Source organism: Oncorhynchus nerka, linkage group LG14 (assembly GCF_034236695.1).
Source record: "Oncorhynchus nerka isolate Pitt River linkage group LG14, Oner_Uvic_2.0, whole genome shotgun sequence".
Lineage (NCBI taxonomy): Eukaryota > Metazoa > Chordata > Actinopteri > Salmoniformes > Salmonidae > Oncorhynchus > Oncorhynchus nerka.
The window spans coordinates 79731236-79803324 of NC_088409.1; the positions used below are offsets into that span (position 1 = coordinate 79731236).

Below are 72089 nucleotides of genomic sequence, written 5' to 3' on the forward strand. Positions count from 1 at the left end.
GAAATTGAGCTCAGGTGCATCCTGTTTCCATTGATCATCCTTGATGTTTTTACAACTTGGAGTCCACCTGTGGTAAATTCAATCGATTGGACATGATTTGTAAACTCACACACCTGTCTATATAAGGTCCCACAGTTGACAGTGCATGTCAGAGAAAAAACCAAGCCATGAGGTCAAAGGAATTGTCTATAGAGCTCCGATACAGGATTGTGTCTAGGCACAGATTTGGGGAAGGGTACGAAAACATTTCTGCAGCATTGAAGGTCCCAAAGAACACAGTGACCTCCATCATTCTTAAATGGAAGAAGTTTGGAACCACCAAGACTCTTCCAAGAGCTGGCCGCCTGGTCAAACTGAGCAATTGGGGGGAGAAAAGGTTTGGTCAGGGAGGTGACCAAGAACCCGATGGTCACTGACAGAGCTCCAGAGTTCCTCTGTGGAGATGGGAGAACCGTCCAGAAGGGCAAACATCTCTGCAGCACTCCCCCAAACAGGCCTTTAGGGTAGAGTGGCTGGACGGAAGCCACTCCTCAGTAAAAGGCACATGAGAGCCCGCTTGGAGTTTGCCAAAAGGCACCTAAAAGACTCTCAGAAACGAAGATGGAACTCTTTGGCCTGAATGCCAAGCATCATGTCTGGAGGAAATCTGTCATCATTCCTATGGTGAAGCATGGTGGTGGCAGCATCATGCTGTGGGGATGTTTTTCAGCAGCAGGGACTGCGAGACTAGTCAAGATCTAGGGCAAAGATGAACAGAGCAAAGTACAGAGAGATCATTGATGAAAACCTACTCCAGAGCACTCAGGACCTCAGACAGGTGTCGAAAGTTCACCTTCCAACAGGACAACGACCCTAAGCACACAGCCAAGACAATGCAAGAGTGGCTTTGGGAGTCTATGAGTAAAGGGTCTGAATACTTGTGTAAATGAGAGATTTCAGTTTTTTATTTGTAATAAATTTGCAAACATTTCTAAAAACCTGATAATGCTTTGTGGGGTATTGTGTGGGGTATTGTGTGTAGATTGATGAGAGAAAAAATACATTTAATCCATTGTAGAATGAGGCTGTAACGTAACAAAATGTGGTAAAGGTCAAGGGGTCTGAATACTTTCCGAATGCACTGTAGTTAAGATGCAGCGGATCCAGAACAGAGCGACATGTCTTGCTCCTTATTGTAGTCAGAGGGCTAATATAAATACTATGCATGCCAGTCTCTCTTGGCTATGTGTTGAAAATTCCTAATTGTTTGTATAGTCAACTTACGCACAGCTCTGACACACACTTACCCCACCAGACATACCACCAGGGGTCTTTTCATAGCCCCAAATTCAAGAAAGCGTAGAGTATTATATAGTGCCATTATTGCATGGAACTCCTTTCATCTCATATTGCTAAAATATATAGTCTCTCTCTTGTCCGTTCGTTCGTTCATACAGGACACATGTTATTCTATTCCTGTCTCTCTCTCTCTCTCTCTCTCTCTCGTTCGTACAGGCTACATGTTATTCTATGCCTGTGTCTCTCTCAGGCAGAGATGAGTCGTGTGGCCAAGCAGCTGCAGGAGCAAGACCTCCTGCTGGAAGAATCCAGGCAGAACTTCAGAGACACTATCAGCTAAAGTTAAATTGCAGATGGAGCTGTGGGTGCTAAAGCTAATACTCATAGGAATTAATCATCTCTATGAATGACAAATAAATAGGATCTCAATGATAATGCTAGCCACACACATCCACCACATCCTCTCTTTCTGCTCCACACGGAGACTCTGAAGGTTGACCACGCCGGACTTCTGCAGAGTTCCGCAGTTGCCCAACAGACAGTTGTCACTCAGTGGGAGCTGTTGGATCGTACCAGGGGAGGTTGTGAGGACAGACAGGGACAGTGCAAAGACTGAGGTGCAGCTGCCATGTCTCTTAGAAAATACATAGCCTAAGAGCACAAGGTTGTTAAAACCTAACTGTGCTTTGCATTGTCTCTTTTTATAGTGTCTGTGGATGTCCTTAAATGTTACAGTATGTTCTTATCTCTCTGTCTTTTGGTCACAGATGTGCATTGTGGTCACCAAGCTAGAGGGTGAGAGGTGTGCTCTGGAAACGCAACTCGCTAAAGTCAAGGTACTGTACTGCCAAAGATCTCTTTACCCAACCTGGGTCCTGGAGAGCTACAGGGTGTATGCATGCTTTTGTTCCAGCCCAGCACTATCTCACCTGATTCTGCTCTTTGTGTTTGTCCTGTAGCTGTGTGAGCTGGAGAGCTGGCTAGGTGTGTCTCGTCAGGGTGGGGGCAGTGTGGCTCAGACCCTGGAGAATATTTTGGCCTCCCACTCCCATCTGCAACACAACACTGAGTCTGTACAGAAGGAGGTGGGGCGACGAGAGCAGGAGCTAGCCTCACTCAGGATAGATGGGTATGTGTGTGTCTGTCTGTCTGTCTGTCTGTCTGTCTGTGTGTTGTGCATGTATGTATGGGTGTATGTTTGAACAACCAATGTATTTGTCAGACTGCAGGGTCAGAGAGCGATTCAGAGGCTACAGGCAGAGGTGGAGAAGCTCAAAGAAAAACTAAATGGTAACTACATCCATTAATGAGTCATCAACACACATATACCCACAAACAGCTCTTAGCTTTTAATAGTCATATTAGTTTACAAAGATACATTTGATTCTCTAGCTGGAAACCTTGCATAAGGCCCTGGATGTGGCAAGGCTGGACAACAAGAAACTAGCCCAGAGTTTGGAGCAGGTTGTGTTGGCCAACGGCCCTCTGCAGGCCAACCTAGACCGAGCCAGAGACCCCAGAACACCATCACACAGAGGTAACTAACTAGGACTAATGTGGATAGTGGGGGTTTATTTTAGTGTGGTTTAATTATGTGAAAACGTACATGGTTACTTAGCATGAATGTGAAGTTTATGTCTAAATTCTGCATGTCTATCAGAGAGACGGAGCTGGCTGAGGCCAGAACAGAGATTGGTCGATGATCAGAGCATCTGGAATCTATAAAGCTTCAGATAAGGAAAGAGAGGGACTCTGTGAAGAGGTTGTCACAGAGAGAAATCTCAGAGGTACTGCACTCTCTCTCACACTCCATCATCAGTCAGAACTCTGAAGTATCATCCGGCCTCTTTTCTCATCACTCTTTATTTCTGTCTTTCCCTTCTATTTATGTGTCTCTCTCTTTCTCTTCAGTTGAGAAAAGCTCTTGAGGACTTGTCATCCAGGTCAGCTGACGTCTCCAGGGCAAATCGGGAGCTGCGGGAGAAGATGTCTGAGTTGGAGAAAGTGGTGTCCAATCGGAAAGCCCATCTCAGAGATCAGAAGACACAGCTCAAGCAACACCTGGATAACAGAGCCACTCTGGGCAACTCTCAGAAAATAGAAGTATCTACAACACTGTCTAATATATCAAGTCAAAGTTCGTTGGTCACGTACACACTAGCAGATGTTATAGGGGATGCAGTGAAATGCTTATGTTACCAGCTCCTAACAATGAAGTCAAATGTCAAACACAAATAGTCAACAACAAAAAAGTGAGTGCACACAGTTCATCATGCAAATACAACAGAAAGGTGCTTTCCTCTCGTATCCCTTTATCAACTCTCACCTATAATGCCATGAGTCTGCAGTCCTCTCAGCTTTTAATGCATTCTTTGTTTGGTGTTTCAGTGGTACTTCTTTACCACAGTTCTCCCAAAGTGACTCCATTAAACTCAATGAAAGATAGACTCTAGAGTACTAGGAAGTGCTAAAATCACTGAGTGACTAGTATGTCTTAACTGCCTGTGAAATTCAGAGAATTGTCCAATCCGTAGGAGTAGGAATTACAGCTATTCATTAACTTATCAAATATTTAAGTCCTCACACCCTCTGAGAAAGCCTCTTAGATCTAAAAGCACTATCGGGTAAATGTTTGGTTCTCTAGAGGGGGTTTAAAGACCTGAGAATTTTCTCTGTTGCAGGCACAGACTATTCACATTTTTCAGGGAAGGATATTTCTAATAAAAAGGAGGTATTGAGTAAATTTGCTGTACAAAAATCTCTTTGTAATGGCGATTTAAAATCCTCCACCAAAGTTAACAACGACGTGCAGAACTGTAGCTGGAAAAACATCATCAAGGCTGGAACCATCCAATTTTATATTTTTGAAATACGGTCACGACTTTGCCCTGAGCATTTTTATAAGCACACACCTTATTGAAACCTCTTGGTGGGAATGTTAAGCACAGTTATGTGAACCAAATATTGCCTGAGGTGTTTGTCTCAATGGGGTTATTCTGTGTCTTGTCAAAGAGAGTGGTGTTGTCTTACAGACAGTTACCCAGCGGCTATGGGGATGTGTATCTGAACAGGGGATGAAAGTGGTGTTGTCTTACAGACAGTTACCCAGCGGCTATGGGGATGTGTATCTGAACAGGGGATGAGAGAGGTGTTGTCTTACAGACAGTTACCCAGTGGCTATGGGGATGTGTATCTGAACAGGGGATGAGAGTGGTGTTGTCTTACAGACAGTTACCCAGCGGCTATGGGGATGTGTATCTGAACAGGGGATGAGAGAGGTGTTGTCTTACAGACAGTTACCCAGTGGCTATGGGGATGTGTATCTGAACAGGGGATGAGAGAGGTGTTGTCTTACAGACAGTTACCCAGCGGCTATGGGGATGTGTATCTGAACAGGGGATGAGAGAGGTGTTGTCTTACAGACAGTTACCCAGTGGCTATGGGGATGTGTATCTGAACAGGATGAGAGAGGTGTTGTCTTACAGACAGTTACCCAGTGGCTATGGGGATGTGTATCTGAACAGGGGATGAGAGCGGTGTTGTCTTACAGACAGTTACCCAGCGGCTATGGGGATGTGTATCTGAACAGGGGATGAGAGAGGTGTTGTCTTACAGACAGTTACCCAGCGGCTATGGGGATGTGTATCTGAACAGGGGATGAGAGAGGTGTTGTCTTACAGACAGTTACCCAGCGGCTATGGGGATGTGTATCTGAACAGGGGATGAGAGAGGTGTTGTCTTACAGACAGTTACCCAGTGGCTATGGGGATGTGTATCTGAACAGGGGATGAGAGTGGTGTTGTCTTACAGACAGTTACCCAGCAGCTATGGGGATGTGTATCTGAACAGGATGAGAGCGGTTCCGGACGTAGACACATAAGTTCTCTATTTTATTCTTGTCATGTTCCAGACTCTGTGTGATAGCAGGCCTCCAGAACCACCAGAGTGGGAGAGATGGAGATCCACCATGCAATGCTGGGAGACCAAGAGCAAGCTGGCTTGCATCGCAAGTGGATACAAACCTGGTGGGACATATACGCTAACACACTTACACACACAACAAGATGTGCAAGACACACACACACAACTACTGGACCAAGTTACATGGAGAAACCAGCCCCTCACAGTGATCCCATTTATTTATTTAAAACATTGAACACCAAGAAATATGAGCGAGCACGAGCAGCCACATATATGAGATAGCAGCCACATATATGAGATAGCAGCCACATATATGAGATAGCAGCCACATATATGAGATAGCAGCCACATATATGAGATAGCAGCCACATATATGAGACAGCAGCCACATATATGACATGGCAGCTGAATGCTGAGAACTGTGTGTGATGTCATCTTTTTATCTCAGTCTTAACTGTAAAGCTGGTTTTGAACATGCTGTTTTCAGAAAAATAACTGTACAATTATAACTTATACATAGATTGTTCTTAATTTTAGATTCTTTATACAAAATTATAATATCTTTTTTATATCACTGTACAAATGTGTTTTCTTTTTTTTCTCTGTCTTGACTGGAGTCACAGTTTGTGTGTACAGCATGTAGATGATTTGTTATGACCGTGGAATATCAGTCATATTGATCCTTCCTTTGAAAGCTTCTTGGCTATGCAGACCAGGCCAGGGGCATTCATCAGAGTTCATCAGCGAGAGTATGTGCTGTATCAAGGAAGGCCGGAGTTAACATAATCCAATAGGAAGGGCTCCGAGTCCATAATGTCAAATCGAAATGACTCTCAGTTGAAGTTGTCCAATAGGATAGATGAAGTTGTTCAACAGGACCATGTTTCCATCTTAGAAACACAGTCTTCTTGATAAAGAATCTATACTCTAGGGTGTGACAGTGAGACATGGGGTTGTGAGGAGTTTGGAGTATCCGGTGCATCGAGAAGCATAGTTCACCATGATGTACACTAAGGTAGGAGTAGAGGGGTTAAGGGTTTAGACGGACTAATCCATGATGTTCCATCACTATTCTTTGGCACTTTGGCCGCTGGACACACACTTAGCTACAAATCCTGAGCAAAAGGTCACTATGGATTCCACTCTCATTAGAAAAGGGACCTTCAAAACCGTACAAACACACACATACTCACAGTAACACCATTCCAATGATGTCCACAAGGCCAAGGCCAGACAAGAAACAACAGTCAAGACGAACAAGGACTCCACAGTGGAGACCACTTCTTTGTTCAGCCACTTGAGGGCAGCATGGCAGCACGGTGTCCACTATTTACCTCATAGAAAAGACTCACAAAAACATTGGCAACACACTGATCCCAGTGAGTACAGTCCATACTGGCCACTGTCATTCAGGCAGTACAATCCCCATTCCCAATCCCTTCTACACAAAGTTCTTGATAACACCAACTCTGAACCTGTTGCATTAAATTGGATTTAATAACACTTGACTACTGTCAAAAGTGATTCAAATAATTATAATGAATTGACATCACACAACTCAAAACCAAAAAGGTAATCCCATCTGTTGTAAAAAATAGATGTATACTACAAATATATAATTAAATGATATGCTTAAATGAGTGCTTGACTTTTAAATAGGTACAGGTACTCAAATAGGTGCAGGTACTCATGTTGGTGTAAGAGCTCCACAATACTTTGAGCTAATATTCTATAAGAGAATCAGGAGCTCAAGCAGTAGAAAATTTGAGGTGCCGGTACTCTGCTCTGGGGAGCTCCTGCCCAAGTCAAGCACTGGATGTCTACATGAGTAGACAGTGAAGTGATCATGGTTTTGCCTGGTGGTGATGACATTATTTGCTTGCAAATTCTGTGATAATAGGAAAAGGTAGTCCCAGGATTGAGATGGAAGTAAAAGTGAAACTGAACATAATGTCTGATAGGTTGGTTAGAAGAGTTTAGTTCAGGTCACAGGTAAGTTCTAGTTGTTGGTGGGTGGTGAAGTTCAGAGGTCAGTGTTGAGGGGTCACCATACAGAACATTTGTCGACAGGGTGCATGGGGGAACCCTTTGGACAGTGGAACACTCGGGCAAACTCATCAAACTGGGACACGCTGCCAATCACCCTGCAGAGGTAGAGGGGATAGAGAGAGAACGGTCCAATCGGAGAGGGGAGTCATATTAGGTATGGCCTGTGATAGGCTGATGCACATCAGGAAAGTGAGGAAGTGTATGTACCTGTAATGTTCTGGTGCGTGCTTGTCAGTCAGTAGCTGCAGGTATATGGACTGAGACCGTCTCTTCATACACCAGTTCTAATAGGAGAGAGGAGACAGCAGTAAAGACCATAAAAAATATCATCTTTACTCCAACTAAAAATAAAAAGATTCCCAAGACTAACAACAGTCTGTACATAGTTGTTTGTGTACCTGTGCGAAGGCGATGAAGAGTAGTTGTTCATGTGTGTATTTGAGTCCAGGGAGAGGTCTTTCTGGACCATGTTCTCTGATCCACTTCTGATATGCCTGGAGAGTGGGAGAGAGTGTAACAGAGGATTGGAGAGATGGATGGAGAGAGAGATATATGAGATTTGAGACCTGGGCTTACAAACATATTGTAGCTTGTCATTAGTCCACAGAGATAGTGATTGAGGGCTCTATTTAATCTGTAACACTGAAGAGGATTCTGCTATATAAATGTAATATATAAATGTTAAGGTTATTTCCGACCTAGCCGACATGCAGCGTTTACCGTGAATGCAGTCTTTGCTAGAGCAGGAACATTTCTTTAAAATGTAAATCACGCTGCAAAGCTGATCTTCCGTGATGCTGATTGAATAGAGCCCTGACAGATGGTAATCAATATTGATTGACAGCTAGCACAGCCTATTGGATGATTTCACTCACAAAGTAAGACAGCTTAAGGCCTCCCATATCTGCTATATTCTCCCCCAGAGTCAGACGGCCATTCACCTACAGACACACAGGGGAAAGATACCATTGCAACTCCCATTACAGGTGTGTGTGAGTGTCTAGTAAGCAGTGTAACAAGGTATGCTATGCACCCACCCGCTGGTTGTAGACCGTGAAGTTGTCGTAGAGTTTGACGATGCACTCTGCTTTCTTCTGAAACTTCTTGTATGACTCCTCCGTCCACCACTGCTTCAGGTTGCCATAGCGATCATACTGGCCCCCTAAGAGAAAGATTACATAATTTAGCATGGTGGTCACTATTCAGCCATGCTGCAAGGTACAGTTGTTGGCTATAACCTTTTACTCTCTTAAGTCATTTGACTGATTTCATTGGTTGGGTTAAGGGGAGGCGGGACTTCCATACCTTGCAGCATGGTCTGATAGTGACGACCCACTTAGATGGGGGGCAAGAGGCTTGAGTTAGGATGACCAATGTGGACAAAAGACATGAACCCCTTATTCAGAACTGATATTACACTGACATTACAGTTTTACTACTGTTAGGCTACTACTGGTCATGCCCCATTGGATTTAACATTTTTCTAGGACACGTGTAAGACAAAGAATCGTTCTCTCACCCCAGTCATCATATCCATGTGTCAGCTCATGACCGATGATGGCTCCTATTCCTCCATAGTTCAGAGATCTAGAGGGATAAGGGAGAGAGGGGATGAGCTACTAATCACTTAGCATATGAGGACAACAGCTTAATGTATTTATAATAACACAAACTGAAACGTTTTATCAGCCTGCAGTTCTAACCCCTGTCCTGAAGGGGACAGTAGAATGTTACATGAATCATAATCTGACCCATTGAAATCATACCTAACTCTGTTAATAACTGAATAGAGGGAGAGTTCTGGCCACCTCTCCTTGACCTGGGTGGGTGTAGTCTGGCAGACCATGCAGATGGAGACTGATGCGATGCAGGGACTGCCAGAGGCCTGCGGCTATCCACATGACCAAGTCTGAAAATGACTTTCTGACAGGACGTCGATACCCTGCTGAGAGTTGCCCTCCAAACCTGAATAAACTAACTGGCTGAGTGAGGCTTCATTACCTGGGGCCTGATAGCAGCGCTGGACTAGCCTCAGTCTTCATGGCAGGTTAGGGCTACTGCAGTAATAACTCCAGGGAAAGGTACCACGATCACGCACACACATCTAATATCATATTCCATTCATCAGTATGCATGGGTGGATGCAGCGGTCGTTTATGTGGAGTGGTAGTGATCACTTCTAATGGAATAAGTACGTGAATAAATAATACCGTGCTGTGGGGGTTCAGGGTTGCAGTATAGCTGTGATTGTGTTGTGACCATTAAGGGAGAGGAGAATGGTTTGGAGGTAGAATACGAAAGGTAATGTAAGGGGAAAGTAATGGTGTATAGGGATTGTCCTGGACAACTACAGTACAGCGGGTGCAGACTTTTATTCCAGCGTAGTAGGCTACTAACTAACGCACTTGAAACAACCAATCAATGTCTTGATTAGCAGTTGATTAGTTGAATTACTTTGAAATGTTCAGTTGTACTCACTGTGGAAACTCGGGGTCGTACAGCGTGGGCTGAAGGATTCCAGCGGGAAATACTACAAGTAAAGAAAGAGATGAGAGCAGAAGATAAAGAGTCGGGTAGATAGAGGGAGAGAAAGGGAGGGAGGGAGAGAGGTAGGGTAAAAAATGAGCTCTTGTGGCTGATGGCTGTGTTTGTCTGGCTCTCTCTGTCCTCTGCTGCCTGCTCTGTAACTCACCATTGATTTTTCTGTGAGGTAAATTTGATCCACGAGGCAGACGCAGACACCAATAGAGGCCAACATTGGTGGACAAGTGAGGGGAGATGACAAAGTGTGTGTGGGGCGGAGGAAAGTGAGGGGGGCCGGTGTAAGTAAGTAATGCAGAATACGTGGGTTAGGGCGTGTGGGTGCCTCATCACATGGATGGACCAGAAAGAAGAAGAGGGAGTGTGTTATCTTGAATATACTGAGAGCATTGCTGTGCATTGGGATCACACACTGACTCACCCATTTGATTCTTGTTTGGGAGATAGTAGGCATTGAGGGCCTGAGGGGGAAGGAGCCACCTGAGAGGGAAACAGTCAATCAGGGGTTTATTAATCCTACATTCACTAAACATCTTCAAACAACAAGAGACACAGACCCTTCTCAAGTGTCACAGGCAATTTATCTCAAAACTTGAGATATTTTAAGGTGAAATCATTCAATATTTTGTCCAATATTGAGAGTTCCTGTCTGCACAAGAAAACAGTCCCTTCATCATAATCTTTTTAAATCCAGACACATTGATTTGTGGAAATTTCCCAAATGAATAACTTTGAAATTCAGAGATGCCCCTGTTCTGGTGGGAAAGACAAATGGCCCTACGGCAGCGGAGAGATGGGGACACGGATGGAGGCACGAGGACATGTTTTCTCTGCAGAGGGAGATAAGAATCATGAAAGGAGTGTATTTGTGATAAAGGAGGAAGACATGATTTGGCAGTACAGGGTGGAGGGCTTCAGCTTGTTTGGACACAAAATCAGTTTTGAGTTCTGTCCTAGGAGCACATTTTAAACAGTCACACAAAAGACAAGCTTATGGTATCTTCAATCACTTCTATTACTCTTGTCATAAAATGTCATGTTTTGTGTCAAGAGGTGCATATCATTTTGAATCTGTGTGTAGTTGTGTTTAGTTGTGTTATTGTGACACTGAACATCTGGAGCAGTTGAAAGCATCACTCACGCAGTCTTGTCCACCTGCTTGTGGATCTTCTTGACAGACATCTTGATGTTGAACTTGATGCTGTTGAGGATGTTTTTGAAATAGGTATTTTCATCCACATCAAACTGGATAACAAATAACAGGGATGGAGAGAGAGTCAATAAGAGCAATAGGGGGAGAGAGAGTACATCTGTGAGGGAGTAAAAGTTTGACATTTTTTTATGTTTTTTTAGGGGGTGGATCAGCTTTAATATTGCGGATAGATTGTCACTTCCATCAATGTAATTGTCTACATCATTTCCAGTCCCCCATATATTTTGGGGATAAATATATATTTACATACAGTACTGTGCAAAAGTTTTAGGCAGGTGTGAACATGCTGTAAAGTAAGAATGCTTTCAATAATAGACATGTTAATAGATTATATTTATCAATTGAGTAAATGCAAAGTGAGTGAACAAAAGAAACATCTAAATCAAATCCATATTCAAAACAGCATACATTCTTGTAGGTACACTTGCACAAAGTCAGGGACTTGTAGGCATATAGTCAGGTGTATGATTAAACAATTATACCAAACAGGTGCTAATGATCATCAATTCAATATGTAGGTTGAAACAATCATTAACTGAAACAGAAACAGCTGTGTAGGGGTTATAAAACTGGGTGAGGAACAGCCAAACTCAGCTAACAAGGTGAGGTTGCTGAAGACAGTTTACTGTCAAAAGTCATACACCTTGGCAAGACTGAGCACAGCATGTCAAGGCAGACAGGGGTATCCAGGTGTGCTGTCCAAGCTCTTTTGAAGAAGCACAAAGAAACAGGCAACGTTGAGGACCGTAGAAGCAGTGGTCGGCCAAGGAAACTTACTGCAGCAGATGAAAGACACATCGTGTTTACTTCCCTTTGCAATAGGGAGATGTCCAGCGGTGTCAATCAGCTCAGAATTGACAGAAAACAGTGGGACCCTGGTACACCCATCTACTGTCCGGAGAAGTCTGGTCAGAAGTGGCCATCATGGAAGTCTTGCGGCCAAAAAAGCCTTACCTCCGACGTGGAAACAAGGCCAAGTGACTCAACTATGCATGAAAACACAGGAACTGGGGTGCAGAAAATGGCAGCAGGTGCATCGGACTGATGAGTCAAATTGTGAAATATTCGGCTGTAGCAGAAGGCAGTTTGTTCGCCAAAGGGCTGGAGAGGGATACACGAATGAGTGTCTGCAGGCAACAGTGAAGCATAGTGGAGGTTCCGTGCAAGTTTGGGGCTGCATTTCTGCAAATGGAGTTGGGGATTTGGTCAGAATGAATGGTCTCCTCAATGCTGAGAAGTACAGGCAGATACTTATCCATCATGCAATACCATCAGGGAGGCATCTGATTGGCCCCTAATTTATTCTGCAGCATGACAATGACCCCAAACATACAGCGAAAGTTATTAAGAACTATCTTCAGCGTAAAGAAGAACAAGTAGTCCTGGAAGTGATGGTATGGCCCCCACAGAGCCCTGATCTCAACATCATCAAGTCTGTCTAGGATTACATGAAGAGAGAGAAGCACCTGAGGCTGCCTAAGTCCACAGAGGAAATGTGGTTAGTTCTCCAAGATGTTTGGGCCAACCTACCTGCCGAGTTCCTTCAAAAATTGTGTGCAAGTGTATATAGACGAATTGATGTTGTTTTGAAGGCAAAGGGTGGTCACACGAAATATTGATTTGATGTAGGGTTTTCTTCTGTTCAGTCACTTTGCATTTTGTTAATTGATAAATATAAACTATTAACATTTCTGTTTTTTAAAGCATTCTTTCTCAGCATTTTTTCACACCTGCCTAAAACTTTTGCACAGTACTGTATATACATACATACACAAACCTACAGTACATACATATATATATATAAACATGCATACATATACACATATACACATATACACATATACACATATACACATATACACATATACACATATACACATATACACATATATACATATACACATATACACATATTTGTAGAATATGCCTTCCTTTATTATTCCCCAAACCCTACCACCCCTCCCCCAACTGGAGTAAACTATTAAACAATAACACTTAGGCTTCTACTTCCTACTTACATACTATACACATTTTACAGACACAATCTATTTTACAATGGTTATATTTGGTTTGTTTTTAGTTTTGGCCTTCCTCTATTTCTTATGTCCATCCAGTTTGATTTCTATTTGCCATATATTTGTAACTGTGCTATTTCACAAAAGTAAAAGTTGTCTCACCCCGTACTCCTGGTCTATGAGCTCTGGTTTGAGGAGGAAGTCTGGATAGCCTGTCATCACCATCATATGCTGCAGCTGAGAGAGGGAAGGGAGGAAAGGGTCAGAGAAAAAAGAGGGGGAGAGAAAGAGAGAGTGAAAGAGAAGAGGGGGAGTGAAAAATAGACTGCAAATATTTAGCTGCCTTATCCTTCATAGACCACACACACATTAGCAGACTGTTATAACGGGATTATACTGGAGACCGGTTTGTTTCAGCACGTGCTCTAAAAGGATCAAGACCTTATATTCTGAAATGATTAGACAACATTCTCAGATAGGGATTTAATAAACCAGTATTAGACAACATTCTCAGATAGGGATTTAATAAACCAGTATTAGACAACATTCTCAGATAGAGATTTAATAAACCAGTATTAGACAACATTCTCAGATAGGGATTTAATAAACCAGTATTAGACAACATTCTCAGATAGAGAATTAATAAACCAGTATTAGACAACATTCTCAGATAGGGATTTAATAAACCAGTATTAGGCAACATTCTCAGATAGGGATTTAATAAACCAGTATTAGACAACATTCTCAGATAGGGATTTAATAAACCAGTATTAGACAACATTCTCAGATAGGGATTTAATAAACCAGTATTAGACAACATTCTCAGATAGGGATTTAATAAACCAGTATTAGACAACATTCTCAGATAGGGATTTAATAAACCAGTATTAGACAACATTCTCAGATAGGGGTTTAATAAACCAGTATTAGACAACATTCTCAGATAGGGATTTAATAAACCAGTATTAGACAACATTCTCAGATAGGATTTAATAAACCAGTATTAGACAACATTCTCAGATAGGGATTTAATAAACCAGTATTAGACAACATTCTCAGATAGGGGTTTAATAAACCAGTATTAGACAACATTCTCAGATAGGGATTTAATAAACCAGTATTAGGCAACATTCTCAGATAGGGATTTAATAAACCAGTATTAGACAACATTCTCAGATAGAGATTTAATAAACCAGTATTAGACAACATTCTCAGATAGGGATTTAATAAACCAGTATTAGACAACATTCTCAGATAGGGATTTAATAAACCAGTATTAGACAACATTCTCAGATAGGGATTTAATAAACCAGTATTAGACAACATTCTCAGATAGAGATTTAATAAACCAGTATTAGACAACATTCTCAGATAGGGATTTAATAAACCAGTATTAGACAACATTCTCAGATAGGGATTTAATAAACCAGTATTAGACAACATTCTCAGATAGGGATTTATTAAACCAGTATTAGACTGATCCAGAATAAAATAACCCCTGCTTTCATTCTAAATGGTAATACAGCAGGCCTACAGTATATTTTTGGTTATATATAAGGTAGTGTGGAATCCTGACCTTGGCCCTGGCTGCCTCCTTGGTCACCTCATCCATCCAGTCCAGCTCTTGCAGCCGGAGGTCCAGTGAGTGCTTTATGTCCTCTACCAGCTCCTGTACCTGTGGGAAGATAATATGGGTTGGAGGTTAGAGGTCAGTTGTCAAAAGGTTCCATTGGGAGTGGGCCAGAGAGATAGCTATATTGTGTACGCCCAACGCCCAATGCCAAATAGACCCTTCGCCCCCCTGCTCCTGCCCCTAGGCACTTTTCATAGATCTGAAACTAAAAGGATGGGTTAGCTGTCATATGTAGGAAATTCCAACATAAAGTGCCTATGGCTAGGTTCTGGGGTTGAGGCTAGGTTGGCATTGAACACAACAGAGGGGGAGAGAGGGGTGAGACAGAAGGAGGAATAGAGGATGAAGAGCTTAAATAAAGAGAAGGGTCAGAGGGGTTAGAGATGCCATTGGAAACCACATCCCCTAGAATGAAGAAGACAATATATAGAGGCAGACTAGAAAAGAGAGTGTTACGGTGTGACGATGGAGAGAGAGAGAGACATTTTAGAATCTACTTCACCAAACAATTACAGAAAGTAACAAAGAAAGAGAGACAGTCAGAGACAGAAGTACAGAGATAGAAGCCGCCCTACCTTGGCCCTGCTGTGTGGAGAGATGTAGAAACAGAAGGACAGAGATAGAAGCTGCAGGGCCCTGCTGTGTGGAGAGATGTAGAAACAGAAGGACAGAGATAGAAGCCGCCCTACCTTGGCCCTGCTTTGAGGAGAGATGAAGAAATAGAGAGACAGAGATAGAAGCTGCCCTACCTTGGCCCTGCTGTGAGGAGAGATGTAGAAACAGAAGGACAGAGATAGAAGCTGCCCTACCTTGGCCCTGCTGTGAGGAGAGATGAAGAAATAGAGAGACAGAGATAGAAGCTGCCCTACCTTGGCCCTGCTTTGAGGAGAGATGAAGAAATAGAGAGACAGAGACAGAAGCTGCCCTACCTTGGCCCTGCTGTGAGGAGAGATGAAGAAATAGAGAGACAGAGACAGAAGCTGCCCTACCTTGGCCCTGCTTTGAGGAGAGATGAAGAAATAGAGAGACAGAGACAGAAGCTGCCCTACCTTGGCCATGCTGTGAGGAGAGATGAAGACATAGAGAGACAGAGATAGAAGCTGCCCTACGTTGGCCCTGCTGTGAGGAGAGATGTAGAAACAGAAGGACAGAGATAGAAGCTGCCCTACATTGGCCCTGCTGTGAGGAGAGATGTAGAAACAGAAGGACAGAGATAGAAGCTGCCCTACCTTGGCCCTGCTGTGAAGGAGAGATGTAGAAACAGAAGAACAGAGATAGAAGCTACCCTACCTTGGCCCTGCTGTGAAGGAGAGATGTAGAAACAGAAGGACAGAGATAGAAGCTGCCCTACCTTGGCCCTGCTGTGAAGGAGAGATGTAGAAACAGAAGGACAGAGATAGAAGCTGCCCTACCTTGGCCCTGCTGTGAAGGAGAGATGTAGAAACAGAAGGACAGAGATAGAAGCTGCCCTACTTTGGCCCTGCTGTGAGGAGAGATGTAGAAACAGAAGGACAGAGATAGAAGCTGCCCTACCTTGGCCCTGCTGTGAAGGAGAGATGTAGAAACAGAAGGACAGAGATAGAAGCTGCCCTACCTTGGCCCTGCTGTGAGGAGAGATGAAGAAATAGAGAGACAGAGATAGAAGCTGTCCTACCTTGGCCCTGCTGTGAAGGAGAGATGTAGAAACAGAAGGACAGAGATAGAAGCTGCCCTACGTTGGCCCTGCTGTGTGGAGAGATGTAGAAACAGAAGGACAGAGATAGAAGCCGCCCTACCTTGGCCCTGCTTTGAGGAGAGATGAAGAAATAGAGAGACAGAGATAGAAGCTGCCCTACGTTGGCCCTGCTGTGAGGAGAGATGTAGAAACAGAAGGACAGAGATAGAAGCTGCCCTACCTTGGCCCTGCTGTGTGGAGAGATGTAGAAACAGAAGGACAGAGATAGAAGCTGCCCTACCTTGGCCCTGCTTTGAGGAGAGATGAAGAAATAGAGAGACAGAGATAGAAGCTGCCCTACCTTGGCCCTGCTGTGAGGAGAGATGTAGAAACAGAAGGACAGAGATAGAAGCTGCCCTACCTTGGCCCTGCTGTGAAGGAGAGATGTAGAAACAGAAGGACAGAGATAGAAGCTGCCCTACCTTGGCCCTGCTGTGAAGGAGAGATGTAGAAACAGAAGGACAGAGATAGAAGCTGCCCTACCTTGGCCATGCTGTGAGGAGAGATGTAGAAACAGAAGGACAGAGATATAAGCTGCCCTACCTTGGCCCTGCTGTGAAGGAGAGATGTAGAAACAGAAGGACAGAGATAGAAGCTGCCCTACCTTGGCCCTGCTGTGAAGGAGAGATGTAGAAACAGAAGGACAGAGATAGAAGCTGCCCTACCTTGGCCATGCTGTGAAGGAGAGATGTAGAAACAGAAGGACAGAGATAGAAGCTGCCCTACCTTGGCCCTGCTGTGAAGGAGAGATGTAGAAACAGAAGGACAGAGATAGAAGCTGCCCTACCTTGGCCCTGCTGTGAAGGAGAGATGTAGAAACAGAAGGACAGAGATAGAAGCTGCCCTACCTTGGCCCTGCTGTGAGGAGAGATGTAGAAACAGAAGGACAGAGATAGAAGCTGCCCTACCTTGGCCCTGCTGTGAATGAGAGATGTAGAAACAGAAGGACAGAGATAGAAGCTGCCCTACCTTGGCCCTGCTGTGAAGGAGAGATGTAGAAACAGAAGGACAGAGATAGAAGCTGCCCTACCTTGGCCCTGCTGTGAGGAGAGATGTAGAAACAGAAGGACAGAGATAGAAGCTGCCCTACCTTGGCCCTGCTGTGAAGGAGAGATGTAGAAACAGAAGGACAGAGATAGAAGCTGCCCTACCTTGGCCCTGCTGTGAGGAGAGATGTAGAAACAGAAGGACAGAGATAGAAGCTGTCCTACCTTGGCCCTGCTGTGAAGGAGAGATGTAGAAACAGAAGGACAGAGATAGAAGCTGTCCTACCTTGGCCCTGCTGTGAAGGAGAGATGTAGAAACAGAAGGACAGAGATAGAAGCTGCCCTACGTTGGCCCTGCTGTGAAGGAGAGATGTAGAAACAGAAGGACAGAGATAGAAGCTGTCCTACCTTGGCCCTGCTGTGAAGGAGAGATGTAGAAACAGAAGGACAGAGATAGAAGCTGCCCTACGTTGGCCCTGCTGTGAAGGAGAGATGTAGAAACAGAAGGACAGAGATAGAAGCTGTCCTACCTTGGCCCTGCTGTGAAGGAGAGATGTAGAAACAGAAGGACAGAGATAGAAGCTGTCCTACCTTGGCCCTGCTGTGAAGGAGAGATGTAGAAACAGAAGGACAGAGATAGAAGCTGCCCTACCTTGGCCCTACTGTGAGAGGAGAAGTGTTGCTTGACGAAGAGTGCTCCCAGGGCCATGCCAAAGTGTTTGTTAGCCTGGGTGAGACACAGCATCCCCAGCTCCAGCTGACGCTCCGTACCATCAATCTCCCGGGAAAACTCATGGATGGTGCTTCGGAACGCCGTGGACAGGTGTTCACTGAGAGCTGCTACAATCCGCCACAGCATGTAGTTATGGAGAACCCTGGCAAGAGAGGGAGGAGGTAGAGAGAAGGGGGGAACGATGAGTTTTAGTTTTTAACAAGCATTTTTTGTATAATAAAGGAGTGCCCCTACAGAGATTCAATGTAGAATCCTCTGATAAAAGACAGAAGCAAAAAATATAGAAGGGGGAAGACAGAAAAGGTGGACAGAGAAAGGGGGGGGGGGGTAAAGCAAAGGAGATACAAGCAGGTTAGAGAAGAGGAGAGAAACCGAGAGTATCGGTGGGGGAAGAGAGGAGAGATGGACAGCAAATGAAGAGAGTCCAAGAGTGACTCAGACGAGTAGAAGTAAAAAATAAGTAAAAAATATACAATGAAAATGTATTTCATTCATGTATTCAAATGTTATTTTCTCTTCTCAGTAAAGTAAAGTTGTATTTAATGCGTTGAGGGATCCCACAGAATGAACATACCATTCTGTCCTCAGGACAATTGGCCCTGTCTCCTACTGCGAGACTTTGCTCCACGTGAAACGCTTTTTGTTTTCTGTTTTTATTTTTTACACGTGTGCTGCATGTTAAATCCAAATAGCCCCAGTGTCTCGCCAACAAAGCACTTCTGAAGTGAAATTAATTGAGAAGAGAGAGGGAGAGCGAGGAGGAGGGAGGGAGGGAGGAAGGAAGAAGAAGACTCTGTGTCCTTGTTCTTTTATACCTCTTATAATCAGTACAGATCAGTATGTTGTAGGTGTGGCAGCTTCGCTTGGTTTTGTGTGTGTGTGTTTGAGTTGGTTTACATGGTTGAATAAAAACACCTGTTAATTCATTTGTTGCAGATGACTTGTTTGCAAGGGGCATAGCTAGAGTATGTGTGTGTGTGTGTGTGTCAAAATCTAATCCCAGATAGAGTTGGTGCGTGGGGTGGTGGGAAGATTTAGGAGACCTGTGAGATTAGATGGAAATAGCTTTAGGAAAATGTATTCTAATGATCAAACAATAGCCCTGAATCACAATGGGATGGGAATTAAAAATCATGAGAAGACTGGATTGTAATGGAGCCCATTATTAAGACAGAATACAATGTCCATCCAGAATACCTGCAGACATTACCTTCTGTAATAATGGTCGTACAGCTTCTACCCACAGTCTAACTTCACAAACGCACAAAACCACATTCATACACACTTCTCATTGAGGTGAGTGTGAGTGATAGAGTGACAGACGGATGAGCAGAGAGAAAGGAGGGAATGATAGGGAGAGGAGGAGAGGTTGTAAAGAGACGCTGGTGTTGTCATTAATGTTTCAGCCTCATTGGACATCAGCTCATCTGGTTAATGGGATTGGAGGCAGTTGTCTGGGTCTTGTCAATAGAACCCAGCAACATGGGGGGAGAGAAGGGAGGGAGGAGGAGGGTGGGGGAGAGAAGGGAGGGAGGAGGAGGGTGGGGAGAGAAGGGAGGGAGGAGGAGGGTGGGGGAGAGAAGTGAGGGAGAAGTGAGGGTGGAGGAGAGAAGTGAGGGAGAAGGGAGGGTGGAGGAGAGAAGGGAGGGAGGAGGGTGGGGGAGAGAAGTGTGGGAGAAGGGAAGGTGGAGGAGAGAAGGGAGGGAGAAGGAGGGTGGGGGGAGAGAAGTGAGATAGAAGGAGGGTAGGGGGAGAAGTGTGGGAGAAGGGAGGGTGGAGGAGAGAAGGAGGGAGGAGGAGGGTGGGGGAGAGAAGTGAGGGAGAAGGTGGGTGGGGGAAAAGGGAGGGAGAAGGAGGGTGGGGGAGAGAATTGAGGGAGAATGAGGGTAGGGGAGAGAAGTGTGGGAGAAGGGAGGGTGGAGGAGAGAAGGGAGGGAGGAGGAGGGTGGGGGAGAGAAGTGAGGGAAAAGGTGGGTGGGGGAAAAAGGGAGGGAGAAGGAGGGTGGGGAGAGAATTGAGGGAGAATGAGGGTGGGGGAGAGAAGGGAGGGAGAAGGAGGGTGGGGGGAGAGAAGGGAGGGAGAAGGAGGGTGGGGGAGAGAATTGAGGGAGAATGAGGGTGGGGGAGAAGGGAGGGAGAAGGAGGGTGGGGGAGAGAATTGAGGGAGAATGAGGGTGGGGGGAGAGAAGGGAGGGAGAAGGAGGGTGGGGGAGAGAAGGGAGGGAGAAGGAGGGTGGAGGAGAGAATTGAGGGAGAATGAGGGTGGGGAGAAGGGAGGGAGAAGGAGGGTGGGGGGAGAGAAGGAGGGAGAAGGAGGGTGGGGGAGAGAATTGAGGGAGAATGAGGGTGGGGGAGAAGGGAGGAGAAGGAGGGTGGGAGGAGAGAAGGAGGGAGAAGGAGGGTGGGGGAAAAGGGAGGGAGAAGGAGGGTGGGGGAGAGAATTGAGGGAGAATGAGGGTGGGGGAGAGAAGGGAGGAGAAGGAGGGTGGGGGAGAGAAGTGAGGGAGAAGGTGGGTGGGGGAAAAAGGAGGGAGAAGGAGGGTGGGGGGAGAGAATTGAGGGAGAATGAGGGTGGGGGAGAGAAGGAGGAGAAGGAGGGTGGGGGAGAGAAGGGAGGGAGAAGGAGGGTGGGGGAGAGAATTGAGGGAGAATGAGGGTGGGGGAGAAGGGAGGGAGAAGGAGGGTGGGAGGAGAGAAGGGAGGGAGAAGGAGGGTGGGGAAAAAGGGAAGGAGAAGGAGGGTGGGGAGAGAAGGGAGGGAGAAGGAGGGTGGGGGAGAGAAGGGAGGGAGAAGGAGGGTGGGGAGAGAAGTGAGGTAGAAGGAGGGTGGGGGAGAGAAGGGAGGGAGAAGGAGGGTGGGGGAAAAGGGAGGGAGAAGGAGGGTGGGGGAGAGAATTGAGGGAGAATGAGGGTGGGGGAAAAAGGGAGGGAGAAGGAGGGTGGGGAGAGAATTGAGGGAGAATGAGGGTGGGGGAGAGAAGGAGGAGAAGGAGGGTGGGGGAAAAGGGAGGGAGAAGGAGGGTGGGGAGAGAAGGGAGGGAGAAGGAGGGTGGGGGAAAAAGGAGAGGGAGAAGGAGGGTGGGGGGAGAGAATTGAGGGAGAATGAGGGTGGGGGAGAGAAGGGAGGGAGAAGGAGGGTGGGGGAGAGAAGTGAGGTAGAAGGAGGGTGGGGGAGAGAAGGGAGGAGAAGGAGGGTGGGGGAAAAAGGGAGGGAGAAGGAGGGTGGGGGAGAGAATTGAGGGAGAATGAGGGTGGGGGAAAAAGGAGGGAGAAGGAGGGTGGGGGAGAGAATTGAGGGAGAATGAGGGTGGGGGAGAGAAGTGAGGGAGAAGGAGGGTGGGGTAGAGAAGTGAGGGAGAAGGAGGGTGGGGGAAAAAAGGAGGGAGAAGGAGGGTGGGGGAGAGAAGTGAGGAGAAGGAGGGTGGGGAAAAAGGGAGGGAGAAGGAGGGTGGGGAGAGAATTGAGGGAGAATGAGGGTGGGGGGAGAGAAGGGAGGGAGAAGGAGGGTGGGGGAGAGAAGTGAGGGAGAAGGAGGGTGGGGAGAGAAGTGAGGGAGAATGAGGGTGGGGGGGAGAGAAGGAGGGAGAAGGAGGGTGGTGGGAGAGAAGGGAGGGAGAAGGAGGGTGGGGAAAAAGGAGGGAGAAGGAGGGTGGGGGAGAGAATTGAGGGAGAATGAGGGTGGGGGAGAGAAGGGAGGGAGAAGGAGGGTGGGGAGAGAAGTGAGGTAGAAGGAGGGTGGGGAGAGAAGGGAGGAGAAGGAGGGTGGGGGAAAAAGGGAGGGAGAAGGAGGGTGGGGGAGAGAATTGAGGGAGAATGAGGGTGGGGAAAAAGGGAGGGAGAAGGAGGGTGGGGAGAGAATTGAGGGAGAATGAGGGTGGGGGAGAGAAGTGAGGAGAAGGAGGGTGGGGTAGAGAAGTGAGGAGAAGGAGGGTGGGGGAAAAAAGGAGGAGAAGGAGGGTGGGGGAGAGAATTGAGGGAGAATGAGGGTGGGGGAGAGAAGGGAGGGAGAAGGAGGGTGGGGGAGAGAAGGGAGGGAGGAGGGTGGGGGAGAGAAGTGAGGGTGGAGGAGAGAAGGGAGGGAGAAGGAGGGTGGGGGAGAGAAGTGAGGAGAAGGAGGGTGGGGAGAGAAGTGAGGGAGAAGGGAGGGTGGAGGAGAGAAGGGAGGGAGAAGGAGGGTGGGGGAGAGAAGAGAGGGAGAAGGAGGGTGGGGGAGAGAAGGGAGGGAGAAGGAGGGTGGAGGAGAGAAGGAGGGAGAAGGAGGTGGGGAGAGAAGGGAGGGAGAAGGAGGGTGGGGGGGAGAGAAGGGAGGGAGAAGGAGGGTGGGGAGAGAAGGGAGGGAGAAGGAGGGTGGAGGAGAGAAGGGAGGGAGAAGGAGGGTGGGGGAGAGAAGGAGGGAGGAGGGTGGGGGAGAGAAGTGAGGGTGGAGGAGAGAAGGGAGGAGAAGGAGGGTGGGGGAGAGAAGTGAGGAGAAGGAGGGTGGGGAGAAAGTGAGGGAGAAGGGAGGGTGGAGGAGAGAAGGAGGGAGAAGGAGGGTGGGGGAGAGAAGGAGAGGGAGAAGGAGGGTGGGGAGAGAAGGGAGGGAGAAGGAGGGTGGAGGAGAGAAGGGTGGGAGAAGGAGGGTAGGGAGAGAAGTGAGGGAGAAGGAGGGTGGGGAGAGAAGTGAGGAGAAGGAGGGTGGGGGAGACAAGGGAGGGAGAAGGAGGGTGTGGGAGAGAAGGAGGGAGAAGGAGGTGGGGGAGAGAAGGGAGGGAGAAGGAGGGTGGGGAGAGAAGGGAGGGGAGAAGGAGGGTGGAGGAGAGAAGGGAGGGAGAAGGAGGGTGGAGGAGAGAAGGGTGGGAGAAGGAGGGTAGGGAGAGAAGTGAGGAGAAGGAGGGTGGGGAGAGAAGTGAGGGAGAAGGAGGGTGGGGGAGAGAAGGGAGGGAGAAGGAGGGTGTGGGAGAGAAGGGAGGGAGAAGGAGGTGGGGGAGAGAAGGAGGGAGAAGGAGGGTGGGGAGAGAAGGGAGGAGAAGGAGGGTGGAGGAGAGAAGGGAGGGAGAAGGAGGGTGGGGAGAGAAGGGAGGGAGAATGAGGGTGGGGGAGAGAATTGAGGGAGAATGAGGGTGGGGGAGAGAAGGGAGGGAGAAGGAGGGTGGGGAGAGTGTAAGTGAGTGAGGAGAAGGAGGGTGGGGGAGAGAAGTGAGGGAGAATGAGGGTGGGGGTGAAAAGTGAGGTAGAAGGAGGGTGTGGGAGAGAAGTGAGGTAGAAGGAGGGTGGGGAGAGAAGTGAGGAGAAGGGAGGGTGGAGGAGAGAAGGGAGGGAGAAGGAGGGTGGGGGAGAGAAGAGAGGAGAAGGAGGGTGGGGGAGAGAAGGGAGGGAGAAGGAGGGTGGGGGAGAGAAGTGAGGGAGAAGGAGGGTGGGGGAGAGAAGAGAGGGTGGGGGAGAGAAGGGAGGGTGGGGGAGAAAAGGGAGGGAGAAGGAGGGTGGAGGAGAGAAGGGAGGGAGAAGGAGGGTGGAGGAGAGAAGGGAGGGAAAAGGAGGGTGGAGGAGAGAAGGGAGGGAGAAGGAGGGTGGGGAGAGAAGGGAGGGAGAAGGAGGGTGGGGGAGAGAAAGGAGCGAGAGAGAAAGCGAAAGAGAGAGAGATGGGACGGGACTACACAGGGTTTAAAAAGGAATATGTGCAAGCAAATAACTAGAGAATTAAACTGAGGGTGACAGAAAGAAGAAGCCCACACACAAAGGAGGCCTTGTAAAAAGTGTAAGTGTGTGTGGAATTGCTTCTCCACTCTCCCTCTGACTGTGGGGCTCTGACACATGGATCTGAACTGTCTGAATGACAGGAGGGGAACACATTTTTTTAAAACATTTTTATTTGACCTTTAACTAGGCAAGTCAATAAGAACAAATTCATATTTTCAATGACGGCCTAGGAACAGTGGGTTAATAACTGCCTTGTTCAGGGGTAGAACAACAGATTTTCACCTTGTCAGCTCAGGGATTCGATCTTGCAACCTTTCGGTTACTAGTCCAACTCTCTAACCACATACTGTTCTAGTGTTCTAGTTCTAGTGTCTGTGTGTTTTCTTTTCTTTCACTGTCTGTCACTCTTTTGCCACTCAGCAGGTTGAGAAGCTCAGTGAGTTCTCACTGCGAGAACAGACTAAGACTGTATGCATTCCTGCAAGTGTGTCTATGAGTGAGTGTGTGTGTTCGCCCGCCCCCTCTCTCCAGGCAGTATGTGGTGTGAGTGACAGTAACCCACGGTGGAGGCCACAGCCCAGCGTGTCCAGAGCCCAGACAAAGACAAAGTTTCTGGGCTGCGTTAGTGACCTCCCAGGGCCTCTCAGCTCTGCTGCTCCATAAAGCAGACAGATGTACGGCTGGCCTCCGTCAAACACCTCTGTCACAGCCTCACCCCCTGCCTGGCCCAAATGTGTGTGTCCTAAAGAGGTGTGTGTGTCCTAAAGAGGTGTGTGTGTGTCCTAAAGACGTGTGTGTGTGTCCTAAAGAGGTGTGTGTGTCCTAAAGAGGTGTGTGTGTGTCCTAAAGAGGTGTGTGTGTGTGTCCTAAAGAGGTGTGTGTGTGTCCTAAAGAGGTGTGTGTGTCCTAAAGAGGTGTGTGTGTCCTAAAGAGGTGTGTGTGTGTCCTAAAGAGGTGTGTGTGTGTCCTAAAGAGGTGTATGTGTGTCCTAAAGAGGTGTGTGTGTGTCCCAAAGAGGTGTGTTCCTCTGTCTGTGTGTGTTGCTCTGTCTGTGTGTGTTGCTCTGTCTGTGTGTGTTGCTCTGTCTGTGTATGTGTTCCTCTGTCTGTGTGTGTGTCCCTCTGTCTGTGTGTGTGTGTGTCCCTCTGTCTGTCTGTGTGTGTTTATAAGAAAGAGAAAGAGTGCTTGTGAGCGGATGTGTGTGTCTGGGCGTGAGTGTGTGGTTGTTTATATCAATGGGATCGCTCACGTGTAGGTGTGAATGTTCGATGGTATCTCTCTCTCTCCGTGTGTGTGTGTGTGTGTGTGTGTGTGTGTGTGTGTGTGTGTGTGTGCGTGTGTGCGTGCGTGCGTGCGTGTGTGTGTGTGTGTTCGTGTATGTGTGGGTAGCTGTGTAATTGGAGACTCATAAAGAGCAGTGGAGAGACCCCACACTGAGAAGCACAGGGGCATTTCTCATCACTTATGCAAATGAACAAAGGGGTGCACAGTGGGTAGTGGTAGGAACAGGAGTCCGCCTGTGTGTGTGAGGAAACAGCGACGCTAACCTTTGATTAAAAACAGATAATGGAGAGAGAGAGAGAGAGAGAGAGAGAGAGAGAGAGAGAGAACAGATGAGCAGATGAGCTCCCGCATTTTTCAGCATGTTTTTTTTAGAGTTAGATAAACTTGGATTTTTCACCAAGGACATATACAGGACAATATACCCTCCACAACATAACCTTCACTCCAAATCCAAGCTCCAAACCTACAACGTGATTTTGGACAAGATGACCTGGAACCATTCTTACTACCAAAGATTCTTATTTCCAAGCTATACAGCAAATGCTCTGACAAACGAACAACAAAAACCTGAAAACACCATCCAACCTGGAACTGAGTGAGTCATGTTAAGCCTGAAGCTACTTTTAAAGCCACGAGGAAAAACACATTACAATGATATATTTGACTTTATAAGGACTGAATGCTAAGTTACGGCTACCAAGCTTGCTAGGACAGAACATATCTGACTGTAACTTTAATTAGCACTGAGGTGTGAAGCGAGACGTGTCAAATCCCTTGAGCCCAACAATGGCAGGAGAGTTGCACAGCCTACCCCACCCAAATGCAGAGGCCTTTGAAGCCCCCTCTTGCTGTTCAGAGGTCATTACAATACAGTACCCTCTGGAAGTAAAAAATGAGAAGGCACAAAAAAAGTCCAAATATAAGCTCTTTATGGAAAATCAAGAGACACTTTTTGCCGACTGCCATAAAATGGGAACATGAGCAACTTAATCTTCCACACAGATCATCCCCTGGCATGGCACCGTGCTATATTAACACACTACCTCTCTGGTAAGAGGGGGGTTGTTAGTGATGGGTGGAAACTCAGCATATTAGACAATGAGGACTCTGAGTAAGCCAATGTCAACCTGTACAAGTCTGGAACAGTAATGGTACAGGGCAACCCCAAACAGTTTCAGCTGGATGTTCACATAATTAAAGAGAGAGCTCAGCAGGATAAGATTTGTCTTGAGAAAGATACCCCCAACCCGAGCGTGTCAGACCAGACCTCTTATTTATACAACCCCACAGACAAGCAACCCCAAGCGGTAAGTCAACCTCCCAGCACAGAGTACTACTCCCTCATTGAAAGGAAGGATCAATTCACCCACCTGGAGGTAAGTTAGGTGGAGCAGGAACAGCAGATGAACACACTCAAGTCAGCACAAAAAAACGGTCCAGCTCAACAACACCCCCTCAACCAGACCTGGAGGTGGAGAGAGACATATCTGCACTCTGGCTTGTGGTGAGATAACATCAACAAGAGAAGGAGCAGGCGAAGAACATAACACTAGAGGAGAAGGTGAGAAAGATGACGTGTGACAGAGAACAACCCATAAGAGAGCTTGCCACCCCCGCAGATAATCCAGCAGAACAGCCCACCCCAGAACCTGACCACAGCCTCAACATCACAGCAGGTCAGACAAATGAAGAACCCCAAGCCCAGGGGATCCCACCCTCTCTGAGCATCCCCCTGTCAGCCACCATGATAGCCCAACTGACAACACCCCCACACTCACTGAGAACATATACAAGCCACAGATTTTTACTCCTTATGGACTAAAACTGGAAATATATATAAGAAAATAAACTTTTTCCCAAACATACAGTGTCTAAACTCTGGTGTCAACACACCCTAGACCTTCTGTCTGAGGACCAAATAGCGTCACCCAGCCACATAATAATACACACAGGCACAAACAACCTGAGAACACAGCAGGACAGGGTGGCCACAGCACTCAAGGGAGTGATTGAAAAAGCTTCTTCTACTTTCCCCAACGCACAAGTGGTTATCTCCACCCTGCTACCACAAAAATACTTCCCCCCTGCCACCATACAGCGGCTAAATGCAACTATTTCCTGTGACTGTGCCTCAAAACCAAATGTCTACCTGGCGCCCCACTCCATCCTGGACTTGAACAGCCTTTTTGACCAGGTCCACCTATACAAGGCAGCAGTGCCCACCTTCGCCCGGACCCTAAAGGATCTCACCCTCAACCACAGATTCAACACTTCACACAGGAGCAACAGATCAACAGACATCCCACCCAGACCAGCGAGACAATATCCCAGACTTGCCGGACACCTCCCCCCAGACCTACACATAGAGGACCTACATCCAGACCACAGCACTACCAGCGACATCCACACCCCCACCCCAACAGCATTCCCTCCCTCATATGCCCCCCTAGGCACAACTAAGACAACATAACCAACAAAAACGGGTCACAACTCCTGCAGCTCTGTTGCACGCTGGGTATGTACATCGTCAATGGTAGGCGTCGAGGGGACTCCTATGGTAGGTACACCTATAGCTCATCTCTTGGCAGTAGTACTGTAGACTACTTTATCCCTGACCTCAACCCAGAGTCTCTCAATGCGTTCACAGTCAGCCCACTGACACAACTATCAGATAACAGCAAAATCTCAGTCTACTTGAACAGAGCAATAGTCAATCATGAGGCATCAAAGCCAAAGGAACTGAATAATATTAAGAAATGCTATAGATGGAAGGAAATTAGTGTGGAAACCTACCAAAAAAACAATTAGGAAACAACAAATACAATCCCTTTTAGACAACTTCCTGGACAAAACATTTCACTGTAATAGTGAAGGTGTAAACTTGGCAGTAGAAAACCTAAACAATATATTTGACCTCTCAGCTTCCCTATCAAATCTAAAAATGTCAAACGGAAAACCGAAGAAAATTAACAGCAATGACAAATGGTTTGATGAAGAATGCAAAAACCTAAGAATGAAATTGAGAAACCTATCCAACCAAAAACATAAAGTCTGGGAAAAACCTGGGCATATGCCTTCACTATGGTGAATCACTTAAACAATACAGAAATACACTACGGAAAAAGAAGGAACAGCATGTCAGAAATCAGCTCAATGTAATTGAGGAATCCATAGAATCTAACCACTTCAGGGAAAATTAGAAAACACTAAACTAACAACAACACGAAAGGTTATCTATCCAAAACGGAGATGTATGGGTAAACCACTTCTCCAATCTTTTTTGCCCCATAACAAAGAACAAACAGCAAAAATATATATATGATCAAACAAAAATCTTAGAATCAACTATTACAGACTACCAGAACCCACTGAATTCTCCAATTACATTGAATGAGCTACAGGACAAAATACAAACCCTCCAACCCAAAAAGGCCTGTGATGTTGGTGGTATCCTTAAATATACAGACCACAAATTCCAATTGGCTATACTTAAACTCTTTAACATCATCCTTAGCTCTGGCATCTTCCCCAATATTTGGAACCAAGGACTGATCACCCCAATCCACAAAATTGGTGACAAATTTGACCCCAATAACTATTGTGGGATATGCGTCAACTGCAACCTTGGGAAAATCATCTGCATTATCATTAACAACAGACTCATACATTTCCTCAGTGAAAAAAATGTATTGAGTAAATGTTAAATTAGCTTTTTACCAAATTACGACAGACCACATATTCACCCTGCACACCCTAAATGATAAACAACCAAAACAAAGGCAAAGTCTTCTCATGCTTTGTTGATTTCAAAAAAGCTTTTGACTCAATTTGGCATGATGATCTGCTATGCAAATTGATGGAAAATGGTGTTGGGGGGAAAAACATACAACACTATAAAATCAATTTACACAAACAACAAGTATGCAGTTAAAATTGAATTAGAAAACAATCGCAATTTCGATAAACTCCCATATCTATTGGGTGAAATACCACAGCGTGCCATCACAGCAGCAAGATTTGTGACCTGTTGCCAAAAGAGAAGAGCAACAAGTGAAGAACAAACACCATTTTAAATACAACCCATATTTATGTTTATTTATCTTCCCTTTTGTACTTTAACTATTTGCACATAATGACATTTGAAATGTCTTTATTCTTTTGGAACTTTTGGGAGTGTAATGTTTACTGTACATTTTTATTGTTTATTCCACTTTTGTTTATTATCTACTTCACTTGCTTTGGCAACGTTAACATATGTTTCCTATTGAGGGAGGGAGGGAGGGAGGAGGGAGGAGGAGAGGGGTAGGGAGGGGGAGGGGGGAGAAAACAGAGAGAGGAGGGAACATGAAGCGAGGGGTTTATCACTGAAATCACCAGGATGGAGAGAAACATGGAGGAAGGGGAGAAACAAAAGAAAAGACACAACATCTCCAGAGCCTCCAGCGACTTGAGGATCAAAGTGGATTGGCTGTAATGCCGGTCGTCACCACAGTGACGGTAATAAGGGTGATTATAGTAAAGAGGATTATGATAAGATTAATATTACATTATCTGATATTAAGTGACGTGACATTTTATGAGAGCACTCACCCCACTGTGTGTCTCTTTTCTCATTTCAAAGAACATCTTACTCAAGAACTGATATAACTACGTACAAGAACAGAGAAAAAAGAGGAAAGGAGATAAGAGCAGGAATACAGCTGGAGGGAGAGAAGGAGTTGTTATGAAGGATGAGGGAGGGAAGGGGTATAAAGGATGAGGGAGGGAGGGGGTATGAATGATGAGGGAAGGAGAGAGGGAGTTGTTATGAAGGATGAGGGAGGGAAGGGGTATAAAGGATGAGGGAGGGAGGGGGTATGAATGATGAGGGAAGGAGAGAGGAGTTGTTATGAAGGATGAGGGAGGAATGGGTATAAAGGATGAGGGAGGGAGGGGGTATGAATGATAAGGGAAGGAGAGAGGAGTTGTTATGAAGGAGGAGGGAGGGAAGGGGTATAAAGGATGAGGGAGGAGGGGGTATGCATGATGAGGGAAGGAGAGAGGGAGTTGTTATGAAGGATGAGGGAGGGAAGGGGTATAAAGGATGAGGGAGGGAGGGGGTATGAATGATGAGGGAAGGAGAGAGGGAGTTGTTATGAAGGATGAGGGAGGGAAGGGGTATAAAGGATTAGGGAGGAAGGGGGTATGAATGATGAGGAAGGAGAGAGGGAATTGTTATGAAGGATGAGGGAGGGAAGGGGCATAAAGGATTAGGGAGGGGGTATGAATGATGAGGGAAGGAGAGAGGGAGTTGTTATGAAGGATGAGGGAGGGAAGGGGTATAAAGGATGAGGGAGGGAGGGGGGTATGAATGATGAGGGAAGGAGAGAGGGAGTTGTTATGAAGGATGAGGGAGGGAAGGGGCATAAAGGATGAGGGAGGAGGGGGTATGAATGATGAGGAAGGAGAGAGGGAGTTGTTATGAAGGATGAGGGAGGGAATGGGTATAAAGGATGAGGGAGGGAGGGGTATGAATGATAAGGGAAGGAGAGAGGGAGTTGTTATGAAGGAGGAGGGAGGGAAGGGGTATAAAGGATGAGGAGGGAGGGGTATGCATGATGAGGGAAGGAGAGAGGGAGTTGTTATGAAGGATGAGGGAGGGAAGGGGTATAAAGGATGAGGGAGGGAGGGGGTATGAATGATGAGGAAGGAGAGAGGGAGTTGTTATGAAGGATGAGGGAGGGAAGGGGTATAAAGGATTAGGGAGGAAGGGGGTATGAATGATGAGGAAGGACAGAGGGAATTGTTATGAAGGATGAGGGAGGAAGGGGTATAAAGGATTAGGGAGGAAGGGGGTATGAATGATGAGGGAAGGAGAGAGGGAATTGTTATGAAGGATGAGGGAGGGAAGGGGTATAAAGGATTAGGGAGGGGGTATGAATGATGAGGGAAGGAGAGAGGGAGTTGTTATGAAGGATGAGGGAGGAAGGGGTATAAAGGATGAGGGAGGGAGGGGGTATGAATGATGAGGGAAGGAGAGAGGGAATTGTTATGAAGGATGAGGGAGGGAAGGGGTATAAAGGATGAGGGAGGGAGAGGGTATGAATGATGAGGAAGGAGACAGGGAGTTGTTATGAAGGATGAGGGAGGGAAGGGGTATAAAGGATGAGGGAGGGAGGGGGTATGAATGATGAGGGAAGGAGAGAGGGAGTTGTTATGAAGGATGAGGGGGAAGGCGTATAAAGAATGAGGGAGGGAGGGGGTATGAATGATGAGGAAGGAGAGAGGGAGTTGTTATGAAGGATGAGTGAGGGAAGGCGTATAAAGGATGAGGGAGGGAGGGGGTATGAATGATGAGGAAGGAGAGAGGGAGTTGTTATGAAGGATGAGGGAGGGAAGGGGTATAAAGGATGAGGGAGGGAGGGGGTATGAATGATGAGGGAAGGAGAGGGAGTTGTTATGAAGGATGAGGAGGGAATGGGTATAAGGGATGAGGGAGGGAGGGGTATGAATGATGAGGGAAGGAGAGAGTGAGTTGTTATGAAGGATGAGGGAGGGAAGGGGTATAAAGGATGAGGGAGGGAGGGGGTATGAATGATGAGGGAAGGAGAGAGGGGATATAAAGGATGAGGGAGGGAGGGGGTATGAATGATGAGGGAAGGAGAGAGGGGATATAAAGGATGAGGGAGTGAGGGGGTATGAATGATGAGGGAAGGAGAGAGGGAGTTGTTATGAAGGATGAGGGAGGGAAGGGGTATAAAGGATGAGGGAGGGAGGGGGCATGAATGATGAGGGAAGGAGAGAGGGAGTTGTTATGAAGGATGAGGGAGGGAAGGGGTATAAAGGATGAGGGAGGGAGGGGGTATGAATGATGAGGGAAGGAGAGAGGAGTTGTTATGAAGGATGAGGGAGGGAAGGCGTATAAAGGATGAGGGAGGGAGGGGTATGAATGATGAGGGAAGGAGAGAGGGAGTTGTTATGAAGGATGAGGGAGGGAAGGCGTATAAAGGATGAGGGAGGGAGGGGGTATGAATGATGAGGGAAGGAGAGAGGGAGTTGTTATGAAGGATGAGGGAGGAAGGGGGTATAAAGGATGAGGGAGGGAGGGGGCATGAATGATGAGGAAGGAGAGAGGGGATATAAAGGATGAGGAGGGAATGGGTATAAAGGATGAGGAGGGAGGGGGTATGAATGATGAGGGAAGGAGAGAGGGGATATAAAGGATGAGGGAGGGAGGGGGTATGAATGATGAGGGAGGAGAGAGGGAGTTGTTATGAAGGATGAGGGAGGGAAGGCGTATAAAGGATGAGGGAGGGAGGGGGTATGAATGATGAGGGAAGGAGAGAGGAGTTGTTATGAAGGATGAGGGAGGGAAGGCGTATAAAGGATGAGGGAGGGAGGGGGCATGAATGATGAGGGAAGGAGAGAGGGAGTTGTTATGAAGGATGAGGAGGGAAGGGGCATAAAGGATGAGGGAGGGAGGGGGTATGAATGATGAGGAAGGAGAGAGGGAGTTGTTATGAAGGATGAGGGAGGGAATGGGTATAAAGGATGAGGGAGGGAGGGGGTATGAATGATGAGGAAGGAGAGAGAGGGATATAAAGGATGAGGGAGGGAGGGGGTATGAATGATGAGGGAAGGAGAGAGGAGTTGTTATGAAGGATGAGGGAGGGAAGGGGTATAAAGAATGAGGGAGGAGGGGGTATGAATGATGAGGGAAGGAGAGAGGGAGTTGTTATGAAGGATGAGGGAGGAAGGGGTATAAAGGATTAGGGAGGGGGTATGAATGATGAGGGAAGGAGAGAGGAGTTGTTATGAAGGATGAGGGAGGGAAGGGGTATAAAGGATGAGGAGGGAGGGGGTATGAATGATGAGGAAGGAGAGAGGAGTTGTTATGAAGGATGAGGGAGGGAAGGGGTATAAAGGATGAGGAGGGAGGGGGTATGAATGATGAGGGAAGGAGACAGGGAGTTGTTATGAAGGATGAGGGAGGGAAGGGGTATAAAGGATGAGGGAGGGAGGGGGGCATGAATGATGAGGGAAGGAGAGAGGGAGTTGTTATGAAGGATGAGGGGGGAAGGCGTATAAAGAATGAGGGAGGGTGGGGGTATGAATGATGAGGAAGGAGAGAGGGAGTTGTTATGAAGGATGAGTGAGGGAAGGCGATAAAGGATGAGGGAGGGAGGGGGTATGAATGATGAGGGAAGGAGAGAGGGAGTTGTTATGAAGGATGAGGGAGGGAATGGGTATAAAGGATGAGGGAGGAGGGGTATGAATGATGAGGAAGGAGAGAGGGAGTTGTTATGAAGGATGAGGGAGGAAGGCGTATAAAGGATGAGGGAGGGAGGGGGTATGAATGATGAGGGAAGGAGAGAGGAGTTGTTATGAAGGATGAGGGAGGGAAGGCGCATAAAGGATGAGGGAGGGAGGGGGTATGAATGATGAGGGAAGGAGAGAGGGAGTTGTTATGAAGGATGAGGAGGAATGGGTATAAAGGATGAGGGAGGGAGGGGGTATGAATGATGAGGGAAGGAGAGAGGGGATATAAAGGATGAGGGAGGGAGGGGTATGAATGATGAGGGAAGGAGAGAGGGAGTTGTTATGAAGGATGAGGGAGGGAAGGGGTATAAAGAATGAGGGAGGGAGGGGGTATGAATGATGAGGGAAGGAGAGAGGGAGTTGTTATGAAGGATGAGGAGGGAAGGGGTATAAAGGATTAGGGAGGGGGGTATGAATGATGAGGAAGGAGAGGGAGTTGTTATGAAGGATGAGGAGGAAGGGGTATAAAGGATGAGGGAGGGAGGGGGTATGAATGATGAGGGAAGGAGAGAGGGAGTTGTTATGAAGGATGAGGGAGGAAGGGGCATAAAGGATGATGGAGGGAGGGGGTATGAATGATGAGGGAAGGAGACAGGGAGTTGTTATGAAGGATGAGGGAGGAAGGGGCATAAAGGATGAGGGAGGAGGGGTATGAATGATGAGGGAAGGAGAGAGGAGTTGTTATGAAGGATGAGGGGGAAGGCGTATAAAGAATGAGGGAGGGAGGGGGCATGAATGATGAGGGAAGGAGAGAGGAGTTGTTATGAAGGATGAGTGAGGGAAGGCGTATAAGGATGAGGGAGGGAGGGGGTATGAATGATGAGGAAGGAGAGAGGGAGTTGTTATGAAGGATGAGGAGAGGGAATGGGTATAAAGGATGAGGGAGGGAGGGGCATGAATGATGAGGGAAGGAGAGAGGGAGTTGTTATGAAGGATGAGGGAGGAAGGGGTATAAAGGATGAGGGAGGAGGGGCATGAATGATGAGGGAAGGAGAGAGGGGGATATAAAGGATGAGGGAGGAGGGGGTATGAATGATGAGGAAGGAGAGAGGGGATATAAGGATGAGGGAGTGAGGGGGTATGAATGATGAGGGAAGGAGAGAGGGAGTTGTTATGAAGGATGAGGGAGGGAAGGGGTATAAAGGATGAGGGAGGGAGGGGGTATGAATGATGAGGGAAGGAGAGAGGGAGTTGTTATGAAGGATGAGGAGGGAAGGGGCAAAGGATGAGGGAGGGAGGGGGCATGAATGATGAGGAAGGAGAGAGGGAGTTGTTATGAAGGATGAGGGAGGGAAGGGGTATAAAGGATGAGGGAGGGAGGGGGTATGAATGATGAGGAAGGAGAGAGGAGTTGTTATGAAGGATGAGGAGGGAATGGGTATAAAGGATGAGGAGGGAGGGGGGTATGAATGATGAGGGAAGGAGAGAGGGGATATAAAGGATGAGGAGGGAGGGGGTATGAATGATGAGGGAAGAGACAGGGAGTTGTTATGAAGGATGAGGGAGGGAAGGGGTATAAAGGATGAGGGAGGGAGGGGGTATGAATGATGAGGGAAGGAGAGAGGAGTTGTTATGAAGGATGAGGGGGAAGGGCATAAAGAATGAGGGAGGAGGGGGTATGAATGATGAGGGAAGGAGAGAGGGAGTTGTTATGAAGGATGAGTGAGGAAGGCGTATAAAGGATGAGGGAGGGAGGGGTATGAATGATGAGGGAAGGAGAGAGGGAGTTGTTATGAAGGATGAGGGAGGAATGGGTATAAAGGATGAGGGAGGGAGGGGTATGAATGATGAGGGAAGGAGAGAGGGAATTGTTATGAAGGATGAGGGAGGGAAGGGGTATAAAGGATGAGGGAGGGAGGGGTATGAATGATGAGGGAAGGAGAGAGGGATATAAAGGATGAGGAGGGAGGGGGCATGAATGATGAGGGAAGGAGAGAGGGATATAAAGGATGAGGGAGTGAGGGGGCATGAATGATGAGGGAAGGAGAGAGGGAGTTGTTATGAAGGATGAGGAGGGAAGGGGTATAAAGGATGAGGGAGGGAGGGGCATGAATGATGAGGAAGGAGAGAGGGAGTTGTTATGAAGGATGAGGGAGGGAAGGGGTATAAAGGATGAGGGAGGGAGGGGGTATGAATGATGAGGGAAGGAGAGAGGAGTTGTTATGAAGGATGAGGGAGGGAAGGGGTATAAAGGATGAGGGAGGGAGGGGGTATGAATGATAAGGGAAGGAGAGAGGAGTTGTTATGAAGGATGAGGAGGGAAGGGGTATAAAGGATGAGGGAGGGAGGGGTATGAATGATGAGGGAAGGAGAGAGGGAGTTGTTATGAAGGATGAGGGAGGGAAGGGGTATAAAGGATGAGGGAGGGAGGGGGTATGAATGATGAGGGAAGGAGAGAGGGAGTTGTTATGAAGGATGAGGGAGGGAAGGGGTGTAAAGGATGAGGGAGGGAGGGGGCATGAATGATGAGGGAAGGAGAGAGGAGTTGTTATGAAGGATGAGGGAGGGAATGGGCATATAAAGGATGAGGAGGGAGGGGGTATGAATGATGAGGGAAGGAGAGAGGGATATAAAGGATGAGGGAGGGAGGGGGTATGAATGATGAGGGAAGGAGAGAGTGAGTTGTTATGAAGGATGAGGGAGGGAAGGGGTATAAAGGATGAGGGGGAGGGAGGGGGTATGAATGATGAGGGAAGGACAGAGGGAGTTGTTATGAAGGATGAGGGAGGGAAGGGGTATAAAGGATGAGGGAGGGAGGGGTATGAATGATGAGGGAAGGAGAGAGGGAGTTGTTATGAAGGATGAGGGAGGAAGGGGTATAAAGGATGAGGGAGGGAGGGGGTATGAATGATGAGGAAGGAGAGAGGGAGTTGTTATGAAGGATGAGGGAGGGAATGGGTATAAAGGATGAGGGAGGGAGGGGGTATGACTGATGAGGGAAGGAGAGAGGGATATAAAGGATGAGGGAGGGAGGGGGTATGAATGATGAGGGAAGGAGAGAGGGAGTTGTTATGAAGGATGCGGGAGGGAAGGGGTATAAAGGATGAGGGAGGGAGGGGGTATGAATGATGAGGAAGGAGAGAGGAGTTGTTATGAAGGATGAGGGAGGGAAGGGGCATAAAGGATGAGGGAGGGAGGGGTATGAATGATGAGGGAAGGAGAGAGGGGATATAAAGGATGAGGGAGGGAGGGGGTATGAATGATGAGGGAAGGAGAGAGGGAGTTGTTATGAAGGATGAGGGAGGGAAGGGGTATAAAGAATGAGGGAGGGAGGGGGTATGAATGATGAGGGAAGGAGAGAGGGAGTTGTTATGAAGGATGAGGGAGGGAAGGGGTATAAAGGATTAGGGAGGGGGTATGAATGATGAGGGAAGGAGAGAGGGAGTTGTTATGAAGGATGAGGGAGGGAAGGGGTATAAAGGATGAGGGAGGGAGGGGGTATGAATGATGAGGGAAGGAGAAAGGAGTTGTTATGAAGGATGAGGGAGGGAAGGGGTATAAAGGATGAGGGAGGGAGGGGGTATGAATGATGAGGGAAGGAGACAGGGAGTTGTTATGAAGGATGAGGGAGGGAAGGGGTATAAAGGATGAGGGAGGGAGGGGGTATGAATGATGAGGGAAGGAGAGAGGGAGTTGTTATGAAGGATGAGGGGGGGAAGGCGTATAAAGAATGAGGGAGGGAGGGGGTATGAATGATGAGGGAAGGAGAGAGGGAGTTGTTATGAAGGATGAGTGAGGGAAGGCGTATAAAGGATGAGGGAGGGAGGGGGTATGAATGATGAGGGAAGGAGAGAGGGAGTTGTTATGAAGGATGAGGGAGGGAATGGGTATAAAGGATGAGAGAGGGAGGGGTATGAATGATGAGGGAAGGAGAGAGGGAGTTGTTATGAAGGATGAGGGAGGGAAGGGGTATAAAGGATGAGGGAGGAGGGGGTATGAATGATGAGGGAAGGAGAGAGGGGATATAAAGGATGAGGGAGTGAGGGGTATGAATGATGAGGGAAGGAGAGAGGAGTTGTTATGAAGGATGAGGGAGGGAAGGGGTATAAAGGATGAGGGAGGGAGGGGGTATGAATGATGAGGGAAGGAGAGAGGGAGTTGTTATGAAGGATGAGGGAGGGAAGGGGTATAAAGGATGAGGGAGGGAGGGGGTATGAATGATGAGGGAAGGAGAGAGGGAGTTGTTATGAAGGATGAGGGAGGGAAGGGGTATAAAGGATGAGGGAGGGAGGGGTATGAATGATAAGGGAAGGAGAGAGGGAGTTGTTATGAAGGATGAGGGAGGGAAGGGGTATAAAGGATGAGGGAGGGAGGGGGTATGAATGATGAGGGAAGGAGAGAGGGAGTTGTTATGAAGGATGAGGGAGGGAAGGGGTATAAAGGATGAGGGAGGGAGGGGGTATGAATGATGAGGGAAGGAGAGAGGAGTTGTTATGAAGGATGAGGGAGGGAAGGGGTATAAAGGATGAGGGAGGGAGGGGGTATGAATGATGAGGAAGGAGAGAGGGAGTTGTTATGAAGGATGAGGGAGGGAATGGGTATAAAGGATGAGGGAGGGAGGGGGTATGAATGATGAGGAAGGAGAGAGGGGATATAAAGGATGAGGGAGGGAGGGGGTATGAATGATGATAGGAAGGAGAGAGGGAGTTGTTATGAAGGATGAGCGAGGGAAGGGGTATAAAGGATGAGGGAGGGAGGGGGTATGAATGATGAGGGAAGGACAGAGGGAGTTGTTATGAAGGATGAGGGAGGGAAGGGGTATAAAGGATGAGGGAGGGAGGGGGTATGAATGATGAGGGAAGGAGAGAGGAGTTGTTATGAAGGATGAGGGAGGGAAGGGGTATAAAGGATGAGGGAGGGAGGGGGTATGAATGATGAGGGAAGGAGAGAGGGAGTTGTTATGAAGGATGAGGGAGGGTATGGGTATAAAGGATGAGGGAGGGAGGGGGTATGACTGATGAGGGAAGGAGAGAGGGGATATAAAGGATGAGGGAGGGAGGGGGTATGAATGATGAGGGAAGGAGAGAGGGAGTTGTTATGAAGGATGAGGGAGGGAAGGGGTATAAAGGATGAGGGAGGGAGGGGGTATGAATGATGAGGGAAGGAGAGAGGAGTTGTTATGAAGGATGCGGGAGGGAAGGGGTATAAAGGATGAGGGAGGGAGGGGTATGAATGATGAGGGAAGGAGAGAGGGAGTTGTTATGAAGGATGAGGGAGGGAAGGGGTATAAAGGATGAGGGAGGGAGGGGTATGAATGATGAGGGAAGGAGAGAGGGAGTTGTTATGAAGGATGAGGGAGGGAAGGGGTATAAAGGATGAGGGAGGGAGGGGGTATGAATGATGAGGGAAGGAGAGAGGGAGTTGTTATGAAGGATGAGGGAGGGAAGGGGTATAAAGGATGAGGGAGGGAGGGGGTATGAATGATGAGGGAAGGAGAGAGGGAGTTGTTATGAAGGATGCGGGAGGGAAGGGGTATAAAGGATGAGGGAGGGAGGGGGTATGAATGATGAGGGAAGGAGAGAGGGAGTTGTTATGAAGGATGAGGGAGGGAAGGGGTATAAAGGATGAGGGAGGGAGGGGGTATGAATGATGAGGGAAGGAGAGAGGGAGTTGTTATGAAGGATGAGGGAGGGAAGGGGTATAAAGGATGAGGGAGGGAGGGGTATGAATGATGAGGGAAGGAGAGAGGGAGTTGGTATGAAGGATGAGGGAGGGAGAGAGGGGATATAAAGGATGAGGGAGGGAGTTGGTATGAAGGATGAGGGAGGGTGTATGAAGGATGAGAGAGGGAGAGAGGGAGGGGTATGAAATATGAGGGAGGAGTTAGTATGAAGGATGAGGGAGGGGTATGAGGGATGAGGGAGGGGTATGAGGGATGAGGGAGGGGGAGGGGGTATGAATGATGAGGGAGGGAGTTAGTATGAAGGATGAGGGAGGAGTTAGTATGAATGGTGAGGGAGGGAGTTAGTATGAAGGATGAGGGAGGGTGTATGAAGGATGAGAGAGGGAGAGAGGGAGGGGGTATGAAAATATGAGGGAGGGAGTTAGTATGAAGGATGAGGGAGGGGGGGAGGGTGTATGAATGATGAGGGAGGGAGTTAGTATGAATGATGAGGGAGGGGGAGGGGGTATGAAAGATGAGGGAGGGAGTTAGTATGAATGATGAGGGAGGGGGAGGGGGTATAAAAGATGAGGGAAGGAGTTAGTATGAAGGATGAGGGAGGGGGAGGGGTATGACTGATGAGGGAAGGAGAGAGGGGATATAAAGGATGAGGGAGGGAGGGGGTATGAATGATGAGGGAAGGAGAGAGGGAGTTGTTATGAAGGATGAGGGAGGGAGTTGGTATGAAGGATGAGGAGGGTGTATGAAGGATGAGAGAGGGAGAGAGGAGGGGGTATGAAATATGAGGGAGGGAGTTAGTATGAAGGATGAGGGAGGGGTATGAGGGATGAGGGAGGGGTATGAGGGATGAGGGAGGGGGTATGAATGATGAGAGAGGGGGAGGGGGTATGAAAGATGAGGGAGGGAGTTAGTATGAAGGATGAGGGAGGGGGAGGGTGTATGAATGATGAGGGAGGGAGTTAGTATGAATGATGAGGAGGGGGAGGGGGTATGAAAGATGAGGGAGGGAGTTAGTATGAATGATGAGGGAGGGGGAGGGGGTATAAAAGATGAGGGAAGGAGTTAGTATGAAGGATGAGGGAGGGGGAGGGGGTATGACTGATGAGGGAAGGAGAGAGGGATATAAAGGATGAGGGAGGGAGGGGGGTATGAATGATGAGGGAAGGAGAGAGGAGTTGTTATGAAGGATGAGGGAGGGAGTTGGTATGAAGGATGAGGGAGGGTGTATGAAGGATGAGAGAGGGAGAGAGGGAGGGGGTATGAAATATGAGGGAGGGAGTTAGTATGAAGGATGAGGGAGGGGTATGAGGGATGAGGAGGGGTATGAGGGATGAGGGAGGGGGTATGAATGATGAGAGAGGGGGAGGGGGTATGAAAGATGAGGGAGGGAGTTAGTATGAAGGATAAGGGAGGGGGAGGGTGTATGAATGATGAGGGAGGGAGTTAGTATGAATGATGAGGGAGGGGGAGGGGTATGAAAGATGAGGGAGGGAGTTAGTATGAATGATGAGGGAGGGGGAGGGGGTATAAAAGATGAGGGAAGGAGTTAGTATGAAGGATGAGGGAGGGGGGAGGGGGTATGACTGATGAGGGAAGGAGAGAGGGGATATAAAGGATGAGGGAGGGAGGGGGTATGAATGATGAGGGAAGGAGAGAGGGAGTTGTTATGAAGGATGAGGGAGGGAAGGGGTATAAAGGATGAGGGAGGGAGGGGGTATGAATGATGAGGGAAGGAGAGAGGGAGTTGTTATGAAGGATGCGGGAGGGAAGGGGTATAAAGGATGAGGGAGGGAGGGGGTATGAATGATGAGGAAGGAGAGAGGGAGTTGTTATGAAGGATGAGGGAGGGAAGGGGTATAAAGGATGAGGGAGGGAGGGGTATGAATGATGAGGGAAGGAGAGAGGGAGTTGTTATGAAGGATGAGGAGGGAAGGGGTATAAAGGATGAGGGAGGGAGGGGGTATGAATGATGAGGGAAGGAGAGAGGGAGTTGTTATATAGGATGAGGGAGGGAAGGGGTATAAAGGATGAGGGAGGGAGGGGTATGAATGATGAGGGAAGGAGAGAGGGAGTTGTTATGAAGGATGAGGGAGGGAAGGGGTATAAAGGATGAGGGAGGGAGGGGGTATGAATGATGAGGGAAGGAGAGAGGGAGTTGTTATGAAGGATGAGGGAGGGAAGGGGTATAAAGGATGAGGGAGGGAGGGGGTATGAATGATGAGGGAAGGAGAGAGGGAGTTGTTATGAAGGATGAGGGAGGGAAGGGGTATAAAGGATGAGGGAGGGAGGGGTATGAATGATGAGGGAAGGAGAGAGGAGTTGGTATGAAGGATGAGGGAGGGAGAGAGGGGATATAAAGGATGAGGGAGGGAGTTGGTATGAAGGATGAGGGAGGGTGTATGAAGGATGAGAGAGGGAGAGAGGGAGGGGGGGTATGAAATATGAGGGAGGGAGTTAGTATGAAGGATGAGGGAGGGGTATGAGGGATGAGGGAGGGGTATGAGGGATGAGGGAGGGGGAGGGGGTATGAATGATGAGGGAGGGAGTTAGTATGAAGGATGAGGGAGGGGTTAGTATGAATGGTGAGGGAGGGAGTTAGTATGAAGGATGAGGGAGGGGTATGAGGGATGAGGGAGGGGGTATGAATGATGAGTAAGGGGGAGGGGGTATGAAAGATGAGGGAGGGAGTTAGTATGAAGGATGAGGGAGGGGGAGGGTGTATGAATGATGAGGGAGGGAGTTAGTATGAATGATGAGGGAGGGGGAGGGGGTATGAAAGATGAGGGAGGGAGTTAGTATGAATGATGAGGGAGGGGGAGGGGGTATAAAAGATGAGGGAAGGAGTTAGTATGAAGGATGAGGGAGGGGGAGGGTGTATGAATGATGAGGAGGGAGTTAGTATGAATGATGAGGGAGGAGGGAGGGGGTATGAAAGATGAGGGAGGGAGTTTGTATGAATGATGAGGAGGGGGAGGGGGTATGAAAGATGAGGGAGGGAGTTAGTATGAATGATGAGGGAGGAGGGAGGGGGTATGAAAGATGAGGGAGGGAGTTTGTATGAATGATGAGGGAGGGGGGAGGGGGTGTTACGGATACAGTTATCATGTGTGTGTGTTTCTTTTCTCTCCTTCTCCCCTCACAGGTGAAAACCATCACTCCCCAATCAGTCAACAATCAATCAGAAGACACACCTCCTCCTATTTCCTACCCTATCACAGTTCCTTCCCCATGGTTTAAAAACCCCATCATTTGTTTGTTCTAAAGCTCAATCTCTAGCTCAATCTCTCTGTATATGCCATGTCTGTAGGTCTCTGTGTTTCACTCTCGCTTTGTGTCTTAACCTCTCTTTTGTTTAAGCACCTCATAGCACTTTGTCATCACCTGTGAGTATTGTTTTTGGTTATGGTGTTTGTGTTTGTTTGCTGGTGGGAAAAGGGGAAACCAAGACAAGTCGCCCATGGGCATACACTACCCGTAGGTGAACTTTGTTAAATACACTAGTTAGAACTGGGCGGACCACCAACTGTATTTTTGGTTAGTTAGTTAGCTGTTGTTAAAGTAGGCTAGTCTAGCTTAGGGGTGTTTTTGAATACTTATTGTTTCTTTTCTTGGGTCCAGCTCAGCCCCTTTTCCTGCTCCCCCCATTACCGTGTGTTTATAAATAAACCTAGAGTTTGATGGTAGATTTCTGTTGTCGTGGTTATTTCGTGCACACTTTTACTTTGTCACAATAATAATTTGCATGAGTTATGTTACGGGTCTCATTACCATCCCCCCCTAGACTGTCGGGCCAAAAGGGATTCGTAACAGGGGGTATGAATGATGAGGGAGGGAGTTAGTATGAATGATGAGGGAGGGGTATGAGTGATGAGGGAGGGGGAGGGGGTATGAATGATGAGGGAGGGAGTTAGTATGAATGATGAGGGAGGGAGGAGGGGGTATGAATGATGAGGGAAGGAGTTAGTATGAATGATGAGGGAGGGTATGAAGAATGAGGGAGGGGGTATGAAGAATGAGGGAGGGGGAGGGGATGGGGTATGAAGAATGAGGGGGGTATGAAGGATGAGGGAGGGGGTATGAAGAATGAGGGAGGGGGTATGAAGGATGAGGGAGGGGGAGGGGGGTATGAAGGATGAGGGGGAGAGGGGGAGGGGGTATGAAGGATGAGGGAGGGAGGTTGGAGGTATAGAGTATTGAAAGATAAAAAAGCTAGACAGACCATCAATTGATATGTACTGTAATTGTAACTGTAATTATATGAACTAAAATGAACTGAGAGATAGTAGGCTACAGACAGACTACTACAGACTGGCAGACAGACAGGTGTGAAGTGTAGTGTAGTGTAGAGTAGAGTATAACACCAGTCAGTATTGGAGAGCTGTCAGCAGTAGTAACAGGCAACCTGACTCTCACTAGCCCTCACAGCCACCTCTGGAGTCTGGCAAGAGCTGCCTTTAACAGCACAACACCCCCACATACACACACACTCAAAAACAAATGTATACACACTGTGACACTACAACATGACACAACGTATAGTAACAGCCCTAGTAAAACAAATGTATACACACTGTGACACTACAACATGACACAACGTATAGTAACAGCCCTAGTAAAACAAATGTATACACACTGTGACACTACAACATGACACAACGTATAGTAACAGCCCTAGTAAAACAAATGTATACACACTATGACACTACAACATGACACAATGTATAGTAACAGCCCTAGTAAAACATGTGTATACACACTATGACACTACAACATGACACAATGTATAGTAACAGCCCTAGTAAAACATGTGTATACACACTATGACACTACAACATGACACAATGTATAGTAACAGCCCTAGTAAAACATGTGTATACACACTATGACACTACAACATGACACAATGTATAGTAACAGCCCTAGTAAAACATGTGTATACACACTATGACACTACAACATGACACAAGGTATAGTAACAGCCCTAGTAAAACAAATGTATACACACTGTGACACTACAACATGACACAATGTATAGTAACAGCCCTAGTAAAACAAATGTATACACACTATGACACTACAACATGACACAAGGTATAGTAACAGCCCTAGTAAAACATGTGTATACACACTATGACACTACAACATGACACAAGGTATAGTAACAGCCCTAGTAAAACATGTGTATACACACTATGACACTACAACATGACACAAGGTATAGTAACAGCCCTAGTAAAACATGTGTATACACACTATGACACTACAACATGACACAACGTATAGTAACAGCCCTAGTAAAACATGTGTATACACACTATGACACTACAACATGACACAACGTATAGTAACAGCCCTAGTAAAGGCCACACACACTAATTCAGCAACTCCTACAAAAATTCATCCTCAAAACTCATGTATCTTATGCCATTGATGTTCCATGTAACTCGCTAACCTTTGCATTCTTCCTCTGCCTCTCATCCACCCTTTCCCTCCTCTCCTCCTCCCACCCTCCCACCCTTCCCTCCTCCCATCCTCCCACCCTTCACCTCCTCCCCTCCTCCCACCCTCCCCTCCCCTCCCCTCCTCCCACCCTTCACCTCCTCCCCTCCTCCCACCCTCCCTCCCATCCTCCCACCCTTCACCTCCTTCCCTCCTCCCACCCTCCCTCCCACCCTTCCCCTCCTCCCACACTTCCCTCCTCCCATCCTCCCACCCTTCACCTCCTCCTCTCCTCCCACCCTCCCCTCCCCTCCTCCCACCCTTCCCCTCCTCCCCTCCTCCCACTCTCCCTATCTCTCTCACCTTTTGGAGGTGGTATTGATGATCTCTGAGACTTTCTCCATGTAGTCAGTAGCCAACACCACAATCTCTTCATCCTCAGAGAAGTTATCATGGAAGATTCTGTCCAACAAACGTTTCCAGTGCAGCTGTAGAGACAGGTTAGAGGAGAGGAGAGGAGAGGAGAGGAGAGGAGAGGAGAGGAGAGGAGAGGAGAGGAGAGGAGAGGAGAGGAGAGGAGAGGAGGTTTGAGTTTTAGCAAGATAAGAAAAAAAGATTGTTAGAAACCCCTGCTCACAGTTTAGGTCATCCACAACACAAAGTTCCTCCTTAACTTTGGAGCATACAGCATCCCTGTAATCCCAAATGGTCTCATAATCTCCCACTATTATTAACAGGCAATAGTGGGATAGTAGATAAGAGTGAAAGAGAGTGAAAGAGGGAAAGGTGGAGAGGGATAAATCAGTATGAACATAATTTGACCATGTCTGTCTGTCTGAGCGTGGACTGATAATCCTGAGCAGGAAAATAATCCTTCAGCAACAGGAAATGTGAATTATTATGTGGATTATAATGAATGTACATTTTTGTAGCAATTGATACATTTTTTGTTAGGGTAAATCAAGTCAGAAATTTCAAAGTGGAAATTACAAACCTTAGAAGTCGTTTTAAAATCCAAATACACTACAAATTTGCATTTTGTGATGTGCAATAAAATTCAAAGGCAACAAAAGAGTGATCAATTAAGATCCTACATCTGTATATCTAATTGTCCATCTGTCTAACCAACAGTTACAGCTACTGTCTATTACTCCTCCCCTGGGTTTTGCTGTCTGTCTCTACATCCATCTGTCTGTCTCTCTGTATGTCAATTCCACTCACCATTTGCATATTTTTAGTAATCTCTTTCACATTTCTTGTATTCTTTCTTTCTTTCTTTTTCTCTCATGTTTCTTTCTCTCGTTTTATGAGTGATGCTAGTGAAGCTCACATCATCCATCTCTCTCTCCTTTCATGTTCACTCCCCCCTTCTCTCCCCTCCCCTCCCCACCCTTCTTCTCCAATCAGAAGTGATGGAGCAGCTCTGAATTCTCCATCAGTTTTCTGCTGCTCTCCAACGCACCTTATGGCTCTCCCCTCCTGTCTTCCCCCCTCTACTCCCTCTTTCTCTACCCGCCCAGTCCCTCTCTCCCCCAGATTCATTCCATATGCTCCTACATCGGTTCCCCTCTGTCTCCTTCCCCCTCCTCCCTCCATCCTCCTTCTGTAGTCCCCGTCGACCACCATTTATCCCGTCCTCTCCCATTCTCTACCCTCTCTCTCCCTCTCTTCCTCCCACCTCCCTCGTTCCGTAGCCCCCCCGTTGGTCTTCTTCTATCCCTGCAGGGCGGACAGCTTCGCTGAGCCACAGAGGCGTGAGTATGAACGGTTTTCAGGGCGTAGAATGTCCCCCCGCCTCGCACGCACACACACTCTTCACAATGCTCTGCTGGAGTTCAGCTTTTAATCCATCATACTTCTGCCCACACACACACACACACACACACACACACACACACACACACACACACACACACACACACACACACACACACACACACACACACACAATACATATGTGTGTGTGGTGTGTGTGGTACTCACACTGGGAGCGATGTGCTGTAGTTTTCTCAGGGTGATGCGGTTGTACATAATGCTGATGTCCTTTCTCTGTTCATCATACTCAGACACAGTGATCTGAAACAGAGGGGAAGAAACATTAGAACTGAACACACACACACACACACACACAGACACAGACATAGACTTACGCTGGCCAGGCGTGTTTCCAGCTGTAGGATCTCTTTGGACTTCTGAGTGGCATTGTGAGCTCCCAGCATGCTTAGCAGACGCTCCATCAGGGCCTTGTAAGCTGCCAGGATCTGTCCATGACATCATCATTAATGGACATTGGACAACAACATGACATCATTATTAATGGTCAATGGACAGCAGTGTGACATATGACGGAGCAGACAGGATAACAAAGGGAACAGCGATGACAGGAACAAACAGGTGGATAGATGGAAAAGAAAGGAGTGGGTCGATAAGTGAACAGATGGAGAGATGGAGTGGTGGATAGAAAGAGGGAGGGGGTAATCCTTTACCTTCACACTGTCCTCATCCTGCCCCAGGTACAGAGTCCTCTCAGGCAGTGTGAGCCCCTCCTGATCAATCTATAAATACACATACAGTCAAGAGAACACATATGAACACGTGTAAACAACACCGACATGTAAGTAAACAGATGGTACATCTGGCAGATGATAAACAGTAGGTGTTCACAGACCGACAGACACATACATACACACATTCTTACCCTGATAGCGTTGCGTGAGGAGTTCTTATCGTCTACGTTGACAGTGAGAGAGAAGAAGACAGCTGTGCTGTACACCCCCTGGGTCCTATAGAGCAGCTCATCAAAGTCTGGTCTGGCTGGTGCAGTACTGCTCTCCCACCCCGCACCACCAGAGGGCACTCCAACCAGGTCCCACCCGCCACAGCTGTCAATCACCTCTGTCATGGGCCCCGACCCCAGCTTGTCAATCTCCTGGATGTTCACACAGGAGCGGTAGAACTCTTTCACCTTGCGTTCAGCCGAGTCCACGGTGTGCCGGCGCACGGGCTCCAGTAGGAGGCGTCGTAGCTTCTCCTCGTTGTGCTCTCCGATGGCGGTGATGATGCCGTAGCTCAGCTTGTCCTCTGGGATGCCATGGCGTCGTAGCCAGCCGCCGCAGGCAAAGCTGTAGAAGTCCTGGCAGGGCTGGATGGTGGGGTCGATGTTGGCCTGGACGAAGCGTGCAGCTCGGACTAACGAGCGTTTCTTCTGGCAGTCCTGTCTGCAGTGCGCCTCCTGCTGGAAGTCGAGGGAGATGTATTTGAGTGCCAGCATGCTGCCCAGGATGACACACATCCCCGCAGCAAACACCAGAGCAGAGAGCAGGCAGATCTCCCTGCGGCTCCATCGAGGAAGTCCCTGTCCGCTGTTGATGCCACTCAGGTCCCGACTCCGATCACTAGCCCCACCCCCTTTGCCTCGGCCCCGCCCAACATTACGGTCCAGGCTCCCACCCAAGTGCAGGCTCATGCCGTTGCTAAGGGTGCCACTGCTATAGCGACCACCATACTTGACCTCCTGGAACTCATCGTAGTGGGCCGTGAGGGAGTATGTCTTCTCCATGGCAACGAGGGTTGATTAGCGTTACGTTGTTGAAAAGAGAGACTGATAGAGGGAGTGGTGGAAGGTGGTAGAGAGAGGAGTCTTTCAGATGGCCATGTCCCTCCAGGCCTGATATGAGAGAGGAGGGCGCCCACTAGAGGGCTAAAGGGGTAACGCAGCCCAAATGCCCTTGGCTCTCCTGAACACACTGCCTCTTGTATGTCTCCTCTGCTACCCTTACCGTTAGAGAGTTAGGGACCACTGAGGCTATCTCTCTTCTTGTCTGTCAGTGTATCTCTTGGGTCTTGGTCTCTTTCCTTTCCCCCCAGTGGAGCCTGAGCCTGTCTTTCAATAGAAAAGGAGGAGAGGGAATTATTATTTTTTAACCTTTACTTAACTAGGCAAGTCAGTTAAGAACAAGTTCTTATTTACAATGATGGTCTACCCCGGCCAAACCCTAACCTGGACGAGCCTGGGCCAATTGTACGCCGCCCTATGGGACTCTCAATCACAGCCGACTGTGATACAGCCTGGAATCAAACCAGGGTCTGTAGGGACGCCTCTTGCAATGAAATGCAGTGCCTTAGACCGCTGCGCCACTCGGGAGGTAAAGGGAGGGAGGGGCGATGAGACAGAAGATGGAATACATGATTACAACACAGAGATGACTAAGGGTACTGTCTGTTGAGATGCTCTTTTTTTCTTTCTTTCATTCTGTCATTCTTTCCTAAAGTTATTTTGGATTGATTTCTGACACCCATCAATCAGGGAGATGATGTTGCTCTGTGACTCATGACTTTGGATGGATCGATAGGGAGTAGGGGAGGAGAGAGGGAGGGTTAGGAAGATGGAGAGAGAGGATGAGGGCAGGAGAAGAGAGAGGGAAGGAGAGGAGAGAGAGAGGGAGAGGAGGGGCAGGCAGAGATGGAAGGATGGGAATGGTGTGGGGGAGTTATTTAGACAGGCAGGAATGGACATTCTGCAGAACTGGTTGTGAGGACACACACACACACACACACACACACACACACACACACACACACACACACACACACACACACACACACACACACACACACACACACACACACACACATACATACATACACATACCAGCCAGGTCACCTGTGATACAAGTCAGTATTCAATGTCCATCCATGTCTGATGATGTGGAAACTGGCCACTAGGGGCAACAGTGAGCGTGGTTACCTTCAAGGATGTTTTGGTTTTGCTAAGGTGTTGTGGACAGAGATGGAATGATTCAAGCCCAAATCCAGTGTTTGAAATGTATTTTTGTTTTAAGCCTATCCCAAACCTTAACCATTTGTAGTTAATGCCTAACCTTACATTTCTGAGTTAATGCCTAAACTTCACCTTAAACACTTTGTAATTTGACATTTGGGATAACATTGAAATTTGACGTTTAAGAAACATGGATGAACATCTAATTCTGACATGAGATGGTGAGAGTTAGTAGCACACACACACACACACACACACACACACACACACACACACGTAAAAAAGTATAAAATAACAGAGATCACTATCTCAGGTTTCAGAAGTTCGATAAGTCTGAGAATGGCTTTTCACTATAGTGGATTGTGACAAACAGCAATACACACCCATCATCATAACACATACACACACAGACACAAACACACACATGTTTTGCTTCAGGAAAGTGAGCAGAGAGATCAAAGATTTGGAAAGTGGGCAGACTGCTCCAGATCCTCAATACATCACATGTGTAGTATGCCAGGGTGTGTGTTGAGGCCCAGGGTGTGTGTTGAGGCCCAGGGTGTGTGTTGAGCCCTAGGGTGTGTGTTGGGGCCCAGGGTGTGTGTTGAGACCCAGGATGTGTGTTGAGGCCCAGGATGTGTGTTGAGGCCTAGGGTGTGTGTTGAGGCTCAGGATGTGTGTTGAGGCCCAGGGAGTGTGTTGAGGCCCAGGGTGTGTGTTGAGGCCTAGGGTGTGTGTTGAGGCCCAGGGTGTGTGTTGAGGCCTAGGGTGTGTGTTGAGGCCCAGGGTGTGTGTTGAGGCCCAGGATGTGTGTTGAGGCCCAGGGTGTGTGTTGAGGCCCTGGGTGTGTGTTGAGGCCCAGGGTGTGTGTTGAGACCCAGGATGTGTGTTGAGGCCCAGGATGTGGGTTGAGGCCTAGGGTGTGTGTTGAGGCCCAGGGTGTGTGTTGAGGCCCAGGGTGTGTGTTGAGGCCCAAGATGTGTGTTGAGGCCCAGGATGTGTGTTGAGGCCCTGGGTGTGTGTTGAGGCAACAGTGTGTGAGCATCTGGCTCTGTGTTTGTTTGGCTGTCACTAGTCTACCAAATCAAGCCAGTGAGTTGTATTTCCCTTTCATTTACACTTGGCAGACATTGTAATTGTGATTATCTTTTTCTACAATTCATTATTGAAGAGTTTAATTCCAAAACGATGTATCCACCAATTTTTAACATTTGTGTTTTTTCATCAGAAAGGATTTCTTATGGGTGTCTTCGTTTGTGTGTAAAATATTATTGTTCTCAGATTTTAGATGTGTATGAAAATGTATTTTTAGCAAAAAGCTATATATCCATTGTTTAGCTGGAATAGAATGTTCGTATCTTGTATATTTGATTGTGATATGTGGTGGCCTCAACTAGCTACAGTATCTTCAGATGACTACATTTACTGTAAGTCACTCTGGATAAGAACATCTACTAAATGACTAAAATGTCAAATGTAAATGTTTTACATACAAATCTCACATTACTTGTTTGAATTATTATTTCTAATTATTTTACAAATATTGATGTTACAAATGTATAATTTGTCAATTTCATTATTAAAAGTGTAGTTATTTGCTACATTTAACTCAGTAAAACCAGGCAGTACTTCTTATTTCTCTGAGTGATGTGAAAATACAGCTTTTTGCCAAAAAACATTATTATATGTCTCTCTGAAATGAAACCATCAAGTGATAGATTTTAAACAAATACATGTCTGTCATTGAACAAACCCATGCCATGATTAGATAGTGAAAAAAACACACCAATCTCTTTCATAAGTTCTTTAAACAATGTAAGCTAATTTAACAACATTTCAGAAAATGGATATATGGCATTTTGGAATGAAACTTTTCAATATGTACTCTATGATGACCTGACGTCTACTATATTCCAGTACACCAAATATTGGTTTTGTGTGTAAAAAATTGAGATAACCCCTGTGCACAGCAGTGGATCTAGGTCCAGTGCTGGTTTTGGCAGGAACAATTAGTATTCATAAACAAGAGTATAAACCGCACACTGAAAAAATAATAAAAATAAGTACACACCAAAGTCATTGTTTTTGAGTCTGAGAAAGAACAACACACAAACAGTCTGCATTATATCAGCGTATGTGTGTCCAGAATCTGAATTTGAGCATGTCTGTGTATAACTAGATCTAACTATAATTGTGGTTTGCATAATCTGTAACAGGATAGGAGTGGAGGGAGACAGGAGGGGAGGAAGATGATGTTTGTTCGGAGGGAGAGACATTGGAGACAGAGACACAATCACATCAATGACCTGCCTCCCACTGATGAGATACCAGACTGCAAATCAACATTGCTATTCACACCTGCTCAACTTTAGCCAGTACAGGAACTATAGAGAGGAGGAAGAGAGGAGGAGAGGAGAGGGGGAGAAAGAGTGGTGGAGGCAGAGTTGTTTCTCTGTGTGTGAGGAGAGAACACACTGGGCACAGATGTCAATTCAATGTCTAGTTTTGATTTAAATTTGATTGAGTTGTCAACTATTGTAATTTCATTGTGAAATCAACAAAAAATCTCACCATGTCATTGGATTTAGGTTAAAAGTTGCGTGAAAAAATACAAAATGCCCTTATGCTGAATACTTTTTGCAAATCCCATAACATATATTTTTGGAGTTGAAAGGACATGGAAACAACGTTGATTCAACCAGTTTTTGCCAAATGGGAATGGGGGAAAGGGGGAAGAGAGAAAGTGCAATCAAGGGAGAGATGGAGTGAGGTAGAAAATATTTGTTGCTCTCTTAAGGGGAAAATAGGAAGAAAAAAGGGTGACAGAAAAAGGGTTGACTGTGAATAGAGCCCCACAGTGGAGGTGTCATAATACCCATAAAACCTAGCGGTCAAACAGGGAAATGGTTCCAATTGTTTATCCACTATTCATTTTTCCGTATGGGATTTTTATAAACACTTAAAATAAGGGCAGTGTTTCATGTAGGCTTACCCTGGAGTGATATTTTGATAACCATGTAAATCTCTCTTGGACAAGGTGACTTTCATCAATATATTCGGCTCTATTTACACTCTGATTAAAAAATGCTAATTAGCATCAAAGTAGACATCAAGCAAAACTACAAATCCCTGCATGCTCCTGCATGGCATCACTAGCTGACACATTTGCTAACAAGTGTGGGGTGGGGGGGTGGGGGGGGGTACTGCGGTGAAGGGGGAATGGTGTTTCTTCACAAGATGTCATTATCTATCCTCTCCATCATCCATCACGAGTCACAACTCTCCCCCTCTTTCACACACACACATTACAAACATACTTACTCACACTCCCCAGACACCCACCTTATGCTGTATCTCTTATCAACATACACACAAAGACACAAATTGGTAGGATAGCCTCGAGCATGGAGAGGGACACACACACTTACATCCAATCTGTCCTTAAAACAATTACAGAATCAAAGCACACACTAACTGAGTCCTCTTGAAGTGGGCAGACATGAACTTGTGTTGCCCACACTGCGTGGCTAATGGATTGGATCTGAGTGGCATCACTATGAGAGGAGAGGCTGATGAATGGCTCTATACCAGACATGATAGGTCTAATGTCTGAGAGTGATATTAATGCTGCTCTCTGTCCTGCACAGTCCATACACACATTCTTATACGCGGATTCACACACACAAATAATCTTTCTCTCTCTCTCTCTCTCTCTCTCTGTCTCTCTCTCTCACACACACACACACACACACACACACACACACACACACACACACACACACACACACACACACACACACACACACACACACACACACACACACACACACACACACACAGTCTAAATGCATCATAAATACACTCAGGATGATGCATAGTACCCAACCAGTTGTCAAGCTCTTCTAATATATAACCTATCAGGAGGAGCACATAGATAGCAGCAGGCCAAAGTCCAGTTCAAACAACTCCAGGCACATAAGCATGAAAACACACATAAATAAAACATTATTATACATAAACATTGCACACAAGAAAACCTCTGTTATGCACAAAAGCCCACCACACCCATCTTGGCCAGAGTATGGCCTAGGTCCCTAACCACCCTCCATAAATCCTAGATACGATCAATGGACCGAAGGGCTCCACGCCCGAGGGATCAGGTTCAGATCAATGCTATTATTATCCAATTCATTTCAGCGCACAATAGGTTATCGTATAGAATGGGAGCAGGGGAGGGCGCACGCGTCTCTGGCTTTCCTGCCGCCTGCCCTGCACGCGCAACCACACAGACCGGGCTTGGAGACCCGGGTCAGCGCCATACTGTAAAAATGTTTATTTTCTTCTAATCAAAGTGGTCATGGACCCTGACGGATCCCATTCAGCGGTACTGGAGTTTCTGAGCAGGCCGGTTCCCACAAACTCTTATCGCCGCCTGCCAGATTCTGCACACACAACAGAGTGCCGTAGTGATGGTGTAGGGGCTAAAGACAGCTATAGTGTGACATCGTTTTCGAGAACACTGTTGCAAAAGGACCAAAGGGAACCTGAAACATAACTACTTCTCACAAGAATTTACACTTTCCGTGTCTCTCTTACACACAGTCACTGGTACTCATGTGTGACATAACCACACACACGCACACACACGCGTTCCCGGGGATCGTTTAACCACTAGCTGGACCGCTATTGCACAAATAATTGGGCGTCCCAGACCCACCAGGGCATCCCGGGTCCCTTCCTTTCTCCACTGTCACGCAGCCACCAGGCGCGGGCTGCTAACTCAATTAACCCGGCTGGGGTGACCCCATCGAGCCCCATACACACACAGTCAATACGCTCGCTACCGCCACTCGATATTATTGGAGTCACTGAAATGGATACGAGGATAAGCCGCGGAGCTACGAGAGTGAGAACGAGTCGGGGCTCCCGAGTGGCGCAGCGGTCTAAGCACAGCATCTCAGTGCTATAGGCGTCACTACAGACCCTGGTTCGATTCCAGGCTGTATCACAACCGGCCGTGATTGGGAGTCTCATAGGGCGGCACACAATTGGCCCAGCGTCGTCCGGGTTTGGCCGGTGTAGGCCGTCACAGTAAATAAGAATTTGTTCTTAACTGACTTGTCTAGTTAAAAATAAAAATAAAGGGGTTGCAGATGATCGGAGAGCTCTCTGTTTCTTTGTGCCCCGTGGAAAACTCATAACGCATGAAATAGCCTCCTAATCTTATTCTGACATCATTTTGTTTTCAGTTGTCAAAGTCAATAATGTTCATCTTTATAACGTTTATATTAAACGTTCTCACCATCACTCATATGGGATGTGGTGGTTGCATTGGTCCCACTGGAGAAACCAGAGCACTGCTCCCCGTTTAGCATACATGGGCTTTAGAACACATTCATCAAGTAGAGGATCGTGAAATGACACATTAACATTCTACTGTCTGTCAGTGGCTATGAATGTGATAGAAAACAGTATTAACTTGACGTCAGTGCTGTTGCACACAGATCCAACTGCTGGGAATTAGACAGACATGCCACGATAGAAATGTAGAATGGGTACACACACACTTACCGGCAAAATGCAGTGTTCAGAGTCTTTCCGTGCGCTTTTGATGCAAGTGTGGTCTGCGATAGTGGTTCAGATCGTGTCCTGTCCATGCATGTACATACAGAAGCTGGTCAGAGAACTAGACGCTCTGAAACATGCCACTCACTGCAAATCCAAAGACCCGAATAGGAGCAGCGCTCATTTGCTCAACAGGACTGTGTGTGAGAGAGAGAGTGAGAGAGAGCGTGTGTGACAGACAGGGAGATAGAGGAGTTGGGAAGGGGAGAGAGAGACTAAGATGGACGATGTAGCCTACCACCACCACGGTAGCGAATAAGTGAGTAGCCTGTCGTTCAATGTTACTACTATAATAAGTGAGTAGACTGTCGTTCAATGTTGCCAGTTGAATCATCTCATCAAATATGAACAACACAAGCACTAGGCTATAGCCTAAACATAACGAAAAGGTCCAAATTATTATCAAAAGTCAGTTGTACAGGTTATTAAACTGCTGAGAAATCTCATCCAAGCCCAGAGAGCCACACAGAACGCAAACATTCAATCTATAGTTACTATGCAAATCAGTTCAATAACTGCCCATTTCATTAAACCTATCTCATAGTGCATTTGCCAGAATGAGAGGTGGCGGGAAACCATGCTGTTGCGCGCGATCTTGACGTTCAAGACTGATGATCAAGTTGTAAAGATGTCAACAGATGGGCAAAATAAATCAAACACAGTTCTGTTGCTTTCCATGCCTCCCCGGTGCCTGGATAAACTAACCATTTGCTGACCCTCAGCCCTCACCCACCCAAAGAGGTGTCGTATGTGTCAAATTACTTCGAGTCCAGAATGTCTATAGCCATGTATCGACAGTTTTCACTTTAAACCCCGTCAGTGTGTAGAACTCATTAGTGTCGTGTATTACCAAGCTACTGTCTAGCCTAGCCTAGCTCTGATGGAAACTGAAAGGTGATAAAGAGTAGACACTGAGCCGGTCCACAGTAGACCTGTCTAATCTGCTCGTTCTGGTGTAACGTCCACGGGACGGAGCACTCGGCGAAATTACACTGCGAGTGAGACACCTAGCCCACAGTCATATAATTTTAACAAGCCCCTGTACGGTAGGGAGGGACGGGGTATCGGTTAGGACACCGACTGTGAACAGATGAGCCACGATCGATGAGGGTTTTGATGAGGGGCTTTCAGGTGAGTGACGCGCGCGGATACCATGGGACTTTTATTTATTCGAGTTTAATGAAGGTGTTATTTACGCACCTGCCGCCAGTGACACGAAGGAGGAAACCCACACCATGTTAACCTCACCCATACAACCACTTCAGGACAAATATCGAAGAGTTTATAAACCATAACTCTTGAGTCTATTTTTGAGAATCTAAAAATATCAATTAAGTAGGCTACTGGTTCATTCAGCGCCAGGGCCCCTTGCAATAGGCCTACATTTCATAAATGTAAATAGAACATAATGTAATAATACCAAAATAAAAATGGCACATTACATTCAAAGTGACGTTTTTGATATTTCAAAGCTAAAGTCTGTTTCCAGTTTAGAATGATGTGAATATCCACTCTAAACCCCCTTAAAATTAGAAAACAATCTTAATGGTTTGGGGAGAGGGGTGATAGTGTGATTAAAGGCAGGTGACTTAACATGAGAAAGATAGCCACAAGGGTGAAGAGAAAACAGAAAGTGTTTTCTGTGTCTGTTCACTCAGCAGCACCTGACCATACCGCCGCCCTGCTGCCCCCTGACTCAGCCAGACTAATGGGAAGTGAAGCAGGCCATTTATATTCCTGACTTCCCACCAACCAACAGGACTTGCCTCTCAGTTGGAGGTTGTAGGAAAGACCTCCCCTGTGCGTGTGTGTGTGTGTTTGAAAGAGAGAGAGAGAGAGAGTACAGTCGTGGCCAAAAGTTTTGAGAATGACACAAATATACATTTTCACCAAGTCTGCTGCCTCAGTTTGTATGATGGCAATTTGCATATACTCCAGAATGTTATGAAGAGTGATCAGATGAATTGCAATTAATTGCAAAGTCCCTCTTTGCCATGCAAAGGAACTGAATCCCCCCAAAACATTTCCACTGCATTTCAGCCCTTCCACAAAAGGACCAGCTGACATCATGTCAGTGATTCTCTCGTTAACACAGGTGTGAGTGTTGACGAGGACAAAGCTGGAGATCACTCTGTCATGCTGATTGAGTTTGAATAACAGACTATAAGCTTCAAAAGGAGGGTGGTGCTTGGAATCATTGTTCTTCCTCTGTCAACCATGGTTACCTGCAAGCAAACACGTGCCGTCATCATTGCTATGCACAAAAAGGGCTTGTTACGAACCCCTTTGGCCCTGCAGTCTAGGGGGGATGGAAACGAGACCCGTAACATATCTCATGCAAATTATAACAGTGAAAAGGAACAGTGAGAACTAATAACAACAGACAGCATACATCTACTGTCAAATACTTATGGTTTATTTGTTTGTTAAACACACGGTAAGGTGGGGGGGTGGGGGTGGGGGGGGGCTGAGCTGGACCCAAAGAAAGAAATAATAAAGATCCAAATACCCCTAAGCTAGTCTTACTTGCTTCAATAACCGCTAGCTAACTAACCAATAAAATACAGTGGGTGGTCCGCACAGTTCTAACTAGGGTTCTTAGACAATGTATTCCTACGGGAAGTGTATGCCCATGGGCGACTTGTCTTGGTATCCCCTTTTCCCACCAACAAACAAACATTCATACACCACAACAATACATACTCACATAATAACGGACAAATGTGACATGTAGGTGCAAAAACAAAAGAGAGATCACTGCAGAGACAACCAAGGGAAAGGGGATGTGGTTGGGTAAGGGAAAGGAGCAGGTGTGTCTTCTGATTGGCGACTGATGAGTGACACCTGTGACTAGGGCAGAAGGAAAGAAAGCAAATACACACACAGGATACTTGTATCCGTAACAGGGCTTCACAGGCAAGGATATTGCTGCCAGTAAGATGGCACCTAAATCAACCATTTATCGGATCATCAAGAACTTCAAGGAGAGCGGTTCAATTGTTGTGAAGAAGGCTTCTGTGCGCCCAAGAAAGTCCAGCAAGCGCCAGGGCCGTCTCCTAAAGTTGATTCAGCTGCGGGATCGTACAGAGCTTGCTCAGGAATGGCAGCAGGCAGGTGTGAGTGCATCTGCACGCACAGTGAGGCGAAGAATTTTGGAGGATGGCCTGGAGTCAAGAAGGGCAGCAAAGAAGCCACTTCTCTCCAGGAAAAACATCAGGGACAGACTGATATTCTGCAAAAGGTTCAGGGATTGGACTACTGAGGACTGGGGTACAGTAATTTTCTCGGATGAATTCCCTTTCCGATTGTTTGGGGCATCTGGAAAAAAGCTTGTCCGGAGAAGACAAGGTGAGCACTACCATCAGTCCTGTGTCATGCCAACAGTAAAGCATCCTGAGACCATTCATGTGTGGGGTTGCTGCTCAGCCAAGGGAGTGGGCTCACTCACAATTTTGCCTAAGAACACAGCCATGAATAAAGAATGGTACCAACACATCCTCCGAAAGCAACTTCTCCCAACCATCCAGGAACAGTTTGGTGACGAACAATGCCTTTTCCAGCATGATGGAGCACCTTGCCATAAGGTAAAAGTGATAACTAAGTGGCTCGGGGAAGAAAACATTGATATTTTGGGTCCATGGCCAGGAAACTCCCCAGACCTTAATCCCATTGAGAATTTGTGGTCAATCCTCAAGAGGCGGGTGGACAAACAAAACCCCACAAATTCTGACAAACTCCAAGCATTGATTATGCAAGAATGGGCTGCCATCAGTCAGGATTTGGCTCAGAAGTTAATTGACAGCATGCCAGGGCGGATTGCAGAGGTCTTGAAAAAGGAGGGTCAACACTGCAAATATTGACGCTGCATCAACTTAATGTAATTGTCAATAAAAGCCTTTGACACATATGAAATGCTTGTAATTTTACTTCACTATTCAATACTAACATCTGACAAAAATATCTAAAGACACTGAGGCAGCAGACTTTGTGAAAATTAATATTTGTGTCATTCTCAAAACTTTTGGCCATGACTGTACAGTTTGCGCCTGCATGTGTCTATGTGCCAGTCTGCCTCTCATTTTCCTCCTCCAACCAGACATCTGAGACATGGATGTGATTGATAAACATTGAAAGGAACTGATGGTGATGTACAGAACTTGGCAAATGACTCTGGCAGGCTTTCTTCCTCTCCTCCTCTTTTCCTCTCCCCCTTTTTAAGGCTGCAGTGGCAGTCTGTTCCCCAGGCCCAGCTCTGGCCCAGCTTGGTTCTTACTCCCTGCCGAGCCATAACAGAGAACTGCAGACTTATGAAGAACGTTTCCCCTCCCGCAAACAACGACAAACAAGCTGAGGAACCTAAAAAAAAACTCTGGGACCACTCAAATTATTCAGCGTTCATTAAATGCTTAATTAACACTTTCACTAAGAGTTTCTCAAGCCTCTAAACACACAAACGCAAACACACACACGCTCACACAATAATGAAGGGAGTAATGAAAAGAGCCCCAAATTGCTGCTGTGGTGCTCTGGAAAGAATGGCTTCTCTAAGGACCAATGGAATACTTTTGTTTGCTTGAAGACAGAGGCTCTTATATAAAACCAATAACCTCCCTCCCTCCCCAGTCGGAAGTGTCAGAAACCCCATTACAGTAATTAAGTCTGTAGACCCTCAAAGAGCCCTCCCCTGGGTCTGGAGTTAGACCGCCAGGGAGGGAGGGGGTGAGAGGGGGGGGAGTATAGATAATGAAAGACGAGGCAAACAGGGTGGTAGAGAGAGGAAGAGAGAGAGTGTGTGGATGGTGAGAGGGAGGGAGGGAGGGGAAGAGAGGGGTGGAGACATGAGTAGGAGATGGTATAGAGCTCATGAGAGAGCAACATAAATCAGGGAGATGGATAACAGGGTGAGGCATCTGGACCAGTTAGGAAGAGGTAGAAACAAGTGAGAAAGAGAAAGAGAAAAGATGGTAAATAAATATACAGTGCTTTCAGAAAGTATTCATACCCCTTGACTTATTTCACATTTTGTTGTGTTACAGCCTGAATTCAAAATGGATTAACTATACATTTTTTCTCAACAATCTACACACAATACCCAACAAGATTCCACAGTCTCATGTCACAATTAGACATTCATCCATGTTTCTCAAACTTCAAATTTCAAAGTTGTTCCATATGTCAAATTTCAAAGTGTTTGGTTACTTCTCAGTACAACATGTTTTTAGAATTTTGATCAAATTTATTCAAAATGAAATACTGAAATGTCTCATTTACATAAGTATTCACACCTCTGAGACAATACTTTGTAGAAGCACCTTTGGTGGAAATTACAGCTTTGAGTTGTCTTGGGTATATCTGCATTAGCTTTGCACATCTGGATTTGGGTATTTCTCCCATTCTTCCTGGCAGATTTTCTCCAGCTCTGTTAAGTTAGATGGGGAGCAGTGGTGAACAGCAATCTTCAAGTCTTTCCACAGATTTTCAATGGGATTCAAGTCTGGGCTTTGGCTGGGTCACTCAAGGACTTTCACTTTCTTGTTCTGAAGCCATTCCAACATTGATTTGGTTGCATGCTTGGGGTCATTGTCCTGTTGGAAAGTAAATCTTCACCCCCAAGTCCAAGGTTGCTTGCACTCTGAAGCAGGTTTTCATCAATAATTTACCTATATTTGTCTCCATTCATTGTTCCCTCTATCCTTACAAGTCTATCAGTCCCTGCCACTGAAAAGCATCCCAATAGCATGATGCTGCTACCATGCTGCTTCACGGTAGGAATAGTGTTAGATGGGTGATGAGCTGTGCCTGGTTTTCTCCAGATATAGCAATTTGCAATCATGACAAAAAGTACAATTTTTGTCTCATCAGACCACATAATCTTTTTCCTTATGCTCTTAGAGTCTTTCACATGCCTTTTTGCAAACTCCAGGTGTGCTGTCATGTGCCTTTTTCTCAGGAGTGGCTTCCGTCTGGCCACTCTCCCATAAAGCCCAGATTGGAGAGATCCTGTAGAGACTGTTGTCCTCTGGCAGGCTCTCCTATCTCAGCCAAAGAACTCTGTAGTTCTGTCAGAGTGGTCAATGGGTTCTTGGTCACCTCCCTGACCAAGGTCCTTCTTGCCCGGTTGCGCAAGTTTGGTCGGATGGCCAGCTCTAGGCAGAGACTGGGTAGTTCCATATTTTTAAATTTCCCATTGATAGAGACCACTGTGCTCTTGGAAACATTCACCACTAGAAATGGTTTTATATCCTTCCCCAGATATATGCTTCATTGCAATTCTATCTCAGAGATCTATGGAATTTCCTTGGACTTCATGTTATAGTTTCTGCGCTGACATGAACTTTCAACTGTTTCAACTGTTAGGCAGGTGTGTTTTTTTTTATAAATCATGTCCAAACAATTGAATTGGCCACAGGTGGAATCCAATCAAGTTGTAGTGACATTTCAAGGATGATCAATGGACATTGGATGCACCTGAGCTCAATTTGGAGTGTCATAGCAAAGGGGTGTGAATACTTATGTAAATGAGATATATCTGTATTACATGTTCAATGAATTAGCAACATTTTCTAAAAACATGTTTCACTTTGTCATTATGTGGTATTTTGTAAAAATAAACAATTTAATTCATTTTAAATTCAGGCTGTAACAGAAAACATTTTGAAATAAGTCAAGGGGTATGAATACTTTTTGAAGCCACTGTGAATACACCATCTACCAGCAATATCAGGGGCGGTGAGTATGTGAGAGACAAAGAGAACTGGTTACACCATCAGAGGCAGATTCTGAGAGAGGGAGAGCAGGAGAGAGGGAAGAGAAAATGACAGGTGTCAGGCCTGTTGATAAAAGCCAGCGAGGAGAGGAGTTATAGATTGGGAGGGAGTGAGGGAGTGAAGGAAGGAAGGAAGGAGAGGGCGGGGATTGGGACTGGGAGAGACGGGTGAGATTCAGTGCCTGCGAGTTAGTGCTGTCCTCTCTCATTGATATTCTGAGCTCATGCCTCGCTGACAACTGCCCTCATCTCTCTCCTCCCCCACTCTCTCAAACACGCCCTAAAAGTGTGATGTCATCCTATATGGAGCACTTGGTCAGATGCCACTGTCAGTATCACTGCACCTCACCACCACTTACCCTCTCTCCAACCCTGATCCACATTTACCATTTAGCACAAAGAACATAAATACATATGAAACATTAGCGGAGAGAGCAGGAGTGGCCTCAACAATGGATGTGGTTCGGTTAGGAATAGAGGTTCAGATATACTATCACCAAGGAATCACCAACCATCAGGGCATGATTAGTGCTTGTATTTACCATTCTTGTTTGGATGATGGTAACTTTTTAGTGCTGTTATTTTGGCATCTCCTCTCTTAGCAGTCTAGATTTGAAAGTGGGCGGTGGCAGGGCCTCCATTTTAATATCTCTGAGTGTTTACAGTAGTGACCCTGGCTGTGGGAGGATCTATAAATCATGCTCATTATAAATGCACAGAATGAAGCGGGAGAGAGCGAGGTTGGGGGATGTTCTCTTTATTTCTCCCCCAGGTGGCTGCCAAGGGTCAGGGGGGTAATGTGCTAATGTTGTAAATGACTAATGTAGCTGGAAACAGAAGATTTTCTATGGAATATCTACATGGGCGTACAGAGGCCCATTATCAGCAAAAATCACTCCTGTGTTCCAATGACACGTTGTGTTAGCTAATCCAAGTTGATAATTTTAAAAGGCTAATTGATCATTAGAAAACTCTTCTGCAATTATGTTAGCAGAGCTGAAAACTGTTGTTCTGATTAAAGAAGCAATAAAACTGTCCTTCTTTAGACTAGTTGAGTATCTGGAGCATCAGCATTTGTGGGTTCGATTACAGGCTCAAAATGGCCAGAAACAAAGAACGTTCTTCTGAAACTCATCAGTCTATTCTTGTTCTGAGAAATGAAGGCGAGAAATGCGAGAAATTGCCAAGAACCTGAAGATCTCATTCAACGCTGTGTACTACTCCCTTCAGAGAATAGCATAAACTGGAATAACTAACCAGAATAGAAAGAGGAGTGGGAGGCCCCGGTGCACAACTGAGCAAGAGGAGAACTACATTAGAGTGTCTAGTTTGAGAAACAGATGCCTCAAGTCTTCATCTGGCAGTTTCATTAAATAGTACCCGCAAAACACCAGTCTCAACGTCAACAGTGAAGAGGCGACTCCAGGGTGCTCGCCTTCAAGGCAGAGTTCGTCTGTCCAGTCTCTGTGTTCTTTTGCCCATCTTAATCTTTTATTTTTATTGGCCAGTCTTAGATATGGCTTTTTCTTTGCAACTCTGCGTAGAAGGCCAGCATCCCGGAGTCGCCTACTCACTGTGACCCATAAGTTTTGAACGGTAGTGTACATCTTTGTAATGTAGCTAGGGTTAGGGAATGGATTTATTCACTAATACTGGGAATTCCACACCCAGTCTTCAGTTGTCGTATACCCGAGCAACAACAGCATCCACAGTGTACACAAACAGAGATGGGTGAACATTTGTGGGATGGAGAGAGGTGTGGGATGGGTGGAGTGGAAGAGTGGAGGAGGCGTTATGTGTGCAGGAGGAATGGAAAACGCAGTCTCATGCTATTGGTTGTCGACTGATAAGGAGGTCATCTGAAAGTCACACTCTCGCTCTCTCCCTCCCCTCTTATCCCTTTCTTCCTCTCTCTCTCTCTCTCTCTTATGAAACTCTCTCCGCAGACTGGAATTAAAACCAAGGCAATTAAAGCCAACCTGCTTGCGACTTGGTGTTCCGGCTCGTAATTTTTATTCAGCGTAATTAAAGTGTTATGGCGGCGACGGAAGCGAGATGGGGGGGTGAGTTAGAAGGGTATGAATGATTGATTGACGGCAAGAGCAAGAGTGAGAGTGAGGGAGAAGGGGACATATACAGAATTCACAGAGGCCAAAAGTCATTGCCTTGAGTTTGATTGGAAAGAGAAAGAGAGAGAGAGGAATGGGCCAGAAAATGTTTAGTGGCACAGTTAGAGAGTGAGAGAGAAAGAGAGAGAGAAACGAAAGAGAGAAAAGATAACGAGAGAGAGGACAGGGAAAAGAAAGGGTGAAAAGGAGTAAAGCGAAGAGAGGTGTGGAGAAGTGAGAGGTAATGTGTAGACTTTAGGAGGGGTTATCTGATTGGGAGGGGGGGTGGCATGGGGCCTACTGGGATGACTAACGAGATGACCAGGTGAAGTAATTGCTTCTGTTGTGTCCTCATGTCCAATCAATTAAGACAGCCCTTAGTGCACCAGCGGGCCACAAACATAATTGTGTGTGTGTGTGCGCGTTTGTGTGCTTGCATGGTTGTGAGCATGTGCAGGCGCACGTATGAATTTATGACTGTGCTTGTAGGTTAGTCTCTATGATCAGTCGTGAGCGTGTATTCACTGTCTGGACGTATGTGCTTTTATGTCATCACAATCTTTACGAGTATTTGTGAGAGAGAGAGAGATAGAGTGAGTGAGATAGAGATAGAGAGAGTGAGTGAGATAAAGATAGAGAGAGTGAGTGAGTGAGTGAGATAGAGAGAGTAAGTGAGTGAGATAGAGATAGAGATAGAGAGAGTGAGTGGAATGAGTAGAAGAAAGGAGGGGGGATTAGAAAGACACTCTTTCTGTGGTCTCATCCCTCTATCTCCCTCCCTCTCTTCTTCCTAAGCCACTACACCAAATTCTATTATTGGGCCCAATAAAAGAGTGTGAAATGAAAACATAATCGGTTTTAATCCAGCGGTAAAGCTCCAGCTGACAAAGGGCTGATGAGCGAAGCTTCACTGGCTCATTAAGGAAAAAAGACAGGAGAAAACGCTCCTGCTAGAATAGGAATTCTCTCAGACAGAACCAAACCACCACCCTGTGGCGTGTGTGTGTGTGACATAGAGAGTGATAAGAGAGAGTGTGCGGTCTGTATGAGTGTGTGGATTCAAGCGCACATGGTATGTCTAAGTATGAGCACATATACAAGTGTTCATCCCGCAAACCGGGAACATTCCCAGGTCAGTAGCTAACATTGCCATTACAATAAGTTATATTTATGGTTTTATCTAACATTAGGATGATAACATCCCACAAACACTCTATGAATGTTTTTGATAACAAACAAAAAAATGTTCTAATGTTTTACATTAAAGGGGCAATCTGCAGTTGCTTCATCCATTTTGGACTTGAATGATAAAAAAAGAAACAGTGTTCATTTTCAGCAAACTTAACATGTGTAAATATTTGTATGAACATAACAAGATTCAACAACTGAGACATAAATTGAACAAGTTCCACAGACGTGTGACTAACAGAAATTGAATAATGTGTCCCTGAACAAAGGGGGGTCAAAATCAAAAGGAGTATCTGGTGTGGCCACCAGCTGCATTAAGTACTGCAGTGCATCTCCTCCTCGTGGACTGCACCAGATTTGCCCGTTCTTGCTGTGAGATCTTACCCAACTCTTCCACCAAGGCACCTGCAAGTTCCCAGACATTTCTAGGGGAAATGGCCCTAGCCCTCACCCTCTGATCCAACAGGTCCCAGACGTGCTCAATGGGATTGAGATCCGGGCTCTTCACTGGCCATGGCAGAACAGTGACATTCCTGTCTTTCAGGAAATCACGCACAGAACGAGCAGTATGGCTGGTGGCATTGTCATGCTGGAGGGTTAAGTCAGGATGAGCCTGCAGGAAGGGTACCTTCTGAGGGAGGAGGATGTCTTCCCTGTAATGCACAGCGTTGAGATTGCCTGCAATGACAACAAGCTCAGTCCAATAATGCTGTGACACACCACCTCCAAATCGGACCCTCCACCTTCAAATCGATCTTTACAAATCTTTACAAGGGTATTGAACAGACAATATGATATCCCTACAAGGGTATTGAACAGACAATATGATATCCCTACACGGATAATGAACAGACAATATGATATCCCTACAAGGGTATTGAACAGACAATATGATATCCCTACAAGGGTATTGAACAGACAATATGATATCCCTACAAGGGTATTGAACAGACAATATGATATCCCTACAAGGGTAATGAACAGACAATATGATATCCCTACAAGGGTATTGAACAGACAATATGATATCCCTACAAGGGTATTGAACAGACAATATGATATCCCTACAAGGATAATGAACAGACAATATGATATCCCTACAAGGGTATTGAACAGACAATATGATATCCCTACAAGGGTATTGAACAGACAATATGATATCCCTACAAGGATAATGAACAGACAATATGATATCCCTACAAGGATAATGAACAGACAATATGATATCCCTACAAGGGTATTGAACAGACAATATGATATCCCTACACGGATAATGAACAGACAATATGATATCCCTACACGGATAATGAACAGACCATATGATATCCCTACAAGGATAATGAACAGAAAATATGATATCCCTACAAGGATCATGAACAGACAATATGATATCTCTACAAGGATAATGAACAGACAATATGATATCCCTGCAATGATAATGAACAGACAATATGATATCCCTACAAGGATAATGAACAGACAATATGATATCCCTACAAGGGTAATGAACAGACAATATGATATCCCTACAAGGGTAATGAACAGACAATATGATATCCCTACAAGGGTATTGAACAGGCAATATGATATCCTTACAAGGGTAATGAACAGATAATATTATATCTCTACAAGGGTAATGAACAGACAATATGATATCCCTACAAGGGTAATGAACAGATAATATTATATCTCTACAAGGGTAATGAACAGACAATATGATATCTCTAAAAGGGTAATAAAACAGACAATATGAAAATGCCACAGGGAACCGCACTTCCAATGCCCTTTGTAGCTCAGTTGGTTGTGCACGGTGCATGTAATGCCAGGGTAGTGGGTTTGATTCCTGGGACCAACAATATGTAAAATCTATGCATGTACGACTGACTGTAAGTCGCATTGGATAAAAGCATATATTATTATTATTATATATTAAATAAGAACATGAGCAAAAATGCTGACTGTGTCACTTATGTCATCCTACAAAGACATACATCTATTTAATTAAGCTTGGGAGCTTGGGCTGTTAAGAAGCCAGTGACCGTCATCTAGACTGTCCCTACTCAGCGTTAATGTGATTTAGTAGGTCATTTGGGACATTTTTTCTTTTGAGCCTTTTAGGAGTGAAACATGTTACATTTATAAACCCTTTGATTCAATCATTTGTGAAGAAGTACAGTATCTTTACTGTGATTGGATAGGTCTAATAGATGATATCATATTTTGTTTGACATTTTAGTAATTTAGCAAATGCTCTTATCCAGAGTGACTCACATTAGTGCATTAATTTTAAGATACTGTAGCTAGGTGAGACAACAACATGTCACAATTGTAGCAAGTACATTTTCCCTCAACAATGTAGTTATAAGCAAAGTCAGTGCTAGTAGGAAAAAAGCCCCCAGCATCACACCGATTCCCCAGGCGCTCTCATTTGTTGACTTCTGTAACCGTAAAAGCCTTGGTTTAATGCATGTTAACATCAGAAGCCTCCTCCCTAAGTTTGTTTTATTCACTGCTTTAGCACACTCCGCCAACCCTTATGTCCTAGCTGTGTCTGAATCCTGGCTTAGGAAGGCCACCAAAAATTCAGAAATTTCCAACCCCAACTACAACATTTTCCGTGAAGATAGAACTGCCAAAGGGGGGGGGGGGGGGAGTTGCAATCTACTGCAGAGATAGCCTGCAGAGTTCTGACATACTATCCAGGTCTGTTTCCAAACAGTTCGAGCTTCTACTTTTAAAAATCCACCTTTCCAGAAATAAGTCTCTCACTGTTGCCGCTTGTTATAGACCCCCCTCAGCCCCCAGCTGTGTCCTGGACACCATATGTGAATTGATTGCCCCCATCTATCTTCAGAGTTAGTACTGATAGGTGACCTAAACTGGGAATATGTTTAGCACACCGGCCATCCTACAATCATAGATGCCCTAAATCTCACACAAATTATCAAGGAACCTACCAGGTACAACCCTAAATCCGTAAACATGGGCACCCTCATAGATATCATCCTGACCAACTTGCCCTCTAAATACACCTCGCACATCTCAGCGATCACAGCCTCATTGCCTGCGTCCGCAATGGGCCCGCGGTCAAACGACCACCCCTCATCACTGTCAAACGCTCCCTAAAACACTTCAGCAAGCAGGCCTTTCTAATCGACCTGGCCCAGGTATCCTGGAGGATATTTGCCTCGTCACATCAGTAGAGGATGCCTGGTTGTTCTTTGAAAGTGCTTTCCTCACCATCTTAAATAAGCATGCCCCATTCAAAAAATGTAGAATTAAGAACAGATGTAGCCCTTGGTTCACTCCAGACTTAACTGCCCTTGACCAGCACAAAAACATCCTGTGGTGTACTGCATTAGCATCGAATAGCCTCCTCGATATGCAACTTCAGGGAAGTCAGGAACCAATATACACAGTCAGTTAGGAAAGCTAAGGCTAGCTTTTTCAAACAGAAATTTGCATCCTTTTGAACTAACGCTTCGAACACACCGACTGCGTCATTGCATCACTGCTGCATAACATTTTGCGCAGCTAGGCAACTATACTGATGCAGGTACTTTTTGCAAATGGTCGCATGCGGTTGGACACATGGAGGAGAGAATCAATTTCGCAGTATCCTCAAAACCTTGCCTTTTTGACACAACTGCTGACAGCTACAGGGACATACACACAAAAAAATGCTGCTTGGAGACAAGTGTCCACGATAGTAGGATTGCCAGGTCAGTTTAGTAGTGAGCTTGTGCTAGATGTGGCTAGATAGCGTTAGCTAGCTAGCTAACCTAGCTTGCTAACCTAGCCAATGAGGTGTGCGTGTGTGTGAAAGAAATAGTCAAATAAATTATGCTAGTTACTACCCCTGATAACTTTACCAAATAATCATGTTTGAAAGAGTGTGAGTGTGTATGCTAGATAAATAGTAATAGAAATGGTAGATACTACTGTACCCCTGATAATTTGGTCAGATAACCGTGTGTGTGTGTGTGTCTATGTGTACAGTAGGTGACATGTCCATGATTTTTTATTTTTAAATTTTATTTCACCTTTATTTAACCAGGTAGGCTAGTTGAGAACAAGTTCTCATTTGCAACTGCGACCTGGCCAAGATAAAGCATAGCAGTGTGAACAGACAACACAGAGTTACACATGGAGTAAACAATTAACAAGTCAATAACACAGTAGAAAAAAAAATGGGCAGTCTATATACAATGTGTGCAAAAGGCATGAGGAGGTAGGCGAATAATACAATTTTGCAGATTAACACTGGAGTGATAAATGATCAGATGGTCATGTACAGGTAGAGATATTGGTGTGCAAAAGAGCAGAAAAGTAAATAAATAAATAAAAAAACAGTATAAAAACAGTATGGGAATGAGGTAGGTGAAAATGGGTGGGCTATTTACCAATAGACTATGTACAGCTGCAGCGATCGGTTAGCTGCTCGGATAGCTGATGTTTGAAGTTGGTGAGGGAGATAAAAGTCTCCAACTTCAGCGATTTTTGCAGTTCGTTCCAGTCACAGGCAGCAGAGTACTGGAACGAAAGGCGGCCAAATGAGGTGTTGGCTTTAGGGATGATCAGTGAGATACACCTGCTGGAGCGCGTGCTACGGATGGGTGTTGCCATCGTGACCAGTGAACTGAGATAAGGCGGAGCTTTACCTAGCATGGACTTGTAGATGACCTGGAGCCAGTGGGTCTGGCGACGAATATGTAGCGAGGGCCAGCCGACTAGAGCATACAATTCGCAGTGGTGGGTGGTATAAGGTGCTTTGGTGACAAAACGGATGGCACTGTGATAGACTGCATCCAGTTTGCTGAGAAGAGTGTTGGAAGCCATTTTGTAGATGACATCGCCGAAGTCGAGGATCGGTAGGATAGTCAGTTTTACTAGGGTAAGCTTGGCGGCGTGAGTGAAGGAGGCTTTGTTGCGGAATAGAAAGCCGACTCTTGATTTGATTTTCGATTGGAGATGTTTGATGTGAGTCTGGAAGGAGAGTTTGCAGTCTAGCCAGACACCTAGGTACTTATAGATGTCCACATATTCAAGGTCGGAACCATCCAGGGTGGTGATGCTAGTCAGGCATGCGGGTGCAGGAAGCGATCGGTTGAAAAGCATGCATTTGGTTTTACTCGCGTTTAAGAGCAGTTGGAGGCCACGGAAGGAGTGCTGTATGGCATTGAAGCTCGTTTGGAGGTTAGATAGCACAGTGTCCAATGACGGGCCGAAAGTATATAGAATGGTGTCGTCTGCGTAGAGGTGGATCAGGGAATCGCCCGCAGCAAGAGCAACATCATTGATATACACAGAGAAAAGAGTCGGCCCGAGAATTGAACCCTGTGGCACCCCCATAGAGACTGCCAGAGGACCGGACAGCATGCCCTCCGATTTGACACACTGAACTCTGTCTGCAAAGTAATTGGTGAACCAGGCAAGGCAGTCATCCGAGAAACCGAGGCTATTGAGTCTGCCGATAAGAATATGGTGATTGACAGAGTCGAAAGCCTTGGCGAGGTCGATGAAGACGGCTGCACAGTACTGTCTTTTATCGATGGCGGTTATGATATCGTTTAGTACCTTGAGCGTGGCTGAGGTGCACCCATGACCGCTCGGAAACCAGATTGCACAGCGGAGAAGGTACGGTGGGATTCGAGATGGTCAGTGACCTGTTTGTTGACTTGGCTTTCAAGACCTTAGATAGGCAGGGCAGGATGGATATAGGTCTATAGCAGTTTGGGTCCAGGGTGTCTCCCCCTTTGAAGAGGGGGATGACTGCGGCAGCTTTCAATCCTTGGGGATCTCAGACGATATGAAAGAGAGGTTGAACAGGCTGGTAATAGGGGTTGCGACAATGGCGGCAGATAGTTTCAGAAATAGAGGGTCCAGATTGTCAAGCCCAGCTGATTTGTACGGGTCTAGGTTTTGCAGCTCTTTCAGAACATCTGCTATCTGGATTTGGGTAAAGGAGAACCTGGAGAGGCTTGGGCGAGGAGCTGCGGGGGGGCGGAGCTGTTGGCCGTGGTTGGAGTAGCCAGGCGGAAGGCATGGCCAGCCGTTGAGAAGTGCTTATTGAAGCTTTCGATAATCGTGGATTTATCGGTGGAGACCGTGTTACCTAGCCTCAGTGCAGTGGGCAGCTGGGAGGAGGTGCTCTTGTTCTCCATGGACTTCACAGTGTCCCAGAACTTTTTGGAGTTGGAGCTACAGGATGCAAACTTCTGCCTGAAGAAGCTGGCCTTAGCTTTCCTGACTGACTGCGTGTATTGGTTCCTGACTTCCCTGAACAGTTGCATATCACGGGGGCTATTCGATGCTATTGCAGTCCGCCACAGGATGTTTTTGTGCTGGTCGAGGGCAGTCAGGTCTGGAGTGAACCAAGGGCTGTATCTGTTCTTGGTTCTGCATTTTTTGAACGGAGCATGCTTATCTAAAATGGTGAGGAAGTTACTTTTAAAGAATGACCAGGCATCCTCAACTGACGGGATGAGGTCAATGTCCTTCCAGGATACCCGGGCCAGGTCGATTAGAAAGGCCTGCTCACAGAAGTGTTTTAGGGAGCGTTTGACAGTGATGAGGGGTGGTCGTTTGACTGCGGCTCTGTGGCGGATACAGGCAATGAGGCAGTGATCGCTGAGATCCTGGTTGAAGACAACGGAGGTGTATTTGGAGGGCCAGTTGGTCAGGATGACGTCTATGAGGGTGCCCTTGTTTACAGAGTTAGGGTTGTACCTGGTGGGTTCCTTGATGATTTGAGTGAGATTGAGGGCATCTAGCTTACATTGTAGGACTGCCGGGGTGTTAAGCATATCCCAGTTTAGGTCACCTAACAGAACAAACTCTGAAGCTAGATGGGGGGCGATCAATTCACAAATGGTGTCCAGGGCACAGCTGGGAGCTGAGGGTGGTCGGTAGCAGGCGGCAACAGTGAGAGACTTATTTCTGGAGAGGGTAATTTTCAAAATTAGTAGTTCGAACTGTTTGGGTATGGACCTGGAAAGTATGACATTACTTTGCAGGCTGTCTCTGCAGTAGACTGCAACTCCGCCCCCTTTGGCAGTTCTATCTTGACGGAAGATGTTATAGTCGGGTATGGAAATCTCTGAATTTTTGGTGGCCTTCCTGAGCCAGGATTCAGACACGGCAAGGACATCAGGGTTAGCAGAGTGTGCTAAAGCAGTGAGTAAAACAAACTTAGGGAGGAGGCTTCTGATGTTGACATG

General features: G+C 46.5%; 1 protein-coding gene across 1 annotated transcript; it reads right to left on the reverse strand.

Annotated features, from left to right (window-relative positions):
• Positions 1-5415: 5415 nt before the first annotated feature.
• LOC115141307 (endothelin-converting enzyme-like 1) lies at positions 5416-48274 on the reverse strand. The gene is made up of 17 exons (XM_065027147.1): positions 47101-48274; positions 46889-46957; positions 46553-46663; positions 46386-46478; positions 44766-44890; positions 18003-18225; positions 14594-14692; positions 13180-13254; positions 10931-11034; positions 10211-10269; positions 9727-9778; positions 8768-8835; positions 8286-8410; positions 8124-8189; positions 7647-7742; positions 7456-7532; positions 5416-7343 (listed from the first exon to the last, which is right to left on the reverse strand). The coding sequence occupies exons 1-17, from the start codon at positions 47959-47961 to the stop codon at positions 7244-7246; spliced, it is 2403 nt and encodes an 800-aa protein (XP_064883219.1). The 5' UTR covers positions 47962-48274; the 3' UTR covers positions 5416-7243.
• Between the last annotated feature and the right edge of the window lie 23815 nt (positions 48275-72089).

Excerpts from the sequence above, each read along its gene's own strand:
- LOC115141307 (XM_065027147.1), bottom strand. The coding sequence starts at position 47,961 with ATGGAGAAGACATACTCCCTCACGGCCCACTACGATGAGTTCCAGGAG. Across the intron at positions 8,411-8,767 it reads ACATGGATATGATGACTGGG|GGGGCCAGTATGATCGCTAT; the intron begins GTGAGAGAACGA and ends TCTTTCTCTTAG. Across the intron at positions 7,533-7,646 it reads TCTTCATCGCCTTCGCACAG|AACTGGTGTATGAAGAGACG; the intron begins GTACACAAACAA and ends CTCTCCTATTAG.